The sequence below is a fragment of the Schistocerca piceifrons genome, chromosome 1 (assembly GCF_021461385.2).
Source record: "Schistocerca piceifrons isolate TAMUIC-IGC-003096 chromosome 1, iqSchPice1.1, whole genome shotgun sequence".
Taxonomy (NCBI): Eukaryota; Metazoa; Arthropoda; class Insecta; order Orthoptera; family Acrididae; genus Schistocerca; species Schistocerca piceifrons.
The window spans coordinates 74,116,586-74,188,674 of NC_060138.1; the positions used below are offsets into that span (position 1 = coordinate 74,116,586).

Sequence of the window (72,089 nt, forward strand, 5' to 3'; positions counted from 1 at the left end):
GTGAAACTAAACTTCTAATTGTTGTTGTTTATAGATCCCCTAACTCTGGCTTCAGAGCATTTCTGCCCAAGCTAGGAGAAGAATCCATGGAGAAGAAATAAAAACTTTGAGGTTCGCCGATGACATTGTAATTCTGTCAGAGATAGCAAAGGACTTGGAAGAGCAGCTGAACAGAATGGAATGAACTTAAACTAACAAGAAATGGAGATCTTGAGAAACTAGAGAAGGTCGAAAGAAGAATTTTAAGGAAAATACTGGGAGCTAAAAGAAACGATAATGCTGAATACAGGTTAAGACCAAACAGAGAGCTATATCTGAAAACGGAGAAACTAACTGATGTAATGAGGAAGAGGAGACTACAGTTTTTTGGACATATATTCAGAATGGATAACAACAGACTAACCAAGCGGACATTCACATTACTCAATAGCTACAAATCTAAGCCAGCATGGTTCATAGAGACTGAAAATGACATTGAAAATGCTGGAGTTACAATAGACACAATAGAAAACAGAACACATTTCAGAAAGGCAGTTCAAAAGGCAGAATTTCAGGAGAGAAAGAAAATAACTAGACGAAAGTGGACTCAAGAAGAAAGGGAACAACACTCTAAAAGGATGAAGGAAATTTGGAAACTGAAGAAATCTAATACAATGAAGAGTAGCCAAAGTTGATTCATCGTACCCTCCAAATGGGTTATTCGAAAGAAGAAGAAGAAGAAGAATGGACAGTGTCTTGAAAGTAGAATATAAGATGAACATCAACAAAAGCAAAACGAGGATAATGGAATGTAGTCAAATTAAGTCGGGTGATGCTGAGGGAATTAGATTAGGAAATGAGACACTTAAAGTAGTAAAGGAGTTTTGCTATTTGGGGAGCAAAATAACTGATGATGGACGAAGCAGAAAGGATATAAAATGTAGACTGGAAATGGCAGGGAAAGCATTTCTGAAGAAGAAAAATTTGGTAACATCGAGTATAGATTTAAGTGTCAGGAAGTCGTTCCTGAAAGTATTTGTATGGAGTGTAGCCATGTATGGAAGTGAAACATGGACAATAAATAGTTTGGACAAGAAGAGAATAGAAGCTTTCGAAATGTGGTGCTACAGAAGAATGCTGAAGATTAATTGGGTAGATCACATAACTAATGAGGAGATATTGAATAGAATTGGGGAGAAGAGGAGTGTGTGGCACAACTTGACAAGAAGAAGGGACCGGTTAGTAGGACATTTTCTGAGGCATGAAGGGATCACAAATTTAGCATTGGAGGGCAGCGTGGAGGGTAAAAATCGTAGAGGGAGACCAATAGATGAATACACTAAGCAAATTCAGAAGGATGTAGGTTGTAGTAAGTACTGGGAGATGAAGAAGCTTGCACAGGATAGAGTAGCATGGAGAGCTGCATCAAACTAGTCTCAGGACTGAAGACCACAACAACAACAACAATGAAAAATTAGACATATGTACAGTATTTAACAATCATTTTTTGGTGAATTAAACAAGTTTTAGTTTCTACAGAGAATCATATAACTTTCTCGGCAAATGCCTTTCCGAGATTGATGTCTGAATTACTCTTCTGTGATACAGACAATGGGGAGATTCAGTCAATAATTAAATCACTGAAGGCTAAGGACTCTCATGGATATGATGGAGTGCCTAGCAGAATATTAAAGTACTGTGCTGCACATGTTAGCCCTGTATTTAGCCATACTTGTAATTTTTCTTTTAGGAATGGTCGGTTTCCTGAACGATTAAAGTACTCAGTAGTAAAACCGCTTTACAAAAAGGGAGAAAAGGATAATGCAGACAATTTTAGACCTATTTCAATGCTATCAGTGTTTGCTAAAGTTATTGAAGAGGCTTTGTGTGTATGGTTAACTGATCATTTTATATCACACGATTTGCTGTCAAATGTACAGTTTGGCTTTATAAGTCGTTTAACAACTGAAAATGCTACATTCTCTTTTCTCTGTGAGATACTGGATGGGTTAAACAAAAGGTTCGAATGTTAGGCATATTTTTTGATTTAACAAAGTCGTTTGATTGTGTTGATTGCAAAATATTGCTCCAGAAGTTGGACCAGTATGGAATATGGGGAGTACCTCACAATTGGTTCACCTCTTACTTTAGCTACAGACAGCAAAAGGTCATTATTCACAATGTTGATAATGGCTGTGATGTGGGGTCTGAGTGGGTGCAGTCAAGTGGGGGGTGCCTTAGGGATCAGTGTTGGGGCCACTCTCCTTATTTATATAAATGATATGCCCTCTAGTATTACGGAACTTGGTAGTAAAGGATGTTGTGTGCAACATTGGCCCAGTTTCAAATAGTGCAGTTCATGACCTAAGTTCATGGCTTGTAGAAAATAAAGTAACGCTAAATCACAGCAAGACTCATTTTTTACAGTTTCTAACACACAATTCAACAAAACCTGACGTTTTAATTTCACAGAATGTGCATATGATTAGTGAAACTGAACGCTTCAAATTTCTAGGTGTTCAGATAGAAGTAGTCATGGAAAGCCCACATTCAGGATCTTGTTCAAAGACTTAATGCTGCCATTTTTACTATTCGAACGGTATCTTAAGTTTCTGATCGTTCAACATGAAAATTAGTCTACTTTCCTTATTTCCATTTGCTTATGTCGTATTGAATTATATTTTGGGCTAACTCTTCCCATTCTAAAAGGAAATTTTTAGCCCAGAAACGGGCGGTTCGGGCAATAAGTTCACTAATCCCTTGTTGACCCCTGTTCACGAGTCTTGGTATTTTGACATTGGCCTCTCAATATATATATTACTTACTGTCATTTCTTGTTAACAATATTAGCTTATTCCCAAGAACAAGCAGCTTTCACTCAGTTAATACTCGGCAGAAATCAAACCTACATTTGTATTGGACTTCCTTAACTCTTGTGCAGAAAAGTGTACAGTATTCTGCTGCATCCATTTTCAATAAGCTACCACAGAATTCAAAAATCTTAGCAGTAATCCACGTGCTTTCAAATCAAAACTCAAGAGTTTCTTAATGGGTCACCCCTATGCTGTCGAGGAGTTCCTTGAAAAATTAAACTGATTCTTGTTGTATTGTTGATTGCGTTTATTTATGGATTGACTTTTTTCGGGCTCATAAACATTTTATTTTTATCTGTTATTACTTTTATGCTGTAAGTTCATGTACTGACACATTCCATGACCTTGGAGATTAGCTCCTCAAATTTGTCACTTGACATGTAAATAAAAAATAAATAAAAGTAAATCTGATGGACAGAGTGAGCAGCAATCTGTGACTGTTGGCTGATGTTGCTACAGTGTACAGGAAAGTGTTGTCATTTAATGACTGTTGGAAAGTAAAGGATGACTTGGAGTGAATTACTGTTTGGCGTGATGAACAGCAGCTTGTGCTAAATGTAGAAAAATGTAAGTTAATGCAGATGAATACATAAAACAGTCATGTAATGTTTGAATGCAGTATTATAGGTGTGCTGCTGGACACAGTCAAGTCAATTAAAAGGCATAATATAAGGTTGGTTGTAAGCAAGGTGAATAATTGACTTCAGTTTATTGGGAGAATTCTCCTTTTCAGTTCTTGCCGCTATTTGGTTCAGTACTTTCTCATTATTATCTGATCAACTCAGATAATTTTCAACATTCTTCTGTTGCACAATATTTCAAGACATTCTATTCCCATCTTAACTGAACTGTTTACTGTCCACATTTTGCTTCCATTCAGGATTACTTTCAGAAGAGGCCTTCTATTTATATTCATTGTTAACAAATGTCTCTTTTTCACAAATTTTTTCTCACTATTGCCAGTGTGCATATTATATCCTCTATACTTTACCCAAATAGCAAATCCCATTGACGACTTTCAGTGTCTCATTTCTTAATCTAATTCTGTCTGCATCACCTTATTTAATTTAACTGCATACCCTGTCTCACTTGTTTTACTTTCATTGAGCTTCATCTAATAACTTCTTTTCAACAGAGTCTTGTTTAACTGCTCTTTCAAGTCATTTGTCATCTCTGACAAAATTACTATCTCCTCAGAAAACCTCTAAAGTTTTTGCTTCTTCTCCCTGAACTTTAATTCCCTTTCCAAATTACTCCTTTGTTTCCTTCACAACTTGTTCAATGTAGGCCAAAGATGAAAAAACATCGAGGATTGGCTACAATCCTGTTTCACTATTTAGTCTTTGCCTTTTATGTCTGTCAACACTTATGACTGCAGCCTGGTTTCTTGCACAAGTTGCTTATAACCTTATGGACCCTGTATTTTGTTCCCTCTACATTCAGAATTTCAAAGAGTGCAGTCCAGTCAATACTGTCAAAAGCATTTTCTAAATTCACAGATGTAACTATGTTGGTGTTGATATATACAGAACTGCTGGCCAATTCTTATCTTCAGGTGGCAAAGTGAGGAGTGAGGTCAGACATCTTTGGTGGGTCCCTCTCATCCTGAGCTTGGAGTGGTGTGCCCTTCTGTTTTAGCTTTCCCCACACATCCTTCTGCCCCCCCCCCCCCCAATCAAAGGAACTACTGGTTCTGAAAGCTGGGTAATGTGTCCCTTTTTCTTTTATGCGTGCGTATCAGCAGACTATGATTTCGCCACCTTAAAGTAAGTACTTGTCAACATTTCTGTTTTACAATTTATTAGTTTTCTCAACTGAATTTGCTTTGATACAAAAAACATAAGTTGTACTTCTTCTAAATGTTCAAAGTCACAGCATACCATCTATCTCTCTGACAGAAAACTTTGTCCCTCAGGTCACGCCCTCCTGTAAGATGGGTAGCAGAAATGACCTGATCTCATTGATATCTACCTGTTGGAGAATGACAGAACATCAAACATTATGGCCTATCTCAAACCAAATACATGGGTCATGCTAAACCCAACGTGCACTTTTTTTAATATGACGTGCTGAAAGTTTTGTAACAAATCAGGTAGTTGCAGTATTTCTTAACTTTCAAAAAATACTCGACTCAGTACCACACTAACACTTATTATGAACATACTGGGTATTGGTACGTACCCTGTAGCATATTATCTTGGTTGAAGAGTTATCAGAGGAAGGAAGGAAGATTAGGATATAACATATCAACAGCAACGTGGTCACTAGAGAGACAGCACAGACTTGGATTGTTTCAAAGATGGGGAAGTAAACTGGCCGTGTCCATTCAAAAGAAGCACCCCGACATTTATTTGGAGCTATTTATCGAAATCACGGAAAACTTACATAAGGATTATGCATATAAGAAAGTATAATAAATAAAACCATTGTTGTACCCCGCTACATAATTTAATATCTACACGCTTTTGCACTTTGCAAATTGTTGAGCTATATATCACAACCAACAAAGAGTTGAAAAACATGAAAAATAAACGGTCAAACTTCCATGCTGTCCAGAGAGTAAACAATGTAGTTAACGTACATCAATTCGCGTGACAATACAAATGGCATCAGGTTAGTCGGAATTTTTATCGTATTTTTTCACCTTACTTAAGCGGTACAATTCGCGCGCAATCAATATCCATGGACGTATACATTTTCATGTTCACGCCTGAGCCATGTTCATCGGTATAAACCATTTCTTCTTGTGGAGTTGTTGCGCACCGCTGATCGTCTATTGCAAAGTTTACTGCACAGCAACTTCCTCTCCATCGTATAACAGTGTGCATAACATAATATTTTTCGGCCAGAACTTGGACGTTTTTGGGCTCGGATGACTCTAAAACGTAGAGTTTATCTGTTTCTGTAATTTTTTAATTCATTGTGGGTTAGAAAGCGATGAAAGTAGTCATTACAGATATCACTATAATTTTCAGTGTGTAACAGATACATCACAAACGTAATACCAGCATTTTTTGGTATTTTTAACCCTTTCTAGGACAGCTCTGACTTACATATTGACGTTTCCAGAACACACCACTTCGATTATAATTTTTGTTGGTTTTTGTAGTAGTTCCTAATAAGGAAAACTTACCGACGCTGGCCACTGTACGATAGATGCGTAAGTCGATAGAGGAATATGGTATTTGAAAAAGGTATGATTTGTGTCTTCATACCGTGTAATTCCACACGTCAAGGTCGCAGGCAGGGAACTGAATTATATTTGTAATAAAAAATGGTGTTCAGGGAATGAGCCGCGGTTTAATCTCTTTCTAGAGTTAGCTTATCGAGGTCTGTTAATGAACTCAAACCACGGTCTGTTCGGAATTTGCTGTTGATTTAAGCGTAATAATATGCTCTCATACGTTAGTTCTGAGACTATTCGGCTATTATATCGTCTCTCTCTCTCTCTCTCTCTCTCTCTCTCTCTCTCTCTCTCTCTCTCTCTCTCTCTCTTCTGGGAATGCGATATTCAGTAAAACGAATACGTGTAGTGAGGTTCATCATACCGGGTTCCCACAAGCATAAACTATGTACAAGCTGGTACCTTCCGAATGTGCCGATTGGTCTCTCCGTCCGTTTCTCGGGAGGTGCGAACCGATGTGTGGACAATCACCTAAGGCGGCTGAAGTTAAAAAAAAAATCTGAGAATGTATATAGTTTTCGAAAAACTCGTAACTATTGTACAATACGTACTCGAAGCAACGATACAAAAATTCTGCAAACTGCATCACCAAAAATCACGTTTCAACTAATCTTTAAATTTTGTAAACAATATTTATTGCTTTCATTACAAATGTAATGCATTCTAAAATAGGATACAAAATTGCTGCAAGTTATATCACCAACAGATTCCCTTTTAACAACTCTTCGATTTTCGCAAACATTATTTATTACAAATGTGACGCATTTATGTTTATGCTAATATTAAAAAGTCAGTTACAATTTAAAGATGTCTCTACTGCCATTCTACTTCCCTTTTGATGAAACGAAGTACCAGTAATTAGTAAATTCATTTCGTATGTCCTTGGTTGATGGTGGTCCACGTCCACCTACTTTTTTGCCATTCTCCTTTTCGATACATATTCGTATGGTACTGAACACACAAAACTTCCACGTATGAGAAAAACTTCGAGAAACTTGGTAAGCTCAACAATTTCTTGCAGCAAGATGTAAGAAACTGCTTCCACTAACTTGTGGAGACTACTTCTGCAAGTCGGTGAAACTTGCAGGAATCGACTTGTTTGGTGTGTTTCCACATCAAATAACTTATAGAAGTAGCTTCTGCAGGCGACTTGCGGAAGTTTACTATCTAGTGAGCACGCGCCTTTCATGGTGTCGCTTCCCCCACCATATCCTCTGTGCTTCAGCAACGTTCGCTAAGTGGATCTGCTATTCGTTCGTTGCACTGTATGTCTCTTGAGTCGCCTGTTTTTATGTATGAACACTTATTGTCATGAAAGTAATGGGACTATTTTTCAGTTAAATAAATAAATACTTTATGAAGTGGCATAATTTTCTTAACTCAAGCGACATTCATTAGTTGAGATGGTGTAACAAGACCCTGAAAGCTAATACTACTGTTGCTAGCTTTCAACTGCTAATCATTAATGACTGAAGATGAAAACAGTAGTTCTTTACAGAGCTGTGACACCACTGGGACATAAGAGACATTTACAAAATCTCCTTCCATTACGGGGTAGGCCTGTGGCTGCTGCGCCCAGCCCATTGCAACTGTCAAGTGTTCAGCTATAACATTCACCAATTCCTTATAATCTTTTATTTGTAATAAAGTAACACAGCACTGTTTGAAGTGACATACATATTTGAGGAATATTTTAACTGAGAGTGTGGATTTGTTGAGACTGATATTAATGTAGAACAATCAACACCGTTGTTGTAAAGCTATTTTTTATTCCAGTGTAATGATAATAATTTTTGACTTAAGTCACTGAGTGTAAATATTGCAGTGAAGTAGATATACGTAATTTATTTGTGGTTAACTTCTGCAAGGATTTATTTTCAAGTATAAATAAATTATACAGAAGTATGTGTTTTGAATGACATTCAGTGCCAACGAGACAAAACAAGGTGACTATATAACCAAAAGCAAGGAATAAATACTATGCCTCATGTAACCATGGCACATGGCAACCATGGCACATGGCACTCTCATGCAGTCTACACCATTATATCCTGGAATGTATATAGTGGGAATTATTACACAGTTCTCCACCACAGTATCAGCGATACTTCTCGTTAAATTTTATGTGTCTTCCATATCACGTTGTCACACCTTTCTTGAAATCTGGGGCCTTCTCATTGGGATCGGTGTGTTCTTAATCTTAAGCTGTGACGAGGTAGCACCTGTCGATGATAGCTACGTGGCAGCATCCGATGTTCATCAAGGCTCCTCTGTAGCTTTCCATCTGGGAAGATCTTTAGTTGCTGCCTCTCCTCTTCTATGCTTCTCTTTGCCAGTTCATTTTATGTTGGCTGTGAACTTGAAATGCTGGTTTGATACAGTCAAGAGCAACCGCTGTAGATACACCATGGGACTAATTACTGTGTATCGAACTTCAATAGGGGGCTGTAGTGGTCTTTGTGTCGAGTCGTTACATAATAACACATGTGAACAGGTGGCTAAATCTGCAAAGACAAACATGTGGTATCCACTTTGTTCCCAAGGCTGTAATGGACGAAACTGATGTATATGGGATCGATCGAAACTTGGTCCTGAAGTCTGACACTGGTGGTTTCGTCTCCCATACATGGATGAAATCTCCAGGCAGACATAATGATTGGTCATAAACCAACTCTGCCACTGTAAATTGGAGGTCAAGCTTGAATGCTGTTCGCAGTACTAGTAAAACAATCATTGGTGTTTCTGTCCTCTTGTCTTTTGTGTGACACTGAAGGGCTGATTTCAGTTGTTGGTGTTCTCCTACACCATTTGCTGCAGGATGAGAAGTGGTGGTCCTTGTTCGCAATGTGACAAGGGTCTTAAAAAGGAATGTCTCAAACTGGCGTTCTTAATCTGTCAATATTCTCAACTGTATGTCAAAGCGCGCAATCAAGCCTTTGAAAAACGGTTTTGCCACAGTCTCTGCAGTGATGTCTTGAGTATCTGTCCACGATCGTAAAGCAGTCACTACAGCCTTTGGACGCTGATAGTGGGCTGGCAAATCCGTGTCGGCATTGTCAAATCGCTGGTTATGCGGTTTAAATGTGCGTAGTATTGCCTTAACACGTCATGTGATTTCGTTCTTTTGACATGCTGTACATTGTCAGACATACAATATACAGTCGACATTCATGCTGGAACAAATGAAACCTCATTTAACCTGCTTCTTCGTGGTTCCTCAGATTGTGGGATGTGCTAGATAGTGTAGTGAAGTGATTGCCTGGGCTCGAAATTGCTGCAAGAACAAATGGTCGAAGCTTCAGCTTGGCGACATTGCAGTATAACTCACTGTTTATATCTGGTATTGTCACTCTTTGTAGTTGGAAACCTGATTGTTGCACAAGCGGTACATGCAGCTCCTCATTGTCTTCTGGCACTCATGCCATGGCATCAAAATTGATAGCTGCAACTATGGCCTCGAAGTGCACTGATGTATGCTCAATTACATCCATTGCCTCAATCCGAGAGAATGCATCAGTGGGTACATTAAGTTTGCCTTGCACATATATGATGTTGGTTGTAAATTGCTCAATGTAGTCAATATGCTTCAGTTGTCTTGGTGATACCTTGCTTGGCATCAGTTTGAAGGTGTAAGTTAAAGGCTTGTGGCCTGTAAAGATACTGAAATGGGGGACTTCCAAAGAATTTTTTACTGCAGCATAAGCTGAGGACAGCACACAATCGTATGTCACCCACTTCTGTTGTGAGGCTGGCAACTTTTGGCTAAACAAAGCAAGCAGTTGCCAACACTGGTTTATCCTCTGCTGCAATCCTGCTCCAGCTACTTTAGCAGAAGCATCGCCCATTAATGCTAATGGCGCATTTGATACAGGGTGTGCTAGTAGAGGTGCAAACGCTGTTGCTGTTTCGTTGACACTGAAAGCAGAGTCTGCCTCATGTGTCCATTGCAGTTTATCGTTTGGCCTATGTGCACCCTTCAAGGGTTCATTCAGTGGTGCTATTATCGATGCATCAGGCGACACAAACTGGTGGTAGAAATTTTTTGTACCGAGGTAATGCCACAACACCCGAATTGAAACTGGCTGTGGGTACGCATGTTTGGCTTTGATCTTGTCTTGTGGTTTTCGGATGCCATGTGCCTCCTCTGTGTAGCTAAGAAATTGGACTTCCTTGAAGCCAAAACAACATTTTGATTGGTTCACTATTAGTCGCTGGCTGCAGTGGCCGTGCGGTTCTAGGCACTACAGTCTGGAGCCAAGCAACCGCTACAGTCACAGGTTCGAATCCTGCTTCGGGCATGGATGTGTGTGATGTCCTTAGGTTAGTTAGGTTTAATTAGTTCTAAGTTCTAGGTGACTGATGACATCGGAAGTTAAGTCGCATAGAACCACTTGAACTATTAGTTGTTGTGCATGAAACGTTCAAACAGCTTCGTCAAATGTTGCATATGTGTCTCTTCGGATGCAGATATAACGAGAATATCATTTACATATCCATAGCAAAATTCTAGAACACACATTATCTGGTCCATGAATTACTAAGAAGTCTGCACTGTATTATAGAACTGGAATGCCATTCATGTGAACTCGAATAAACCAAACGGCGTGTTGACCACTGTCTTGGGAACATATTCAGGAGTAACTGGAATTTGATAGTATGTTGTTGAAAAAATCGTTTTGCCTTGTATCCCAAAAGAGAAATCCTCATATGTAACACACAATATCTGTCTAGAATGGTTCTAACATTTAATCACTGCAGGGGCATCAACTGTTCTTCTGTTTGTGTTTCACTTACAGAGCAACTGCCCAGCTGCTACTTGAAGAACGGCATGTACTGTGATCTAACATGCTACGAAAATCTTGTTTGATAATTTGTAATTTATTGGGGGCTAAACGTCGAGGGCGTACGTAAGTTGGTCGACCTGGGGTAGTGAGGATGTGATGAACTGTCGAGTAAATAATGACTAACTGACAACCTCAGCTGCCGACAGGTGTTGTTGTTATACCTAGATGTGGACAGCTGAAAATGTGTGCCCCGACCGGTACTCGAACCCAGGATCTCCTGCTTACATGGCAGACGCTCTATCCATCTGAGCCACCGAGGACACAGATGAATATCACGACTGCAGGGACTTATCTCTTGCACGCTTCCCGTAAGACTCACATTCCCAACTGTCCACAATTCTACATATGTATTGTACCTTATAGACATTTGCCCACCCACTCATTACTCGCGCACGCTTTGGCGATTCCCGTAAGAGTTTGCGAATGCGCACAGGTTGCCCAAACTCTTCATATCATTTGCAGCTTACATGCAAGCATCATCTGACTGTGACATGGTAACTTGGTCATGGGACATACTGATATTTCCACTCTGGTCTATTAGGTACTGCACTTCAGTGCTGTGGGCCATAATAGACATTGTTGTAGCTGCGAATGTATCAGCATCATGATTTGCTTCATTTGGTGGAATACACTTTTGTACATCTTTCCCAAATTTTCTGTGGTTGAGACGTACATTGAGTGTCTCTGGTGAATGATTTTCACTCCTTGATTGGAGATATATGCAATGCTTTTTGTGTGTTTTTTTGTAGTGCAGTCACTTGTATTGTCAGCTCAACTAGTTGAGACTGTAATGTCATCAAAGTCGCTGAGATGTGTTCTCCTGTGCAGTCGTCATCGTTGTGATTGTTGTTTTCTGGTACGTTTCCATTATCCAATCAGCTGTTTTTACTGTTGTATTCAAATCTCCGCGGCATACTGTTGAAATATTCTGCACATCCTCCAGTAGTCAGGATAGCCATATACTGCGTAATACGTATTCACTGATGACATTATTTACAAGAGTACACATGCGATGATGCAGTTGTGGCTGAGTTCTTTCACCTAGTTCCTCTGTCCATAAAAGCTTTCCCAGACGTTTAGTTTACGACTAGGACAGTCCCATAATCAGTGTATTCTTTATGGCAGCATATCATTCAGTTTCTGGAGGCATAGCGAGAATGTCTTGGACTTATACAGCAAAATCTTCCATTAAGGCAGCTCCCACATAACTCTACAGGGCGTCTATATTTCTGAAACTAGTAAACATATAGACTGAATTTTGTGTTTTGATGAACAGGAAACTCAAAAAGTTTTTTCATACCTTTTTATAGATGTTCAATATGCCCCCTTGAGATGCATAGCATATGTCAATGTGGTATTCAAATTGTTCTCATACTGGAGCGAGCATGTCTCGAGTTACAGATTCCACAGCTGCTGTTATGCAGTGTCTCAGTTCATTCATTGTTGTTGGTAATGGAGGCACATAAACAGAGTCTTTTATAAACCCCACAAGAAATAATCACATACAGTCAGGTCTGGCGACCTAGGAGGCCAATAATGTAAGACTGAACCATTTGGTCCAGTGCGACTCACCCATCGTTCAGTAATCTTTCGATTTAAAAATTCCTGCACTTCCAAATGCCACATATCGGTGCCCCATCCTCTTGATAAATTAAACCATTCGATTCAGTCTCCAACTGTGGGAAAAGTAAGTTCTCAAGCATATCGAGATATGTGCTTCCTGTAATAATGTTCCTGGAAAAGAAAAATGGTCCATACACAATTTCCCATGAAACTGCAAAAAACACATTAAATTTTAGAGAGTCTCTTTCATGTTGTACAACTTCATGTGGTTGTTGTGTACCCCATGCTCTCAAAATGTGATGGTTCACCTTTCCATTTAAATGGAATATTGTGTCGTCACTAAACGCTAAGTGTGGAAGAAAACTGTCATCCTCCATCTTGCGAAGAACGAAATTACAGAACTCCACACTTTGTTGTTTGTCATCCGGCTGCTGTCACCAAGCAGTTCTAGGCCCTTCAGTCCAGAACCACGCGCCTGCTACGGTCGCAGGTTCGAATCCTGCCTCGGGCATGGATGTGTGTGCTGTCCTTAGGTTAGTTAGGTTTAAGTAGTTCTAAGTCTAGGAGACTGATGACCTCAATGTTAGGTTCTGTAATGCTTAAAGCCACTTGAACTTGTTGTTTGTCAACTTCACGAAGAGCTTGCTGTAGCTGCATTTTGTGTGGTTTCATGTGTAAACGTCGACACAATACACGCCAGACGGACATCGGGGGCATGTTGAGCTGCATGGCGAAAGGATTTCTGCGGACTCCTTGTGAAACTATGGCCAATGCATTCGATGTCTGCGCAAACACTCAGGGATGGCCCAGAGATTTGCGTTTGCACGAACAGTCTATTTCTCAGGATTGTTCATGCCATCGTCTAATGCTCTGTGCTGTAGGAGGATCCACACAATACCTAGTACGAAATTCACGCTGAACAGTTATTACTGACCGTCACTGCACAAAATGTAGAACACAGAATATTTTCTTTTGTACCGACACCATTTTTACTACAACTGAAGTGGATGCACACTGCTGTTACACAGTGAGAACCATATAAAATTCGAGAGTTTGCTCTTTCCAATAGTACATTGCTTGCGCCATATCTGAAATAACATAATAGTTATGATTTTTTAAATTGGATGATTCTTTTTGATACACCCTATATTTCGTTTCCTCTGCCATGATCTGTACTAAGAACTGGTTCCCTAATTATGCGAACCAAAGCCAGGGGTTATGTTACAAAAAAGGTGGTGGTTTGATCGTAACCCTGCTGATAACTCCATAACTTGAGGCAGACTCGCTAGGCACTAGCAAGGAATTCATCTTTGTGTTGAATGAAAAGCCGACGTGGTTGGCATAGAAGTAATAGTCATAAGTTTTGATGCAGCTCGTAATGTGAAAGCAGGTGCGGAAGTACTGTTACGCATGATCCCATCGAGTGGCACCAATTATATGTGTTAACTCATGAAAGATTTAATTCCTCATATTATTTAATTACACGGAAGTATGCGGATTGCATGATATTCAGTGTCAGCGAGATAAAACAAGGAATAACTATATAATCAGAAACAATGAATAAACACAATGTGGCACAGAACCATGGAACTCTCATACAGTCTGCAGCACTGTACCACAAAATGTATATAATGGAGTGACTACAAGGGATTTAATTGACCATAATTAAAATCCTGTATAAATGCAACAATGTAACTCTGTAGTAAAAATAAATGATTATAAGGAATTACTGAATGCTAGAATAACATTCCTATCACACTGTTTAAGAAATTTTTGTCACTTCATGAAGTATTTATTTGTTGAACTACAGACTAAGCCCATTATTTTGGTATGACTTTTCATGTATATAAAGAAATGCTTCTAAGTCTGTGCTGCCAAATGAACCAAAGCAGAATGAGAGCATATGCACCTAGTGGCACTTGCTGAAGCTTGTAGACAGTGTCGGAAGTTCCATGCGGCTTTTCGCGGATGATGCTGTAATATACAGAGAAGTTGCAGCATTAGAAAATTTTAGCGAAATGCAGGAACATCTGCAGCGGATAGGCACTTGGTGCAGGGAGTGGCAACTGACCCTTAACATAGACAAATGTAATGTATTGCGAATACATAGAAAGAAGGATTCTTTATTGTATGATTATATGATAGTGGAACAAACACTGGTAGCAGTTACTTCTGTAAAATATCTGGGAGTATGCGTGCGGAACGATTTGAAGTGGAATGATCATATAAAATTAATTGTTGGTAAGGCGGGTACCAGGTTGAGATTCATTGGGAGAGTGCTTAGAAAATGTAGTCCATCAACAAAGGAGGTGGCTTACAAAACACTCGTTCGACCTATACTTGAGTATTGCTCATCAGTGTGGGATCCGTACCAGATCGGTCTGACGGAGGAGATAGAGAAGATCGAAAGAAGAGCGGTACGTTTCGTCACAGGGTTATTTGGTAACCGTGATGGCGTTACGGAGATGTTTAATAAACTCAAGTGGCAGACTCTGCAAGAGAGGCGCTCTGCATCGCGGTGTAGCTTGCTCGCCAGGTTTCGAGAGGGTGCGCTTCTGGATGAGGTATCGAATATATTGCTTCCCCCTACTTATACCTCCCGAGGAGATCACGAATGTAAAATTAGAGAGATTAGAGCGCGCACGGAGGCTTTCAGACAGTCGTTCTTCCCGCGAACCATACGCGACTGGAACAGGAAAGGGAGGTAATGACAGTGGCACGTAAAGTGCCCTCCGCCACACACCGTTGGGTGGCTTGCAGAGTATCGATGTAGATGTAGATGTAGATGTGGCCGCAGGGACATGTTGCAAGAAAGTTAAATGCCTTTTAACTTCCGTAACTTGTGCTTAAACTGGCGTGACATTGTACAAGTTGGGTGTTTCCACATGTAAGTTACTTATGTGATTGGTAGTGGGGGCATGAACATATAAGTAATTTGTGTTTGTGAGTAACATACCACAGTGATTCGTTGCATAAGCAACCGATTACTACATATATCGCTCGTGTGTAGGCAAATAGCAGTGATCGATCGCTGATTGATGAGTGCGTGGAAATCTCAACTAATCTTATGGATTCCATGATAGTAGCGCTTGCAATAGGCCACCTGGTTGGTTGCAGTGACGTGTGAAAATATGGCTGTGACCCGTTTCTCTAGTTATTAAGTGTGTCATGCAATTTTGTATCGTTTAACTTTGCCGAGGTTGAGGGGACCACAAATTACTCTAAGAGGTGAAGTGGAGAACAGAGTTGCCATTTATATGAAGAAGTAGTACAAAATACACCTTCTGAATTTGCTGTTACTAGCATTTTGAACCTTACAATGTAGAAGTAGTATTAACTAGAATTTCACAGTAATTGTCACAATGCAGTGGTTGAATTCGAGTTATTTATTAACCATTTCCAAGCAATATTAAAGTTTTTAACTTGTAAACAGAATGACGTATAATATTAAATGGACATTTTAGTTTAAATGTTTAGAGAATATCTATTATACAGCTACAATCAAATATCTTGTCACTTCATATAATCTAATTCTCCCTCATATAATTTACAGCAGGCATTTTAGTAATCAGTAGTGCTGCTATTGACAACATTTCTACAGACCCATTGAGATTGGAAAACAAACTGTGGAAGTACTTGGAGTTCAACTATGACACTAAATAATGGGGAAGGAACTGAGGATTAATGAACGAAAAATGAACTGCATTAACACTGGAAGTTGTACACACCCCACTTGGCGTTAGTGAAATATTTAATGTATTCTGTACAGTTGCCTACAGTTCCCAAGAAAAGCATTTCAAAACAAGTTTAATAAATTCCATTTCCCATTTTTAAATTCATTTTTGTAAGTATTTGTAGGGATATGGAGATCAAGTGTGACTGCTGCTAAAAACAGAGCAGAACTTAGAACAGTGGCAGTCATAACACTAGTTGAAATTGCTTGGCATATTGCTTGTGTGTGGCAGGTTTGAGGTGAGTAAGAACACTCACTAAAAAAAAAAAAAAAAAAAAACTGACTTGTCATCAACCATTTGCAACTTGCAGTGTCAGCTGGCGGCAAAGTCTAAACTTTTGAAGTGTTGTTCTGATTTAATAAGTGGACTCCTTAGTAATATATGTAATGCTTTGCTGGTTTTACAGGGAATTTTTCCAGGCAGATTGAAATATGCAATTGTCAAACCTCTTCATAAGAAAGGGGACAAGAGTGACTTAAATAATTATAGACCAATCTCATTGCTGACTTCATTTTCTAAAATACTCGAAAAAGTTATGTATTCAAGAGTAGTCTCACATGTAAGTGAAAATAATTTACTCAGCATGTCACAGTTCGGATTCCAGAAGGGTTACTCAACTGAGAATGCTATCTACACATTTACCAATCAAATAGTACAAGCCCTAAATAAAAAATTATCTCCAGTTCGTAGTTTTTGTGTCCAAGGCATTTGACTGTATAGATCATGTCACACTCTTACAAAAACTCAGGTTTTATGGAATAGAAATCTCTACACACAGCTGGTTTGAATCATACTTACTGAACAGAAAGCAAAAAGTTGTGCCGAATAACACAAATTATGTTGGGAGCGTGGTAAATTCTAGCAAATGGAGAGTTATCACAAAGGAAGTCCCACAGGGTTCAATTTTGGGTCCTCTGCTGTTCCTTATTCATGTGAATGACCTCTCACTTAACGTTCAGCAAGCAGAACTAGTACTTTTTGCAGATGACACGAGTGTTATAATAAATCCCATTCCAGAAAAGAAGCTGAAATATTGTTAAGGATGTCTTTCAAAGAATTATTAAGTGGTTCTGAGAAAATCGACTCTCCCTTGATTTTGAAAAAAACTCAATACATACAATTCTGTAGACCGAATAGAGTCATACCAACAATTGCTGTAGCATATGAACAGGGCTGAGTTAAAGGGTAGATTTCTCCAAATTTTTGGGTGTTCTCGTTGATGACAACTTGAACTGGAAGAAGCATGTTACTGAGCTTCTCAAACAATTAAGTTGAGCTTCTTTTGCTCTTTGTATAATCGCTAGTCTAGGTAATAAACCAATCAGCCTCCTCATGTACTTTGCATATTTCCATTCAATAATGTTTTATAGAATAGTTTTCTGGGATAACTCACCACTTAGACATAAAGTATTGATTGTACAAAAGAAAGCACTGAGAATAATTAGTGATGTTCACTCAAGGATGTCATGTAGGCATCTATTCAAGGCGTCAGCTATTTTAAATGCACCATCAGAGTACATATATTTGCTAATGAAATTCGTTATAAATAATCCATCTCAATTTGCAAAGAACAGTGATGTTCAGATGTACAACACTAGAGGGAAAAATGACCTTTCCTATCCATTATTGAAGATGTCAGTTGCTCAAAAAGGAGTACGTTAGTCAGCAACAAATATCTTTGATCATTTGTCCAACAACATGAAGTGTCTGGCAGGTAGCAGATCAAGTTTTAAATCTAGTGTAAAATCATTTCTTTTGTACAATGAAGTTGCATTTGTAGGACACAAAAATTTCAGTAATATTAACATTATCACTATTCATGTGTGTGTGTATATATATCTTGTAATCGGACTTGTTCCACATCATACCGATAAAATAATCGTAAAAATGATGTATGGAACATAACATAACTAAACTAAACTACTTAGAAACCTTGATGTGACTGGATGTTATTGACGTAATGGTTCATTGACAGCCTGTGTGAATGCCACCATTTGAAATACATTGTAGAATGTTGTATCATGACCTGATATGATGGTCAGAGTGAAGTGACCTGTACATGATGCTACTTCTCCTACCATCACCTGTGAGTTTCAGCAACTGCTGATGGGTTGATCTGCTCTCATTCATTGGACTGTACATGTCTTAATTCGCTTGTTTATGTATATGATCAGTTAGTTAAATAAATAAATACTTTGTAAAGTGGCATAATTTTCTCAAACCATATGATAGGATACCCCTTATGGCACTCAGCAATTCCTCATACTCACTTATTTGCAATAAAGTAGCACAGCATTGTTTGAAGTGATACGAAGGAAACTGAGAATTTCTCTCTCTCTCTCTCTCTCTCTCTCTCTCTCTCTCTCTCTCTCTCTCTCTCTGTGTGTGTGTGTGTGTGTGTGTGTGTGTGTGTGTGTGTGTGTGTGTGTGTGTGTGTGAGCACATTGAATGTTGTGCCACCATACAGCGAGACCTTCAGAAGTGGTGGTCCAGATTGCTATACACACTGGTACCTCTAATACCTAGTAGCACGTTCTCTGGCATTGATGCATGCCTGTATTCGTCGTGGCATACTATCCACAAATTCATCTAGGCACTAATGACCCACATTGTCCCATTCCTCAACGGCGATTCGGCGTATATCCCTCGGAATGGTTGGTGGGTCACGTCGTCCATAAACAGCCCTTTTCACTCTATCCCAGGCATGTTCGAAAGCGTTCATTTCTGGAGAACATGCTGGCTACTCTAGTCGAGCGATGTCATTATTCTGAACGAAGTCATTCACAAGATGTGCACAGTGGGGGCGCAAATTGTCGTCCACGAAGACGAATCCCTCGCCAATATGCTGCTGATGTGGTTACACTATCGGTCGGAGGATGGCATTCACGTATTGTGCAGCTGTTACGGCGCCTTCCATGACCACTAGCAGCGTACTTCTGCCTCACATAATGCCATTCCAAAACAGCAGGGAACCTCCACCTTGCTGCACTCGCTGGACAGTGTGTCTTAGGCGTTCAGTCTGACTGGCTTGCCTCCAAACATGTCTCCGACGATTGCTTGGTTGAAGGCATATGTGACACTCATCAGTGAAGAGAATGTCAATCCAATCCTGAGTGGTCCATTCGGAATGTTGTTGGGCCCATCTGAACCGAGCTACATGGTATCGTGGTTGCAATGATCGACCTCGCCATGGACGTCAGGAGTAAAGTTGCAGATCATGCAGCCTATTGAGCACAGTTTGAGAGGTAACACAACAACGTCCTGTGGCAGCACGAAAAGCATTATTCAACATGGTGGCATTGCTGTCAGGGTTCCTCCGAGCCATAATCCATAGATAGCGGTCATCCACTGCGGTAGTAGTCCTTGAGCGGCCTGAGCGAGGCATGTCGTCGACAGCTCCTGTCTCTCTGTATCTCCTACATGTCCGAGCAACATCGCATTGATTCACTCTAAGACACCTGGACACTTACCTTGTTGAGAGCCCTTCCTGAAAGAAAGTATCAATGCGGACGCGAACGAACCGCGGTATTGACCGTCTAGGCATGGTTAAACTACAGACAACACGAGCAGTGTACCTTCTTCCTGGTAGAATGCCTGGAACTGATCGGTTGTCGGACTCCCTCCGTCTAACAGGGTCTGCTCCTTCATCCTTGTTACATCTTCGGGGCCAGTTTAGAGACATATCTGAACATTCAAGGGAGTGTGTCTGTGATACGATATCCACAGTCAACGTCTATCTGCAGGAGTTATGGGAACCGGGGTGATGCAACATTTTTTTTATGTGTGTAATATAAGCTGCTACTGACACCAATCAAAATACTATGTAAATATTACAGTATTCGTATAGGCACAATCACTGAGCAATGACTGTCATGCACTGTAATAAGAAGCATGGTACAAAATTAAGTACTGTATTGACGAAGGAAGCATCATATTTACAACACTTGTGACCTTTCAGAATCTTATCTAACTCTAAAAATAAAAACAAAGTAGAACTGCTGCGACAAAAATCTCACTTTCCAGTCTACCTTTGATGTTTTCTAGGGCTTGATGGCGTACAAGTACTTAACACAATATTTTAGTAATACTGCTCTTTAGAATGTGTTGGATGTATTGCAGTGATGAAAATCCTTGTCAGATAACTCCCTTAATAGTGAATTTGATGTCTCCAAACGATTTCTGCTTCTCATTTCCGTACCCAACCTTTCTTGATCCATTTTTTATTAGTTAATATCAGAAAAAGCTCTTTGGCTAAAAGGTACTCAACTATATTAATTCCCAAACAGGAAGAAGCTACTTTCACCTGAGGTTAATGATAAACTTTGGGGTTTCACTAACTTCTCCTTAGGAAAAATTTCACTTTTCGCCATCTTGAAAGTTGTGAAACTAGCATTTTCGACTTTGGCGTGTGGAAATGATAACTTGCATGTAAGGGCACCAGTGGAGGGATGCACATGTAAGTAACTCTGTCTGTGGAAACCTAGCTTTATGTACAACTTGCTTAGCAAAATCATCTGCTTTCTCATGTACTTTAGTTCCACAGTAAGCTTTAATCCATGTAAATGTAATTTGCTTTTGTGTCCTTAGGCATCCATAGTTCATGATCGAATTTTGAGTAGATGTTCATTAGCAGTTTTCGAAAATGAAACAGTAAATAGCACTTGTAGCACATCCTTGAAGTCTGACAGAATTATAATGGATGAGGACTTCAGGCTTATGCAACACTGTATCACTTCCAGGACTGTGTCAGTCAGTTGTGGGAATTGTATAGCGATAATGCTGCCATTGACACCTCAATGCTTCTTCATGTTTTTTTGGCAAAAATCAATACCATCACGCTGCCTCAGCCACTGTATTCGTCCGACATAGCACCTTACTACGTCTTTCTATTCCCGAGGCTGAAGAGAACCACGAAATACCGTCCTTTTGCCACCCCTGGCGAGAAGGAGCTGAACACCATAACAAAAACTGAATTCCAGAGGTGCTTCCAAGATTGGAAAAAGCGTTGGTACAAGTGTATTATAGAGTGCTTCCAAGATTGGAAAAAAGTGTTGGTACAAGTGTATTATAGGGGAAAATACTGATGTTGATAAATAAATAAAGATTCTTTAAGAAAACCAAAAACTCTCATTACTTGTTGACTAAGCCTCATATATGAATTACGTGGTTCCCATGTTCATCGATTTCTATTTACTGTTCTTTGTTTACCCAGAAAAAGGCATCCTTTCTGTCATGTGGAACCAGATGTAGTCTATGAGAATGAAGCAGCCATATGAAGAAACAAGCCACAGTGTTCCCAGAATGAGATTTTGACTCTGCAGCAGAGTGTGCGCTGATATGAAACATCCTGGCAGTTTAAAACTGTGTGGCAGACCAAGATTTAAATACGGGACCTTTGCCTTTCACAGCCAAGTGCTTTACCATCTGAGCCACCCAAGCATGACTCACTCCCCGTCTCCCCCAGGCTGTGGCTAAGCCATGTCTCCACAATATCCTTTCCTTCAGGAATGCTAGTTCTGCAAGGTTCGCATGAGAGCTTCTGTAAAGTTTGGAAGGTAGGAGACGAGGTACTGGCAGAAGTAAAGCTGTGAGGACGGGGCGTGAGTTGTGCTTGGATCGCTCAGATGGTAGAGCACTTGCCCATGAAAGGCAAAGGTCCCGAGTTCGAGTCTCGGCCCGGCAAAGAGTTTTAATATGCCGAGAAGTTTCAAGCCATAGTGTGTTTGAGGCAATACTGGTGCACAGCACTGCAAGTTCAATGCGCATAAAAATGAAGTCATAGCACGTCTTACCCTCTTTTTATGAGGGCATAGTAGTCGAAGCACTGCATATTGTGCACTGGATAGTTTCTCCACTAGGAATTGCTCATGAGCATTTTCCTCATTATATGAATGACCATCTCATGTGCTTCAATGAGTGGTGCATTGATTGGCGTATATTTCATTGCTCCCAAGCAGGTGCATATTCAGTAGTATTGAAAGCTATGTAATTTCTTTCACAGCCTACTCATCCAGTATTTGTAGAGTATGTATCTGTAACTCAGTCTAGATCGAATGAGAGAATGGTACAAAGGAGCAACACAAATGTTTAGCCTCCCTCTCCTCCTCCAATCATGTAGTGAGATATTTAATAATATTAATCTAGTTTCAAGTTTGGTGCAGATATGTGCCTCCCAGGTTTGTTTATTATCCAGTATCATTTCTAGGAACCGAATATGCATCTTCACCTGTAGAATGATTCCTCCTGTCTGTATTAGACAATGATCTGGTATATCGCCATGTTTAATAAATGTTATTTCTGAAGATTGCTCTGGCGCCATCATCAGATTATTATTGCAGAGCCACAGACTTACATTAGTTACTGATGAAGTAAGTTTTTTTTTATGGCGTCCTGTAATATTTGGTGGGGAGTGGAAAAATGTATGTCATCAGTGAACTAGAGATACTGTCTAACTGAGTTAAAACTCTTTCCAGGTCATATACATAAATTGCATATAAGAGTGGTCTGTGAACAGATCCTTAGGGTACGTCATTGTCTACCATATGTGGACCCTCGAAAGCACTGTCCATTCTGTTACATGTAGTTCATTCATTGATTAAAGTAGATATACCTTTTAGAGACTGATTAGAGCTGTTAACTGTTGTCACTTGCATTACAGAATATTCCATTATATATCATCCTAGACCTTCAAAATATCCAAGAACAGGGCAGCTCTGTATTTGGGTTCACTGCAGCCAGTTAACACTCAAGATACTAATATATGCTAGAGATATTGTCCATACAACTTCTACCGGTTTTAAGTCCCCATATGTCTAAGTGCACTTAGTTCTTTGTTTAAAGAATAAGCATTAGACATATCTGCACTGAACAATATCAGGTGAGCTACCCTCTTTAGTCATGGCTATTGTTGTTGTTATTGTTTTATGGTACTAGTGAGTCTCTTCTCTGTGTGTTCTTATTTCTGCTCCAGCATATATTTTGTAGCCGATCTTGTCGTTTGGCCAACAGCCATATTCATGTCAGAAGAGCTTTAGCACACTATATTTCCTGAGCATGTAACTCACCACCAGGAGAGGGAACTCCACCCTCCCTGAAAATTCAACTTTACATATTTAGTACACCACTAGCTATTCAGATTGTGTAATCTTCTGATCTTGTTGCAAGGATTCCATTTATGTCACATATTAGTTTATTTATTTATTTATTATAATCCTGTATGACATTATGGAATGGAAGTAAGCATAGTATGCTAGCTTTATTATTTTTATACCACCTATGTCTATCAACATTTGCATGGCAGATAGAGTTTTTGTTAGGTGCTTCAACAGTTCTGTGGTATACTCCCCCAAGTTATATTTATTATCAACCTGTAATCCCACGAATTTAACACTGTAAGCTTCTTCTATCGGCTTGTTGTCGTATTTTAGGCATATACTGGCAGGAAACCTTTTACTAGTTCTGAACTGCATAAAGTATATGTTTTCAAGGTTTTGTCTCAGAGAGTTTGCTAGGAACCATTTATTAACATGCATGAAAATTTCGTTAGCGAATCTTTCTCAGATTACCTTGATTTACTGTTTACTGTAATATTTGTATCATCTGCAAAAAAAAAAAAAAAAACAAAAAACAAATATGCCATCTGGCAATCTGATTATTTAGCCTGATCAGATTACATAAGATATTACATCTGACCAGGAGCGGCACATACAAAAGGCATTACAAAACGTCCTGATAATGTCAATAGACGTTAATAGCAATAATAATAATTATTAAAATTGTAAGGGGGGTTTAGAACTATGTAGATTTACTTAGCACATTTGAAGCCATGTTTAATATAACCAGAACCTGAATGGATAAAGGACAAAGAGAAGATTAAATGGCAGTGACAGTTTTTGTTACGAAAGAACAGAGTATAAATAGAGAACTCTGCTGACAATGGGAAGGGACAAGTTCTGGCGAAAGGGGACTGACGAGAATGAGATGCGCATAATGTAGGAGAGATGGCTATTGTGATAGACTGTAGACAATTAGCTATATTTTAAAGTTTGGAAGTATTTTAATTTATTTAATATTTTGATGAATAGTATTCCAAAGTTGAGTTTCTGATCCAGAAAACGATTTAGAGAACATGGCAGTGGTATGTGATACAGAGAATTTTACTTCACTGAGAATGAGTATTTCTGTTATGCTGTTCAGATAGCAGAGTAAGAGTTGACAACAAATAAGGGAGTGTAAATATTGGGAAGACGGTAGTGCAAACATAAATTATGATAGACTTATTGGCCTATAGCTATGCTAATCATTTGCAGACTGGCGTAATATGGTCGATAAAGTGTATGTCACAAATCTATTGTATTCAAGCATTCATTGTCAGTTCCAGCCTGAGTGATACTTTGTATGAAAGTCTTTGGAGAATGGCCTCCCCGTAGTCAAGTACAAGGAGCTTCTTTTTAAGCTCAAAAGGAAACGTTTTCATATTTCTGTAGTGAGAGAAGTGACGCTAACACTTCTTTACAGACACTAGCTGTGTCTTCAGTCCAGTTTAAATGATTGTCCAAAATTATCTCTAAGATCTTTGCAGAAGAAGAAAAGTTTATTTCTGTGCCATTTAGGATCAGTGATGGAAGAGACACTCTGAACTTAGGGGTAATAAGTCTTTTGTGAACAACTAAGATTGCTTGCATCTTAGATGGGTTAAGTTTTAGAACTATGCTCTGTACTCAGACTGATGGGGCAAGTAAATTGGCATTTACGTGTTGGATGGCCGTGAATGGCTTTTTTGAACCTGTACTTACTGAATGTCATCATATATTTGCAGTGGGAGACAGTAGCTGATACATTGTTAACATATAATGACAGGAATAATCGTGCGAATACTGATCCTTGTGGGAGTCTCGATACTACATCCCTCCATTGCGACCTTTTGCTCCAATGATTGATTACACAGTTTTGGTGTGAGGCAAGGTATGAGTGTAACCACTGTGCAGCAGTTGAAGAAAAATTTTGACTTGTGAGTTTAGCAAGTAGAATGCCAAATTCGACAGTGTCAAAAGCTTTGCAGAATTCCAAGAAGCATGTAATAGTCGCCTGTTGTTTAACATAGCTTGTTTCAGTTTATCAATAACTTTTATAACAGCAGTCAATGCCTTACAACTTTACTGGAAACTGGACTAGTATTCATCTAAAAGATTATTTGCTGTTAAATAATTAGTAAACTGTTTGTGAACTATGTATCCTAAAGCCTTGGGTAATCCTGGTAGAATGCAAATGGGCCTGTGGTCAGAGGGCAATTTGACAGATTCATTCTTGGGTAAAGGTTTTGTGAGTTCCTGCTTCCAAGCCACTGGAAAAATGATGAAGGTGAGGGAATGGTTAAAAATGTCCATTAATTTGGGTAGTAGAGGACTGACAAGAAGTCTGATAATTTGCATTGTTGTATTACCTTGCCCTGCAGCTGCCAAACGAATTCGCGCAATTGGTTTCTATACCGTGTTAGGGCTTACTGGCTGTAGAAAAATTTTTTTTAGTTTGTACCAACCACTGATACTTTAAGGGAGTCGATGTTTTGTGCCCTTCTTCACTGGTCGAGTAAAGTTATTGGCATGGCAGAATACTCGTTTAGATCTTCAATAGGATCTAGAGGTTCAGCTGCAGACTTGCGTTTACCCATTCCATGACCTCATAAGTTTTTCCACAGGTCAGCAAGTCTATGAAAGTCTTCATTTAGTGAATGGGCATACCTGAGCTTGGCACTCCTCACAGACTGATTAATTTGGTTATGTAGTTGCTTGTAGATGAGATGATTATGAGAGGTCAAATGCCATTTGTATATCCTGTGTGTTACACCTCTGGCACTCATAAGGTGTTTGTGGTGACCTGTAAGCCATGGTGCAGATTTTCTCCATACTCTTACCATTTCAGAGTAACATGTTTCTTGTATAATTTATTGAGACTATTAGTTAAGTTGGATACTTCTGGGTGCCCTGCAAGACTGTTTTCCTCATTTATCATTAAAGAAACTGGGAAACTTAATTATAATGATACTGTTTTAAGGTGCAATATAAATCGATATCAGCAGTACCTACTTCTGTATGCTGAACAACTGTTCACTTCTAGTAGACTAAATTGTAATAAAAGCTAATGAAATAAACTTATTAAATAACTAAAAGTACAACGCAGCTGATGCGAGGTTACAGTTGTGTTCAAACATCGGAGTTAACTATGTTTCAACATTTCACTTATTGAACACCAGCTTATATGTAGAGTGCAGTTTTATTTCAGTGATATATTATTGTAGCATTTCAATGCGATAAACAGCAGCAGAAAGAGGAAAATGGCTAGATGTTGTCGAAAAAAAATAGAGAAAGCGGTACCTTTTGCAGATGTTGGTGATAAAGTTGTGTGCTTAACTTAAAAGAATACTCTTAGTTTGGGAAAGCACATAATCTCCCAATGAACGTAAGAGGTAAAGGCTTTCCCCATATTTACTTATATCCAAAGAGGTGCCGGTATTGAGTTGGCCATTTGTGTTGACTTCATGGACTCTGGACAGCAACAATATTTTATTAATGTATGATATATTATCACAGATAGGTTGTACTCACAGGTTGCTGGGATGGAGCACTGTAGGTGGGTTATGGCTAGTAGGAAGCATCTATGCCAAGAATAATTCCATCAAGTAGGTTAACAGAAGGCAGGTGCAAAGGTGTATGGATGATGTGATATGGGTGTGAAGGCACAGCAGAGTACCTGGATTAGTAGGTAGATTATTGAGTACTGGGAAGACCAGCAGATGTAAAAGAGAGGCAAAACGCATTTGTTTCTAGTATTTCAAGGGATCTGTAACATTTAGGTGGTGAGATTCAGAAAACGTTGGCATAAGTTGGAATGGGACAAATGAGGGATTTATTGGTGAGAACAATGGTAGGAGGACGTAGACATTGAGAATTATCAGAAAAGGATAACCACATCAGATAACAAAATCAATACAATATGGGATATAGTAAAGGAAGAGACTGGTAGAACCAGAGATGAAGAGCAGTACATAGCATTAAGAGTAAATGATATGTGGCCGTCAGATGTATGCAGTGTTGCTGAACTTTTGAATAAGCACTTCATAACTGTTATTGGAAAGATGGGGTTGTCAGGTTCAGTAGACGTTCCCATGGAATATCTCAGACCAGACACTACAAATAACTACCTTAACATGCATATGACCATTACAACAAGCAGTAGAAGAAATGTCTACCATATAATCCTTAAAATCAAAAAGTTCTAGTCACTATGATAATATACATAAAAAAATGAAGTGGTCATATGTCGTTGCCTGCCAGGAGGCCCCATCTGGGGAAGTTTGGGCACCAGGTGTGAGTCTTATTACAGTCGATGCCACATTGGGGGACTTGCGTGCAGGGGGTGATGAAATGATGACTACAACACAACACCCAGTCCATGAGTGGAGGAAATCTCCAATCCAGCTGGGAATCAAACCCGGGTCTGCTGCATGGTAGGCAAACATTTAACCACTCAGCTGAGCAGGTGGGCAATATATCAACAAATTTAATGGAACAGTGTTCCTCTGAGTTTAGTGACATTTTAAGTTATTTGTATAACCAGACTTTTGTCATTCCTGAATGGTTGAAATATGCTGAAATTAAGCCTTGGTACAAGAAACGAGATAAAGAAATACTATAAAAATTCTGTCCAATTTCACTTTTGCCTGCTGTCTCAAAAAATTTAGAAAAGATAAAATACAGACGTCTTTTTAGCCGTCTGACCACAAATAAAATATTATCCAAATCTCAATTCGAACATGTAAAGGATTCCTATATTGAGAAGGCTATCTACACTTACATTGAGAATGTACTTAATTCTTTAGACGATAAATTACAGGTTACTGGCATATTTTGCGATCTGCAAAAGGCATTTGACTGTGTAAATCACAGTATCCTTTTAAGTAAATTAGAATATTATGGTGTAACAGGAAATGCTAAAAAATAGCTCAAATTCCAAATCTACATCAGAAAACAAAGGGCGTCAATAGGAAAGAGACTTGTATAAAGCTATCAGGCATCATCCAACTGGGAACCGATAACATGTGATGTCCCCCAAGGTCCAATCACAGGGCCCTTACTTTTTCTATTGTATTTCAATTACCTTTCATCAGTAACATTACCAGAGGCCATATTTGTTTTGGTTGTGGATGATACAAACATTACAGTAAATAGTAAATCAGGTGTAGCCTTAGAAAGATTGGCTAACGAAAATTTCATGCATGTTAATAAATGGTTCCAAGCCAACCCTCTGAGACTAAAACTTGAAAACATATACATTATGCAGTCCAGAACTAGTAAAAGGTTTCCTGCCAGTATATGCTTAAAATAGTTCAACAAGCCAATAGAAGAAGTTTACAGGGATTACAGCTTCATAATAAATATATCTTGGGGGAGTATACCACAGAACTGTTGATACACCTAACAAAAACTCTATCTGCCGTGCAAATGTTGTTAGACATAGGTGGTATAAAAATAAAAAAGCTAGCCTTCTATGCTTACTTCCATTCCATAGTGTCATACAGGATTATTTCCTGGGGTAACTCATCAGGGTGAGCAAAAGTTTTCAAAGCCTAACAACATGCCATACGAATTAGTTATGGTGTGAACTCAAGAAAATCCCTCAGAGGGATGGGTAAGGAACTGGGGATAGCAACTACTCGTTCCCCAGTACATTTCTTTTTCGTTAATGTAATTTGTCATTAGAAAATTCGTTTTTTTCCCAAACCAACAGCGCAGTTCATGAAATCAGTTATAGAAATAAAAATATTTTGTACAAAGATTTAAAACCACTTATCTGATTCAGAAACATGGTCGTTATTGAGCAATACACATTTTTTTTTTTTTTTTTTTTTACCGATTCCACATCCACAAGGGCTGTTTCACTGGGGATCACTGGCAGGTACATTTGTATATCTGGTCTTATTTTGTAAATATGTATTGTGTATTCCTATTTTCTGACATGTTCCTCATCTCAGAGGATTTCCTCACTGCAGATCTATTGGAACGAAAAGTACATCTAATGTCACAAAATATTAGGTTATAAAACTTCTGAGTCTCATAATAAAATTCTAGCAGTATATCAGTTTTATTGAAGACATTGATAGTATGTAGAAACGTTAAAAGTTACAATAAAGAAATGTGCTGTGTTATAAATGTGCTAAAAGAAATATTCTTTGTTATAACTGTGGACATGTCAGTAGATTAGGTAATCGAAGTTTCTGTGATCAGAACGAACAGAAGTTATAAGTAACAACAATAAACAGTTTTTATATTCTTATCTTTTGGCTTTTATGTTACTCGGGCGGGACCTCGTTTTTCGTAGGATGTAGTACTCTGGGCCGCTTAGCTGTTTTATCTTTCATTTGTTGCGACTAGCGAGTTCATCGACTATTTTAAGTATCTCTGGCCTAATGGAAATAAACATAATGATTCAGTGACAGGTGACGCGCTGAATAACGTGCACATGATTCAACTTGAAACTTGAAAGTATAACAAGTCACTGCGGTCAATAAAAAAAATGTTTAATTTTTTTGGAAGTAAACCAACTGTCAAAGGTCTGTAAGATCAAACACTTAACGTTGGATTCAATGCTTCGATCGTCTAGTGCTGATCGGGAAAGATCACTGGCTATGAAAATAAACTTTTAGATCATGTCAATAGAGTAAATATTTTGTATAGTATTTCTGATTAACTGGATAGCGGCAGAATTGATGGTATCCGGCGGTTTGATGTGTCAGAAGCATTGTGTTTATCTTTTTTCACAGAGCAACAACGCGAGAATGACAGGGCACTTAGAAAAGTCGGCCGAGATGTTGAGAGAGAAAGAAGACAACTTGAAAGAGAAGAGAAGAAGCTTGTGAGTGTCTATACATGCTAGTGTTATTGTTTTATCTGCTGCGCCTGTACTTATTTACAGTTGAGTTACAATTGGCTGCAAGAAAAATTTTCGGCATGAAAATCACATTGTGAGTGATATTTGTACAGTTTTGCTTTAGACCTCATCTATCATATTAACTAGTGTGCTCTGAATACTGGAAGGCGCTACGAGGAGCACTGGTTAACACATTTGCCTTGTATTCTAGAGGAAATGTTAATCTGATCCTTCTGATTTAGGTTTTCTATGAATTACCAAAATTACTTCAGCTAAGTATTAGCATGGTTTCTTCAATAAGTCCAGGAATGACTCTTTAATCCATCCTTATTTAACAGTGTATGCACTTCGTTCTATTTCTTGTGTAAATATCATGGTCTCATGAAGTATCAAATAAAAGCATACACATACTAATCATTCTGGTCATTAGGAATGGATGTAAACAAGTTGGAAGTTACTTTCAGTTCAAGTTCTTACACTCCGAAAATATAGTGTTGTGCTTCCTGTAAGCTTGCGATATAAAGGTTTTTAATGTTTCCAGAAAATTATTAGTTTGGGGCTTCATATTGTGCAAATGTTTTCGTTAATTTCAAAATTGAATATGGAAACGTTACCTAAAGCTTTAAAGAAACAAGTCTTTTTCATTTATAAATCATTCAGTCATAATGTTCAATAGATCACACAATGACTGAGAGCCTTCAGGAAAGTGGAAAATTTGAGTGAAGTAGGAAGGGAAGTTGATACTCTGAAAAATGTTATCTTCCACCTTATACCAAAAAGATAAGGTTTGTCTTTTGTTGGTATATTATTTACTTGATTACAGTGATATGTCGCTAAGAAAATTGTTACCTACGCCTGCAAATACAGAGCCATATTGACAGGCATTACTATTTTTCATGGCTAAAGAGGCATATTTGATGCTAGTGATTGGTTTTGCTCAGTGATGTGATGTTAATAGCTTTTTCTGCGTATTTTCATCTTGGTTTTTGGTGTAGCCAACAAATGTAAAAGCAAAAAACCAGGCCGTAGCAACAGACTGGTTTATAGCTTAGCCTATTTGGACAAAATTGCCACTGATATTTTGTTACAGTCACCATGTTGTTTACAACATCCCTGATCAAAGCCAATGAGTAGTGTCAAATATTCCTGTTTTGCTTTTCATCCAGCATTACAATGAAATCTGCTACATCCTTGTAGTTCATAGAACTTGTCAATAGGCCTACTTGAATCTTGATAGTCAGATAAATTTTAGAAAGATTGACGTCTGACAAGTGTCTTTCATTTGAATTGGTAGGTATTCCCAATTTTGTACTTTGTTAGATGGATGTGTGTTGAATACCTATGCAGTAGAATATATGCTCTGCTCTGAACACTAGAGTAGGAGGCATCATCTACATCAAAGTTTTAGTCTGTGTATTGTGATTGTGTGCACTGCAGTTCAGCTAAAATTGATTATTGTCAGGGGGGGGGGGGGGAATTGTTAAGAAGTAATTGTGTTGAAAAGTGAGTACAATACTATTCTCATAATAATGAATTGCTGCATGCAGGAGAATTTCATTCTCTGAATCTAGAATACACAATCCAAGTTAACCTAAATAATGCTTAGATTAGATTAGTACTTGTTCCATAGATCATGAATACGACATTTCGTAATGATGTGGAACGTGTCAGATTAATAAAAGGTGTCTATACAAGAAGATATTACATTACAAAAAATATTACATGACACTTGATTATTATTTTTTTTTTTTTTTTTTTTTTTTGTGGGGGTGGAGAAATTACCCACTTATTATATCCAAAAATTATTCTGATGAGTAGAAAGAGTTACCATTCAGAAATTCTTTTAATTTCCCTTTAAATGCTATATGGCTATCTGTCAGACTTTTGATGCTATTAGGTAAGTGGCCAAAGACTTTCGTGGCAGCATAATTTACTCCCTTCTGAGCCGAAGTTAGATTTAACCTTGAGTAGTGAAGATCATCCTTTCTCCTAGTCTTGTAGCCATATACACTGTTATTATTTTTGAATTTGTTCGGATTGTTAATAACAAATTTCGTGAGGCTACAGTGAAGATCCTTAGCTCTTTAAATAAGTGATCTCGGATGAGCTCCAACAATTAATCTGATTACATGCTGTTGTGCAATGAACACACTTTTACTCAAATGATGAGTTACCCCAGAATATGATGCCATATGAAAGTAGGTGTGGTAAGCTAATTTACTGAGATGTATATCACCAAAATTTGCAATGACCCTAATAGCATAAGTAGCTGAACTCAAACATTTCAGCAGATCTTCAGTGGTCTCCACCCCCCCCCCCCCCCCCCCCCTCAGTTTAACCCCGCATCAATGCATACACCTAGAAATTTTCAATATTCTACCTTAGCTACCAATTTCTGATTGAAATGTATATTTATTAATGGTGTCATTCCATTTACTGTGTGGAACTATATATACTGTGTTTTGTCAACGTTCAATGAGAGCCCATTTGCTGAAAACCACTTAATGATTTTCTGTAAAACATTGTTTACAATTTCATCAGTTAATTTTTGTCTGTTGGGTGTGATAGCAATACTTGTATCATTGGCTAAAAGTACCAGCTTTACATCTTCGTGATTATAGAATGGCAAGTCATTAACATATATTAAGAACAGCAGAGGGCCCAGGACCGAACCTTGCGGCACCCCATTCTTGATTGTTCCCCAGTTTGAGAAATCACCAGTTGTTTGCATGTAATGTGAACTGCTTATTTCAACTTTCTGCACTCTTCCAGTTAGGTATGATTTAAACCATTTGAGTGCTGTCCCATTCATACCACAGTATTTGAGCTTATCTAGAAGTATTCCATGATTTACACAATCAAAAGCCTTTGAGAGATCACAAAAAATTCCAACGGGTGATTTCCGGTTACTCAGAGCCTGTTCAGAAATGATTAATTCTCTCTTTTGATTCAAATAAAATTGTAGGTTTTTAATATTCCATTCTTTGACAAGAACGACAGTGGAAATACTACATTCAAAGTAAAAGTAGAATGGGATGTTAGATTAAGCTGTAGCAGGCAAAGGACATCACTGGCGTTGGAACATAGAACAGTTCACCTGTTTTGGTGTGACAGCATGTGGGAAAATTGCGAGATGCCGACAGATGGAGAATCTCCATATTTGCAGATGATAATAACTTATTGTCCAGCTATAGCTACAGCTGCCTCTACATTTGTGCTCTGCAAGTCATCTTTTGGTCATTAATTTCTTATAGTGCTGAGTCAAAGCTCATATAAATTTATGTATGTGTGGTGTCTGCTCTTTTGGACACCATACTTGATTCCTCAACTGTACATACGCATGATGAAATGAAATATTTTCTGACATCGGTGTGGTTGGGCATTGAAATTAATTCAGTAGTAACAAGTGAAAATTTTTGCCAGACTGGGACTTGGAACACGAATTTCCCACTTTACACAAGTGGTCGCGTAACCACTCGGTTTCTGCCCGATCCAAATTCCCAACTTGTAGGACACTTCTTACGTAGCACCCGCTGTCCACCGTAGTAGGGTTGGACAGAAAAGTGTGCTCTGGTGGCCGAAGCAGTTAAGGCGACTGCTTGCATAAAGTGGAAATGCTGTTTTGAGCCCCAGTGTGGCACAAATTTTCGCTTTTAGCCTTTGAATTAATTTCAATGCCCAGTTGTGGCTGATGCCAGAATATATTTCATTTCATACTTTATAAATTTGTTAAATGATGTTGTGTTCACTTTTAGCTTCAACTGTTTTATTATACTAATGCAGTTACAGTTTCTGTATCATTTTCAAGCATTTGCAAAGCCATAACACAAGGTATTAAGAAAAATGTAATATGCTGATAGAAGCATGTACAACAAATTTGCAGTTTGACATTTAGATACTTAAAAGATAAGATGTTAAACTATAAAACAGAAGCGCGTTAAATATAGTGTTCTTGTTGGACTGTGCCACTCCCTGATCATAATATAGTCAATTAATGTTACCAGTCACATGAGTAGATTTGTTGCTCACATGCAAGTATGGCTGACTAGCCACTTTTTGATATGCATATGTCTTAACTTATCTCTGCCCCACATTGACTTCAACCTGCATTTCTATGCCTTAATGTAATATCAGATCATGTAAGTATTCATATGTTAACAAGCTGCAAATTTATTGTGCAAATATGCACCTCAGAATCAAGCATGATGCCATTGCTTATACAAAGAATAAATGTGACATAACAAATAGTGAAATGAAGTGGATAGCATCCTGTCATCCCCTAAGGTCTATATTACGTTCTACCATAAAGTAACGGTGCATCCCATTTACTTAGATTCACACTGTACTCACATTTGGGAGGACGACTGTTCAATCCCGCATCCGGCCATCCTGATTTAGGTTTTCTGTGATTTCCCTAAATCGCTCCAGGCAAATGCCGGGATGGTTTCTTTGAAAGGGCATGGCCGACTTCCTTCCCTGTCCTTCCCTAATCCGATGAGACCGATGACCTCGCTGTCTGGTCTCCTTCCCCAAAAAACAACCACAATATTTACTTAGATTGAAATAAATCACCTTGAGAGAGAAAGAGAGAGAGAGAGAGAGAGAGAGAGAGACTGTAACTCACTACCATCAATTTATGGGCTTGGAAGAGCTTGTGTTGCAACAAATATGGCAGCAAGCACTTGAAGCTATATTTTTAATAAAGACTTTTTGCCACAGGAAATGGAAATTAAAAAAATGGCCAGAGAAGGAAACAATGAGGGATGTAAGATGCTGGCGAAACAGTTGATTCAGCTACGAAAGCAGAAAAATAGGACATACGCAGCAAATAGTAAGGTATGTGCTGTTATGCTAATTTTTCCTAAATGATAATTAAATTCGTATACTCTCACAGAAATGTCTGTTGAATTCCTGAAAAAATATGTTGGGAACTGAATAAATAGAATTCTTTTAAGTGCAGTATTTCTAAGAATTAAAAAAGAGGCTACATCTTGTTGTCATCTTTGTCTTTAGTCTGAAGACTAGTTTGATGCAGCTCTCTTGGCTTGTTTATCCTGTGCAAGTATCTTAATATCAGCATAACTACTGCAGCAAACATCTCTTTGAACTTGCTTGCCTTGTTCATGCCTTGATTTCTCTCAAAATTTTACTCCCCATACCTCCAGCTGTTGCGAAATTAGCTAATTTTTTAATGGCTGTGGCTAAGTTCTGTCAATGTATGCCTTCTTTTTGTCAAGTTTGTTCTCTCCTTAGGTATTAGATTTGCCCATCCAAGCTGCAGCATATTTCTATGACACCACATTCCAGAAGCTTCTATTCTCTTCTCGTATGTACTACTTATCGCCCAGATTTCATTCACAAATAATGTAAAAAATACTTTCTAACACATCTGTTTATTTTTTATGTCAATATATTTCTGTTTTCAGAAAAAAAATTTCTCGCTACTTCCACTCTGCAATTTCTATTCTCTTTACTTTTGCCATTATCAATTATTATTCCTCCCAAATAACAAATTCATCCTTTACTTTTAGCATCTATATTCCGATTAAAATCACTTGGTGTCTAACAGAATTCAATGGCAGGGAACAATGTTACCAGCATGCAGCTAGTCACACTACACAAGATGCTGCACATACTTGCAGAATATGGAGCACAGCTATCATTTGGCACTTCAGAAAGAACTGAGATTGAATTCCGGCTGGGCACTACCACACAGCTTGCTGAAATGTGAATAACAAAGTATTTTTAATTGTAGTACAATTTTATCATCTGATTCTTATATCATCGTCTTGCTTCATTCAGCTGCATTTCGTTTCCCCTATTCTTCTGTTATTGATGTTCTTTTTGGTCAGAGACTACCTATAAACTACACAATGAGCTTTGTCCAAATTTTCATAGCCAAGTGATGAGTGGGAAATGGATAACTGGGTTATCAAATTTACCAGCTTGAAGTGTAGATTTGGAAAAGAATATTTCATTACTGTAAGTCTAAAATAATTGGGGTATTTAAGAAACACTTAATTTGTGATTTGAGGTTAAATTGAAATATTTCAAAAACAGCTGCTGCCAGCTGTGTAAATGAATTGTCAAAAAGTTAATCTCTTGAAGGCCTAGCATTAAAAGTTACCGAGCAGCATGGTGCAGTGGTTAGCTCACTGAACTCAAATTCTGTAGAATGATGGTTCAAATACCCATCCAGCCATGAGGATTTAGATTTTCTGTGAGTTTCCTAAATTATTCCAGGCAAATGTCAAGATGGCTCATTTGAAGAGAGGAAGATTTCCTTCCCTATCCTTTCATAATCCGAGCTTATGCTCTGCCTGTAATGACTATGCTGTTGATTGGGCATTAAAATGTAATCTTCCTTCTGTCATTCCAGTTGTTTCAGCTTCTCCAAGTTCCAATATTCTTGAAATTTCTTCATCTTTAGGCTGCATATAAAGGTGAAAGTCCGCATTCCCATCTGGCTTTTGAAACATCTGGTTTTGTATTATACATTTCGTCTGAAGCCTTCTGGTGTTCCCAGATCTCCATGTATACAGCCTTCTTTCATAATTCTTAAACCACATGTTAATATAAATTAACTTACATTCTCTCTGAAATTCTACTAGACTGCTCCCTCCCTCACCCCTTTCCACCATTCCACAGTCTCTTACACTTTCTTTTCTTGCCTTGTCTTTATCAAATTCCACCTCCTCTTCAAGGTAAAATTTTTGTCAGCCTTAACATATTGAATAATTTTTTAATCATCGTCATAATCATCATCATATTCTCCTCCTCCTTTTCCTCATTTTTCATCTGTAAAGTAAGGTGTGTGTACTTGTACTACTGTGGTGATCATGGCTTTGTGTGTATCTGACTATGAAACATCTTCACTGTGCTGCCAGTAGTAATTCACCGACATCTCTTGGATTGCCCCTGTTTGATTTTGTATTGATGAAACTTTGCTCACCTGACTAGAAATCACAATATTTTGTGTTAGCAGAAGAGCCAACACCGTGTTACGAGTGGAGGCCGAAATGCCCGCGTTTTAGCTCATGCAGACTGGCGTGAAGAGGGAAGAACTATACTGACGTGAGGTCTGGAACAGGACAAGGAATGAGAATTCAGAAAGTGGACTTAATTAGTTTGATACTTAACTTTAATCCATTAATGATGAACGTCGCTCTTGATGGTACATGATTCACAATATTATCTGTTCAGAATACATTCTTGAAGATAGTACTTATGGTAACTTAATATGGCGCCTTGCTAGGTCATAGCAAATGACATAGCTGAAGGCTATGCTAAACTGTAATCTCTGCAAATGAGAACATACATAGACAGTGAACCATCGCTAGCAAAGTCAGCTGTACAACTGGGTGAGTGCTAGGGAGTTTCTCTAGACTAGACCTCCATGTGGCGGCGCTCGGTCTGCAATCACTGACAGTGGCGACACGCGGGTCCGACGTATACTAACGGACCGCGGCCAATTTAAAGGCTACCACCTAGCAAGTGTGGTGTCTGGCAGTGAGACCACACAATATTCCTACTACCACACTTCACTGTATTTAACTTCTTTTAGGTTTCCGTAGCTTAGTATCACAATTAAGGGGTCCAACTCCCCCATAGAAAGGCAATTTTTAATGATATGTTCTTGAGTAATCCCTGCTGGAAATCCGAACAGGGAAGTATTTTACCTTTAAAAAAATACTTCACCAAAAAGTGTGCTACCCCAAAAAAGAAATTAATTTGCTGTCTTATATAGGGAAATGTTAGTTTTCTCGTATCAGTAGCATCAAATTATTTTCAGGAGTACTGTAATTAATATATGTGACAAACAACTTGACTGTCATTCTTCTAATGAAGAATTGTGTAATCAACAAATTTTTGTGGTCTTTACAGATACAGAGCATTGGTATACAAAACAAAGCTATGGGAGCAAACGTTGCTCTTGCAGATGCGATGAGTAAAACAGCAAAAACTATGGGTGCTGCCAACCAGTTAATGAAACCAGAACAGGTGGCTGCGGATATGAAGGCCTTTGGCCAAGCATCTATGAAGATGGAAATGACTGAAGAAATGAGTAAGTATAAATGTTAACTTTTATATTTCAAGAACAGCATTTTTATTAATGTTTCAGTTCAGCTGAGCATTTAAGATGGAGGACGTTGCTCAGAATTTAAGAATTATCCTTTCACTTTTCTAGTGTTCTTTTTCTGGTCAGCAATGGTAACTGAAGGAAGCAACATGAATACAAAACCGTGTACTGCAAGGCAACATTAAAGAGTAACATGACACATGTTGGAAAAACACCAGTTTTGCATAGCCAATGGGAAAATACTTCTAGAGAGCTAATGAGAGATGTAAAAAAAAAAAAGCGTTTTTAAGCATTGTGGAAGGGGAGGGGGAAGACTGTCAGTGAGTTACAGGGAAGTTGGAAAGCAAGTTCTGGAAATAAGGTGCTCCTATATTTTGTCCAGCTCTTCCATGTAGAAATTAATTAAAACACAGTGTTTTACCAAGTTTAGGGTGACTTTCCTGGAAGCAAACATATTAAACCCTTGTGTTTTATGTATATTTTTATTCTGTAAATTAAAGGCTGCCTTGATGACATATATAGGGTGTTACAAAAAGGTACGGCCAAACTTTCAGGAAACATTCCTCACACACAAAAGAAGATAATATGTTTTGTGGACATGTGTCCGGAAATGCATACTCTCCATGTTAGAGCTCATTTCATTACTTCTCTTCACATCACATTAATCATGGAATGGAAACACACAGCAACAGAACATACCAGCGTGACTTCAAACACTTCATTACAGGAAATGTTCAAAATCTCCTCCGTTAGCGAGGATACGTGCATCCACCCTCTGTCGCATGGAATCCCTGATGCGCTGATGCAGCCATGGAGAATGGCGTATTGTACCACAGCCGTCCACAATACGAGCACGAAGAGTCTCTACATTTGGTACCGGTATTGCGTAGACAAGAGCTTTCAAATGCCTCCATAAATGAAAGTCAAGAGGGTTGAGGTCAGGAGAGTGTGGAGGCCATGGAATTGGTCTGCCTCTACCAATCCATCGGTCACCGAATCTGTTGTTGAGAAGCGTACGAACACTTCGACTGAAATGTACAGGAACTCCATCGTGCATGAACCACATGTTGTGTCGTACTTGTAAAGGCACATGTTCTAGCAGCACAGGTAGAGTATCCCGTATGAAATCATAACGTGCTCCATTGAGCGTAGGTGGAAGAACATGGGGCCCAATCAAGACATCACCAACAATGCCTGCCCAAATGTTCACAGAAAATCTGTGTTGATGACATGATTGCACAATTGCGCGCGGCTTCTTGTCAGCCCACACATGTTGATTGTGAAAATTTACAATTTGATCACATTGGAATGAAGCCTCATCTGTAAAGAGAACATTTGCATTGAAATGAGGATTGTCACATTGTTGGGTGAACCATTCACAGAAGTGTACCCTTGGAGGCCAATCAGCTGCTGATAGTGCCTGCACACGCAGTACATGGCACGGAAACAACTGGTTCTCCCTTAGCACTTTCCATACAGTGACGTGGTCCACGTTACCTTGTACAGCAGCAACTTCTCTGACACTGACATTCGGGTTATCGTCAACTGCACGAAGAATTGCCTCGTCCATTGCAGGTGTCCTCGTCGTTCTAGGTCTTCCCCAGTCGCGAGTAATAGGCTGGAATGTTCCGTGCTCCTTAAGATGCCGATCAATTGCTTCGAACGTCTTCCTGTCGGGACACCTTCGTTCTGAAAATCTGTCTCGATACAAACGTACCGCGCCACGGCTATTGCCCCGTGCTAATCCGTACATCAAATGGGCATCTGCCAACTCCGCATTTGTAAACATTGCACTGACTGCAAAACCACATTCGTGATGAACACTAATCTTTTGATTCTACGTACTGATGTGCTTGATGCTAGTACTGTAGAGCAATGAGTCGCATGTCAACACAAGCACCAAAGTCAACATTACCTTCCTTCAATTGGGCCAACTGGCGGTGAATCGAGGAAGTACAGTATGTACTGACGAAACTAAAATGAGCTCTAAACATGGAAATTGAGCGTTTCCGGACACATGTCCACGTAACATCTTTTCTTTATTTGTGTGTGAGGAATGTTTCCTGAAAGTTTGGCCGTACCTTTGTGTAACACCCTGTATAGGCTACATGTGCAACATTTTCTAATTTTTTTTATTTTTCTAGTTAATGATACCTTGGATGACATGTTGGATGAATCCGGAGATGAAGAAGAAAGTGAACAGGTTGTGAATAAGGTTTTGGATGAGATTGGCATTGAAATATCTGGAAAAATGGCACAAGCCCCATCAGCAATCCGTGGAAAAGTTGGGGAGAGCTCAAAATCAACATTGCCTACGGATGAAGAAATTGAAGAGCAGCTTGCAAAATTAAGATCCTAACATGCAAGAAGTTGTGAATATTTGTGCTTCTGCTTGTGTACAGCTTTCTAATATGTTGCCGTCCCAGCCATTTTGCATGTCAGATTGTTATGTTTGTGAGTCTGACAGTTTTGTAAATGAATGTAAATATCACAGAAGTTTTGCAATAAATTTAATTTTTTAATAAAGAATTTTTTGTGGTTTAGTTTTTAAGGACCTGTAAAGTTATTTGTTCATTATTGATATAAAAAACACTTCTTGAACACAAGGGTGGTTACTGTGAAATTTTGTTTCTTCTCTCTCTCTCTCTCTCTCTCTCTCTCTCTCTCTCTCTCTCCCCCTCTCTCCCCCCTCTCTCTCCCTCTCCCCCTCCCCCTCCCCACCCCTCCCCCACCCTTTCTCTCCCCCTCCCCACCCCTCCCCCACCCTTTCTCTCCCCCTCCCCACCCCTCCCCCACCCTTTCTCTCCCCCTCTCCCCCCTCTCCCCCCTCTCCCCCCTCTCCCCCCTCTCCCCCCGTCTCCCCCCTCTCCCCCCTCTCCCCCCCTCTCCCCCCCTCTCCCCCCCTCTCCCCCCCTCTCCCCCCCTCTCCCCCCCTCTCCCCCCTCTCCCCCCTCTCCCCCCTCTCCCCCCTCTCCCCCCTCTCCCCCCTCTCCCCCCTCTCCCCCCTCTCCCCCCTCTCCCCCCTCTCCCCCCTCTCCCCCCTCTCCCCCCTCTCCCCCCTCTCCCCCCTCTCACCCCTCTCACCCCCACCCTCTGGCTGCTCTGTTCGGTCGATGGGACTGGGAAGCACTGTACCATCCACCATACTCCCCAGACTTAAGTCCTTGTGACTTTGATTTGATTCCGAAGATGAAGGAACCAGTCCGTGGCATTAGCTTCAGAACAGTTCCAGAGATCTGACAGGCAGTAGACTGCTCCATTTGCACCATCAACTGAACAGGCTCTGCTAACTACTGCGCCTTCCACATCACTGTTAATGGGTTCTACACAACCCTCGTGACTACTTTGAAGGACAGTAACAGGTGCAAATGTGTAACTCTTTTGTATTGGTTGTGAATAAATAGTTGCCACTATTTAAGTTCCAACCCTCATAGAACGATGTATTTTGGGAACTGTGTGTTAGTAGTTAAACAAACACCTTTTACAACATAAATGGTTCCAATCACAAAGTGGTCAGCTTCAGCCACTAACTGCACCTGTCACATACAATGTCACCTGGTGCATGAAATACATCAACATGCATTGAGACAGGACATTGTGTGACCCTGATGTCACTGTGTGTGACTGGTGCAGTTAGTGCCTGAAGGTGATCGGATTGTGGTGGAAATCAGTTTCATTGTGAAATGTTTAGAGATTGTGTTGACATTAGAAAAAAAACAAAAATACATTTTGCACTATATGTGGGGGGGACTGAAATGTGGGGAAAGATTAGTCAGAAATTTACATAACAAGATGGCAAGCTTACATATGGTACCGTATTCACTTTCCAATATCAAATGTAAGGACTGAAAACAAACAACACTCTCATATTATTCTAATGTGTATCTATCTGTAGGTGACCGTCATGTTTGCTCTGTATTTACATTATGATTTACACACAGAGTGGTTGCTATTGATTTTTTGCCCTTCACCATCCATTTTTTATTATGCTCAATTTCTATCAAAAGGGCAGAGATCTCTCTACCTGCAAAGTCAGACGTATCTGTTCATCTACAACTTTCGTATTTATGCTTTTCCTTGAATGTTCCAGTAAATAAAATATGCCCTATTTTTATTATTATTTCAAATTACTATCTTTGAACTATCTTTTTAGTGGAGTTAATAATATTTTTCCTTACCTTAGAATTCTTTTTTTAAGTGCGTGAGTAATAAATTTCTGCAACAATCAACCTCAATCTATACTTTTCTTTCAACTTTGCAGTGAACATATCTTTAAGACCCTAATGAACTGGATATACTTCAGCAGCTACTTTATGACGTGAGAAATTATTTTATTTTACTTTAACGCACCTCCCCCCATGAACCATGGACCTTGCCATTGGTGGGGAGGCTTGTGTGCCTCAATGATACAGATAGCCGTACCGTAGGTGCAACCACAACGGAGGGGTGTCTGTTGAGAGGCCAGACAAATGTGTGGTTCCTGAAGAGGGGCAGCAGCCTTTTCAGTAGTTGCAGGGGCAACAGTCTGGATGATTGACTGATCTGGCCTTGTAACACTAACCAAAATGGCCTTGCTGTTCTGGTACTGCGAACGGCTGAAAGCAAGGGGAAACTACGGCCGCATGCAGCTTTACTGTATGATTAAATGATGATGGCGTCCTCTTGGGTAAAATATTCCGGAGGTAAAATAGTCCCCCATTCGGATCTCCGGGAGGGGACTACTCAAGAGGATGTCGTTATCAGGAGAAAGAAAACTGGCGTTCTACGGATCGGAGCGTGGAATGTCAGATCCCTTAATTGGGCAGGTAGGTTAGAAAATTTAAAAAGGGAAATGGATAGGTTAAAGTTAGATATAGTGGGAATTAGTGAAGTTCGGTGGCAGGAGGAACAAGACTTTTGGTCAGGTGAATACAGGGTTATAAATACAAAAGCAAATAGTGGTAATGCAGGTGTAGGTTTAATAATGAATAAAAAATAGGAGTGCGGATAAGCTACTACAAACAGCATAGTGAACGCATTATTGTGGCCAAGGTAGACACAAAGCCCACTCGTACTACAGTAGTACAAGTTCATATGCCAACTAGCTCTGCAGATGATGAAGAAATTAATGAAATGTATGATGAGATAAAAGAAATTATTCAGGTAGTGAAGGGAGACGAAAATGTAATAGTCATGGGTGACTGGAATTCATCAGTAGGAAAAGGGAGAGAAGGAAACATAGTAGGTGAATATGGATTGGGGCTAAGAAATGAAAGAGGAGGCCGTCTGGTAGAATTTTGCGCAGAAGATAACTTAATCATAGATAACACTTGGTTCAAGAATCATGAAAGAAGGTTGTATACATGGAAGAACCCTGGAAATACTGAAAGGTATCAGATAGATTATATAATGGTAAGACAGAGATTTAGGAACCAGGTTTTAAATTGTAAGACATTTCCAGGGGCAGATGTGGACTCTGACCACAATCTATTGGTTATGAACTGTAGATTAAAACTGAAGAAACTGCAAAAACATGGGAATTTAAGGAGATGGGACCTGGATAAACTGAAAGAACCAGAGGTTGTACAGAGTTTCAGGGAGAGCATAAGGGAACAATTGACTGGAATGGGGGAAAGAAATACAGTAGAAGAAGGGGTAGCATTGAGGGATGAAATAGTGAAGGCAGCAGAGGATCAAATAGGTAAAAAGACGAGGGTGAGTAGAAACCCTTGGGTAACAGAAGAAATATTGAATTTAATTGATGAAAGGAGAAAATATAAAAATGAAGCAGACAAAAAGGAATACAAACGTCTCAAAAATGAGATCGATAGGAAGTGCAAAATGGCTAAGCAGGGATGGCTAGAGGACAAATGTAAGGATGTAGAGGCTTATCTCACTAGGAGTAAAATAGATACTGCTTACAGGAAAATTAAAGAGACCTTTGGAGAAAGGAGAACCACTTGCATGAATATCAAGAGCTCAGATGGAAACCCAATTCTAGGCAAAGAAGGGAAAGCAGAAAGGTGGAAGGAGTATATAGAGGGTCTATACAAGGGCGACGTACTTGAGGACAATATGGGAATGGAAGAGGATGTAGATTAAGATGAAATGGGAGATTTGATACTGCGTAAAGAGTTTGACAGAGCACTGAAAGACCTGAGTCGAAACAAGGCCCCCGGAGTAGACAACATTCCATTAGAACTACTGACAGCCTTGGGAGAGCCAGTCCTGTCAAAACTCTACCATCTGGTGAGCAAGATGTATGAGACAGGCGAAATACTCTCAGACTTCAAGAAGAATATAATAATTCAAATCCCAAAGAAAGCAGGTGTTGACAGTTGTGAAAATTACCAAACTATCAGTTTAATAAGTCACAGCTGCAAAATACTAACGCGAATTCTTTACAGACGAATGGAAAAACTGAGAGAAGTCGACCTCGGGGAAGGTCAGTTTGGATTCCGTAGAAATGTTGGAACACGTGAGGCAATACTGACCCTACGACTTATCTTAGAAGAAAGATTAAGGAAAGGCAAACCTACGTTTCTAGCATTTGTAGACTTAGCGAAAGTTTTTGACAATGTTGATTGGAATACTCTCTTTCAAATTCTGAAGGTGGCAGGGGTAAAATACAGGGAGCGAAAGGCTATTTACAATTTGTACAGAAAGCAGATGGCAGTTATATGAGTCAAGGGACATGATAGGGAAGCAGTGGTTGGGAAGGGAGTGAGACAGGGTTGTAGCCTATCCCCGATGTTATTCAATCTGTATATTGAGCAAGCAATAAAGGAAACAAAAGAAAAGTTCGGAGTAGGTATTAAAATCCATGGAGAAGAAATAAAAACTTTGAGGTTCGCTGATGACATTGTTATTCTGTCAGAGACAGCAAAGGACTTGGAAGAGCAGTTGAATGGAATGGACAGTGTCTTGAAAGGAGGATATAAGATGAACATCAACAAAAGCAAAATGAGGATAATGCAATGTAGTCAAATTAAGTCAGGTGATGCTGAGGGAATTAGATTAGGAAATGAGACACTTAAAGTAGTAAAGGAGCTTTGCTATTTGGGGAGCAAAATAACTGACGATGGTCGAAGTAGAGAGGATATAAAATGTAGACTGACAATGGCAAGGAAAGCGTTTCTGAAGAAGAAAAATTTGTTAACATCGAGTATAGATTTAAATGTCAGGAAGTCATTTCTGAAAGTATTTGTATGGAGTGTAGCCATGTATGGAAGTGAAACGTGGACGATAAATAGTTTAGACAAGAAGAGAATAGAAGCTTTCAAAATGTGATGCTACAGAAGAATGCTGAAGATTAGATGGGTAGATCACATAACCAATGAGGAGCTATTGAATAGAATTGGAGAGAAGAGGAGCTTGTGGCACAACTTGACTAGAAGAAGGGATCGGTTGGTAGGACATGTTCTGAGACATCGAGGGATCACCAATTTAGTATTGGAGGGCAGCGTGGAGGGTAAAAATCGTAGAGGGAAACTGAGAGATGAATACACTAAGCAGATTCAGAAGGATGTAGGCTGCAGTAGGTACTGGGAGATGAAGAAGCTTGCACAGGATAGAATAGCATGGAGAGCTGCGTCAAACCAGTCTCAGGACTGAAGACCACAACAACAACAACTTTAACGCAAGTCGGGTTTTTAGTCACCAATAAAGTCTGTTACATGTTGGCTGTAATAAAGTCCCATGTAAGTCATACTAGAGACATTTAATCATTCAGGCATCTCTTTTGCGCTCTAGACATTGCCAGTTAACTGTCTCCTCTACATGTCACAGACTTTTCGGGTAATCAGTCATATGCATGGCTGTTGAGGTGAAACAGTCATTAGTGGGCAACCTTTGGGGAACCTACCGCCCCTTACTTGGATAAGGCTTACCTAGTCTATGTCTAGGTGGACTTTTTATTTCCCTATCTGCTAGTGAGACTGAGATGGAACTCCCAAAATTTTCTCTTCTTCCCAGCAGAATGGGTGGGCCACTGGTAGATACCAATACCCAGTCTAACAGGAGAGCTTGGGTAGTCAGTCCTCCAGACTCAGATAATAATAACAGAATGCATATTGGTTGTCATAATGTGTTGTAATACTTAAATGGAAAGAGGGCAGCGTTGGCAGTGTTCGCTGTTCTATATCCAAAAAGGTTTAGAGGGCATTGCTGGAACTTCAAGATCTGTCAAGCGCTTGTGAAATGGCCCCCTTTTGGTACAAATGTCTAGTACCTAACAAGTAAAGAACCTATATAAAGCTCAATGCCTTGGGGAATGTGCAGTCAAAACTGCCCAATACCTTGAACTAGAGCAAAAGTTGTGAGTTTCAGAGATCTGGTCAAGATTTCCAAAGGGGAGCTGAAAGCTGAGTGGGCCAATGAAGGCATTGTTGGCTTGAAAAACATTGTGGAAAGGGTGGGAGGCGATTTTGTCAAATCAGACTCTTATTTTATACTTACATTTAACAGCACCAACCTTCCAGTGCATGTCAAGGCAGGTTCCTTCGCCCAAGCATGTGTCCTTATTTTCCCAATCCACTGTGCTGTTTTAAATGCCAGAACTTTGGGCATGGTGCTCTCAGCTGTAAGGGAGAAGCCACTTGTGGGCAAATGAGCTAAGGCCACCTGTGAAGGAGTTGGTTTTTCATCTCCTCCGAAGTGTGTCAACTGCTCTGTGGATCACTCAAAGTGTGTCAACTGCTCTGTGGATCACTCTGACAGGAGCACAGACTGTCTTTTTCGAAGAATGGAAAAGCCAAGAGGTCAAAACAATAAGGTGCATCCCTATGGTGAAGCCAAAAAGAAATACAAGGCCGTGCAGCTGCCCACATTAGCTGTGCCCTTTTGCTTCTCTTCCCAATTGGCCAGTGCAGAAAGCCAATGCTGCTATACAAGCAGAGCTTCCTAGTGTCAGCACTAGTACTTGTGCTTGTTAATACACTCATGCTGATGCGGTTACACTGAGGTGAGAAAGATTGTGGGACACCACCTAATATCATGCTGGACCTCCTTTTGCCCAGCATAGTGCCACAACTCGGCGTTGCATGGACACAACAAGTTCTTGTAAGTCCCCTGCAGAAATATTGAGCCATGCTGCCTCTATAACTGTCCATAATTGTAGAAGTGTGGCTGGTGCAGGATTTTGTGCACCAACTGAGCTCTTGATTATGTCCCAAAATGTTTGAAGGGATTCATATCGGGCAATCTGGGTGGCCAAATCATTCACTTGAATGGTCTAGAATGTTATAACCAGTGAAATGCAATGTCATCCATAACAATACCATCATGGTTTGGGAACATGAAGTGCATGAATGACTGCAAATGGTCTCCAAGTAGCTGAACACAATCATCCAATCATTTATCAGTTCAGCTGGACCAGAGGACCCAGTCAGTTCCATATAAGCACAGCCCACACCGTTATGAAATGACCACCAGCTTGCACAGTGCATAGTGGGCAACCTGGGTCCATGGCTTCATGGAGTCTGCACCACACTTGAAACCTGGCATCAGCACTTGGGGTTTCTGACCAGACCATGGTTTTTCAGTCTACAAGTGTCCAATTGATATGGTCATGAGCCCAGGAGAGGTGCTGCAGGTGATGTGTTGTTAGCAAAGAAAAAAAGGTCGATCGTCAGCTGCCATACACAAATGTTGTTGCACTGTCCTAGTGTACACATTTGTGGTACATCCCACATTGATTTCTGCTGTTATTTCAGGCAGTGTTGCATGTCTGACTGGTGACAACTCTATATAAATGCTGCTGCTCTCAGTCATTGGGTGATGGCTGTCAGCCACCCCATTGTCCGTGGTGAGAGGTAATGCCTGAAATTTGGTATTCTCAGCACACACTTGTGAATCTCAGAATATTGATTTGTATAATCATTTCTGAAATGGAATTTCCTGTGGCTATCTCCAACTACCATTCAATGTTCAAAGTCTGTTAATTTCTATTGTGTGGCCATAATCATGTTGGAAACCTCATATGAATCATCTGAGTACAAATGACAGCTCCGCCAATGCATTTCTCCTTTAGACTTTGCGTATGAGATACTACCATTGTCTGCATATGTGTATATCGCTATCTCATGACGTTTATTATCTCAGTGTATTCTGAAGCCTGGCCCTCCACCTAGAAATTCAGTAAAGGCTGTGGATGCCATTGTTGCGGAGTACCCTTTCTCTCAAAGATTCAGTCTGGTCCATCATCCAGTGTTGCCACTACCACTTCTGCAATTGTGGCTCCAGAGCCTCCTCGGACCAAAAAAATCAAATTTGAAGGCGAAGAATCACCACTGACAGAGAAAGGAAGCAAACAGTCTGACGATGTCAATGTCATCCTCTCCGATGTCTCTGTCGAATCTCTTTCAGAGCCCATGGACCTTGTTGTCAGTTTGTGGCAACCATCTTGCCACAAGACTTATCCTTCACCCATTTTGAGTTCCCCTCCCTGATGAAAAGGTGGGGTGAAAGTGCAACCCCCGTTATAGATGGCTCCTATATTATAGTGGAACACTAATTAGTTGAGGACAAATGTGGAGGAACTGAAACTTGTGGCACATGCACATCCCCTGTGCTTGTGTTTCCAAGAAACACACTTTAAAGCCACTGACACCCATGTTTTATGGGGCTATACCCTTCACCGAAAGGATGACCTGACCGAGAAAAGAGCCAAGGGAGGGGTTGCAGTGTTTGTCAATAACATATGGCAGTCCTCTGCTGTATTCCTTGTTACTGACCTACAAGCAGTTGGGTCGTCAGCAGGGCTAACTGGACGCTGTTCAGTCAGCTGGCTGTGTTTGAACACTGTGACAGCATGCAGGAATGGGCAGACCACATCACACGGCTTACCCACACCAAAGCCCTCAGTTCATTTTAGGAGGCAGCCAGTGTCATGGTATCTTGCTGATGAATCCGGAAAAGGGATGAGGCGCGCTGAAGATTTAAATACCACCCAACAGCTAAGGCTTGATGCATAACTAAGGAGAAAAAGAAAAGGTCATGGCAGACATTGCTGGACTCAATAGCTCCACTACTTCTACAAAAGCATGGGAAGCCATCAGGATGATTTTGGGTAAAAACAGTCATTTACCAGTAACAGCAGTGCTGAAACGGGAGTGTCTTGGGTCTTTTGCAATTACTGCTGCCAGTGTCATCCAGGAATAGGGGTTGAGCCACTACTGCATGATTTTAGAGAGGGGCAAGTTGGGCTTCAGGCCCAACAGTCTTACAACTGCCCTTTCTCCATGTGGATGTTAGAACCGGCACTCTGTGAAACTTATGATACTGCACCTGGTAACGACCAAATCTGATAAGGCATGCTTAGACATTTGCCAACAGCATAATAGGAAATCCTCCTTGAATGTTATAATTTGGTATGACAGACAGGTCACATTCCGAACTCTTGGAGAGACGCAATTTTGATCCCTCTCCTCAAATCAGGAAAGAACCTCGCATGTCCCAGTGTATCACTTTAACGTGCTGTGTTGGTAAGACCCAAGAGCAAATGGTGAACCATTGTCTGGTGTGGTTGTCAAAAATCAGGTAACTCCTTAGGTGCTCTCATTGTGGATTCTGGAGATTTTGGTCCACTGTCACAACCTGACTCTGCTAGAGGCAGATTTTCAGCAGACTTTCCTGCGTGAACATGACTATCCCAATATTATTCTTTGACATCAGTAAGGCATACAAGACTACTTGGACACAAAATATTCTAGAGCAGCTTCATCAGTGGGGCTTTTGGGGCCACCTCCCTATTTTCATAGTGTCTTTCCTATCTAAGCAGTTTTTTAAGCCCTGAGTTGGTGTGCTGTCAGATAGTTTTGAGCAGGAGAATCGTGTTCCTCAGGGCAGTGTTTCAAGTGTTATCCTCTTTGCCATCACCATCAACAGCATCATGTCCACTGTAATGAGTCCCATAAAATGCTCCCTATTTGTGGATGATTTTGCGGTTTTCTGTTCCTCCTGTAGTGTTGCAACAGTAACGTGCCAGTTGCAACTCACAGTGTAGAAGTTAGAGGAGTCAGTTGCAAAGATGGGTTTTCAGTTTTCTGCAGCTGAGAGAGAGAGAAGAGAGAGAGAGAGAGAGAGAGAGAGAGAGAGAGAGAGAGAGAGAGAGAGAGAGAGAGAGTGTCTGTCTATTTTAATCATTCCCGTCATATTTTTAATTTACTTGACTTGTGTATGAGGGACACTGTTCTGTGTGTTAAAGGTTTGGTGAGGCTTCTGGGCCACACTTTTGGGTCCAAATTGTCTTAGTTGTCACACCTGATAGATCTGAAAGCCAGAATCCAGAAGCCACTGAGTATCATAATGTGGCTTAGTCACAGGTCTTGGGGCACAGACAGGGTGTATCTGCTCTAGTTTTATAGATCTTTCGTATGACTGGTGCACAGTATACAGATCAGCAAGGCCTTCGTATGAAGGCCATTTATGCCGTCCACCATGAGTGAAGCTTTCCACCATGAGGGAATTGGACTAGTTCCAGTTGCTTGTAAGACCAGCCCCATACCCAGTGTCTGTGGCAAGGCTGATGAACCACCACTCTTCCTCCAGTGGTAGCTCCTCATGGTGCATCAAGCATGTAAATTACTCACAGCTCCAAATTCACTTGCATACCGTACTGTTTGCTCGTCCATCTCCAGAACGCTTCTTCTCCAATTGACCATGGGCAACACACCCGTTGTGGGACCTGTGTGTGATGCATGCTAGAGTTTTAACCATCTGTCACCCTGTTTTCCGCAGAGGCCCAGAATAATTTTAGTGCACTACAGAGGAGGTTGCACTCCTGCACAGGTTTTTAATACATTATTTACTGGCATTTTAACTGAGCACCACAACTCCACTGCTGTCTTTACAGATGGACCAAAACGGAGGGGCTCTGTTGCCTGTTCTGTTGTTTTTCTGGTCATGTCCTCAAGGTCCAACAGCCTCATGACATTTCTGTTTTAGAAGTGAACTTACACTTGATCTTATGGGCACTGGAGCACATGACACATGCTTTGAGTAATAAATCCCTTGTCTGTTCTGGTCCTCTGAGTGCCTTTCACTCTCTACAATGGTTCTACTAAGCAGATAAAGTACTCCAGAACATTCAGGATGCCCTTCTTCACTTACAAAGACTGGGGAAGGAAGTGTCTTTCTGCTGGGTTCCAGGACACATGGGTATTGCGAGGAACGAAAGGGTGGGTGTAGCAGCCAAAGAGGTGTTTTGTGAACCTCAGTGTGTTACGTCATCCCCCTGCGTACTATCGCCTCACTGTTGAGGTATAGAGTCAAGCATTGATAAGAGAATGAGTGATAGGAAGTGACAGACAATAAGCTTTGTGTAGCAAAGCCCACAACACTGCTGTAATGTACCTCCATCGGCCACATAGATGGGAAAAAGTCATCATTACTCGTCTTTGAATAGGCCACACCTCTATGATGCATAGCTTTTGGCTCCAGTGAGAGGACCCTCCAATGTGTAGTGCTTGTGGCATACAGATCACTGCACACCACATTTTATTAGACTTATTAGACTGTGTTTCATTTTCAAACCAGAGGGCAGTGGCAGGTTTGTCGGCAGACCTGCCCTCTGTTTTAAGCGACTTTCAAATGAATGTGGTGAGAGTTTTAAAGTTTTGTGAATTGTTCAACATTTTCCGTAAGATTTTAGGGAGATGGTCTTAATGTTTTAACAGGATGACTGGCTCACCAACATTTTTTGTAAGTGGGCAGCCGGTCATATTTCCTTGTCCTATTGTTTTAGCTCCTCTGTCATTTTACTTGTGTTTTAATCCATGATATATGTCATGGTGCTGATAACCTTGCCACTGAGTGCCTGTTAACGCAAAATACACACACACACACACACACACACACACACACACACACACACACACACACACACACACACACAAACTCAAAGCAATTCAACCCCTAATACCAAACACACAAACAGTAACAACTCTTTTGCAAGAGGGTTCTGTACAGGACCACTATTGCAGATCAGAACAAAATCAGAAATTTTACTGATCGCAAAAAAAAAAAAACTTCAAACACCCAAAAGCTCATGCCTGATGATTTGTTAGCAGCCAATGATCAGGTTACTGTCCATTAAGGTTCAACCAGTCTGCCCAGTGCCCACTAAGTATGCCTGAATCAGCCTGATACTTGAACTCAGTTCACCACTGAATAGTCGTTCAACAAATCTCCAAAGATCTAAAAGAACCTGTGCTAACTCAACTTTGGAAACTTCCTAAAGCCACATGGTAACCTTTGGTATCCTCTGGTAGCCAACCTCTCACATTGGCTTACTTAACCTAGGTCCGTCAGTCTGACTGCCAAGATCTAAACAGACCTGCACAATTGACAACTTTAGTATGCCTTGCCCAAAATTGACTGCCATTAAGACTCTACTAAATATGAACAAATGAGTAGTGCTACCACCACTTTCTAACAATTAAATATTGTGTGTTTGGCTGTCATCGAATTTTGCGGTGGCCATCTGCCACTCAGCACAGACTCTTTGCCATTCATGTTGCTGCATGGCTGTAACCACCTAACACACTTAGCTTGCTGTATCTTTCTGTTCTTCTTCTATCTATAAGAACTTTTTTGCAACAGTATACATTAATGCATTACAAATAAACATAAACACAACCATATTTTAACTTACATTAAGCATACAGCCGAAACACAGATGAGTTAAGGTAACTCATTGTTACTGTGATGCCAACTACAACATATTTTGGTCCATCACAGTGGGGGAATGGCATAGTAAGTACAAGATTTGGACAGGAAGGAACTCTGTGGAAAATGACAGAAGAGGGAAAGTCAGCTGTATTTCATGATAACAATCTCATATTTGTATAAGAACTTCGCATTCAAGTACCATGAGCATCTTCTTCACACTTTTATGAGGGCTGCACTCACCTGTTTTGATCAAAGTTATGTGTGTCTGAATAACTTTGACACCCGACATTAAGACTACTTGGTAAGGAATTCACATTCTGGAGTAGTACTAGAGAATAGATTACTCGTGCAGACACAACTCACACACACATGATCACAATCTCTAGCATCAGCTGCCAGAGATTGTGGTCATCTGTGTGTGTGTGTGTGTGTGTGTGTGTGTGTGTGTGTGTGTGTGTGTGTGTGTGTGTGTGTGTGGGGTCTATTTTTGACAAAGCTTATTTTGTGACAGTCTTTTTGTTGTGCTTATCTGCAACTCGGGATATGTCTGCTATATTGTAACAACTATCCTTTTCATAATATTGTTATTTCAGAATAAAAACTTATGTAATGTGATGGATGACTTGGTCCTCATGATGAGCAATGAAGCTCATTTCCATTTATCTGGTTACATTAACGATCAGAACTTCTGCTGTTGGTCAGATAAAAACCTTAAGAACTTGTATTTTCTGAAGTGGCAGTGTGTTATGGAGTGGAGTGTTTTAGTATTTTCCTTTGTATCACTCTTATGTGACATACATTGCATCAATAATGGGGTAGTAAGCAAGATATTCAAGATCATCAGATCCTTTTGCTGCACCAGGTATTTTTCCAGAATTTTCCTAATAAATGCCAGTGTTCTGTTTGCCCTCCTGCTGCTGTCCATTTCATTTCATATCAGTTTGTATTACTCCTAAAAAGGCTCAAGAAGTATACCAGTAACCTTATTGGATACTATCTGGTGCTTACTTGCTTTGTCTTGCATTCATCAATATTTAATGATAGCTTCCATTTGATCTGCCAAGTGGAAATTCCATCTGTCATTCTCAATTTCCTTATAGCCAGGCAGTGACAAGACTTCACTTTAGACAACAGCGTTGTCGGTGAACCTTAACCCTCGCTTATAAACTGTGTGTACTGAGGACACTGAAGGAATCATCTTAAAAATGATTGAGGAGTGCATACCTAATTCATGAAATTATTAATTCAAAGTGGTTATATTACTGGAGCTTCCTGGCAGATTAAAACTGTGTGTGCTGGGCTGGGACTTGAACCTCAGATCTTTGCCTTTTTTAGGCAAGTGCTCACCAACTGAGACATTCAAGCATGACTAACGACCTACCCACAACTCCACTTCAGCCAGTACATCATCTTCTAGCTTCTAAACATCACAGAAGTTCTCCTGCATATCTTGTGGTATAAGCACTCTTAGATGAAAGGAGTCGTGTGTCATGCTTGGGTAGCTCAGCCAGATGAGCATTTGCTCATGAAAGGCCAGGGTCTTGGTTTGAGACCTAGTTTGCTGCACAGTTTTAATCTGCCAGGAAGTTTCAAATCCATTCTAGCAATATTATTTTCAGAAATCCAGTATTCACAGATTTAATGGTAATAACAATACAGACATGTGAAATACAATGGAAGTTTCTTAATTCTGGAGACGTATGTGCTGTAGAAATAGAGGAAAAGAAATGCAACAACACAGAATTCATAGTAGCAGAGTATAATGAAAAAGTGAGATTTCAAATAGCTACAATAAATGCTGTCACATAAAATCACAAGAGAGAAAGATACACTAGGAAAAGAGGGATGTCAGGTCTTAAATGGCTACATGGGATAATTGAAATGGCGTGGGAGTCGTGACAGGTTCCATCAGGCTGGACGAAAGCAGTAATCACACCAATCTTTAAACATGGAAACAGAAAAGATTGTAACAGCTACAGAGGTATCTCTTTGACCAGCATTGTGGGTAAAATCTTCTCAGGTATTGTAGAAAGGAAAGTGCGAATATTAGTTGAGGACAAATTGGATGAAAATCAGTGTGGGTTTAGGCCTCTTAGAGGTTGTCAGGACCAGATCTTTAGCTTACGGCAAATAATGGAGAAGTGTTACGAATGGAACAGGGAACTGTATCTATGTTTTATAGATCTAGAAAAGGCATATGACCGAGTTCCTAGGAGGAAGTTATTGTCTGTGCTACGTGATTATGGAATAGGAGGCAAACTTTTGCAAGCACTTAAAGGTCTTTACATAGATAGTCAGGCAGCAGTTAGAGTTGATGGTAAATTGAGTTCGTGGTTCAGAGTAATTTCAGGGGTAAGACAAGGCTGCAACCTGTCTCCACTGTTGTTCATATTATTTATGGATCATATGTTGAAAACAATAAACTGGCTGGGTGAGATTAAGATAGGTGAACACAAAATAAGCAGTCTCGCATATGCGAATGACTTAGTTGTGATGGCAGATTCTATTGAAAGTTTGCAAAGTAATATTTCAGAGCTAGATCAGAAATGTAAGGACTATGATATGAAGATTAGCATCTCCAAAACAAAAGTAATGTCAGTGGGAAAGAGATATAAACGGATTGAGTGCCAAATAGGAGAAACAAAGTTAGAACAGGTGGATGGTTTCAAGTACTTACAAGGGAACCTCCCCATCGCACCCCCTCAGATTTAGTTATAAGTTGGCACAGTGGATAGGCCTTGAAAAACTGAACACAGATCAAGAGGAGGAGGAGGAGGAATACAAGAAGATGGCAACTCAGTTACATCATGGCTAGAAAGATCTATTCAGCATCCATTGCATTTGGGGTACACCTTTGTAACTGCCACCTCAGGGTGGTACGGCCAGGCGGAGACTTGGTGTCACAGCAGTGTAAATTGACCAGTGCAGCATCTAAGACTGCAAACTATGAGTAACAGAGTATGACTGTTACATTATTCCATGCTAAGCACTTCAAAAGGATCCAGGAGTAGCCTCAAAGGGGTGCTATGTGAGATCTTGTTCAATCACAATACTGCTCCTGCTCATGTGTCAGACAAAGTTTGAGCATTTCTTCAGAAAACCTATTAGCAACCTTCAGACTCGAGAGAAAGTCATTGTTTTATTTCAAATCCTGAAACAGTAGCATCTCTCTGTCAATAGTCATGAACATTGAGAACCAAGGGACAGGAGTTTTATCTTTATGTTGACTGACATAGAATGAGGGAATTAGGGGCAAAAATATTTTTATTTGTTTATTTATTTATTTATTCATGTTCCATAAATCCAGTGTACAAGAGAATTGTACAGATGTAGTGTATGGATCTAGAATGAGTCATAATTATACATGTGAACAGTAGCATACTTATGGTGACAATAGATACAAATTGCAATATGTGTAAAGGAACAAAACATGTTAACAATTACAAGTGTAGACACTCCTTAAATTATAACAGAGGTATAAAGCAATACAATAATAAATTGCAATTATTCCGTATTAAGTTATAACTTTTCTAGAAGTGAAGTACATTGTTTTTCTGACATAGGTTGTCGTGTTCGGTTACAAGTGGCAACAGCAAATATTACAAGTCGATGTGCCATATCTGACTTACATTACAGGTGTTTATGTCAAAGAACTCATCAAGAGAGCAAAAAGAGTGCTCCAGAAGATATTCTTTTGATTTACTTTTAAACTGTGGTATTACACCAGTAAGAGTTTTTATGTCCGTAGAAAGTGCATTAAACACCTTTTTTCTTGAGTAGTGTAAGTCTTTTTGTTCTAGGGTCAAGTCTTTCGCATCAACATGTAAGTCATGTTTTGATGTTGTGTCATACTCATGATAGTCACTGTTGGTTTTGTGCATGGATCGGTTCTTAACTAAAAAGTCCATATGGGATATTGTGAGGTCACTGTTGATATTTTGTGTGTTTTAAAAAGATTTATGCATGAATGATTTCTACTCACTCCATTTAGAATTTGGATTGCTCTTTTCTGAGTGACAAATACTTTATTTACCATTGGTTGATTCCCCCAAAACATTATCCATATGACAACAATGAATGAAAATAGCCAAATAGGTAAATAGGGGACACAGCTGCTGAAGAAGCCTATAGACAAAGCACAGTGGAAGACAGCCCTGTCCCCCTCATACTCTTCATCTTTCTGACAAAAAAAAAGAAAAATTATGAGTCAGTGGGATGAAGAATAATGAATTTCAAGCTACAATCAACTAAGCTAGGCATTCACCGATGTTGCACATCTCCCAGTAAAAAGCTTCCTAATGCCACTGTGAATGGCTTTCTCTGTGTCCACAAATGGTACAAGATATTTTGGTTTTTCTTTATTGTACATTTCATTACTAAGTGCAAAGTGAGACCTCAGATATAGAATGCACTCAATAACAGACTTCACAAACACTCATCTAATTCATTCTACATATTTTTTCCATCTAACTCTAAACAAACAGGAAATGGCAAAGAGCCAAGGACACGTGAAGTAAGGGGGAGGAAACTGGACAGGGAAGGAAAATTCCCCTGCCCCCCCCCCCCCCCCCCCACTGCCACCACCACCACCACCACCACCACCACCACCACCACCACCACCACCACTATCACTATCACCATCACCATCAACCACCAACCACCACCACACACAAAAAACTTTGCAAACTGAACTGGAATTCTACAACCACTCTTTTAAATTGCCCTCCAGCTGAGATCATGTTCATACACTTACAAAGGATCTCGTAAGTGACTCCATATTTTACATTTTTAAATCTGCCTTATTGAAAATAATGTAAATGTAGTGTAGGAACTGGGTATAATTTTATTAATTAGATATTTGGTTCCATGAATAATCAAAGCACAGAGTGATTTCAATGAAATCTGGAAGTAATGCCAGACAAGGTGTACAATACCATTCAATGCATGAAGAAAGGAAAGGTATGTACAGGTCTTGGTGTTATAATAAAAATGGTTAGAATTAAAAACTATAGACAATGAGGGCACAATTTCAATAACTCCTAAAAAACTTAATATAAATAGCATGAACACATACCTGAATGTTCCCTGCATTGTAGCAACATACTAAGTACAAAGATAATAAAACCTATTCTCTCTCTGTGAAGTGTGTTGTAGGCAGTTGGTACCTGTGAAATGGGGGTAGCATTAGTATGTTTGGTGGTTAACAAAAAACAGTTTTGCAATTCCACCAGCCTGAGCCCCTCAGAGAGCAGGTGCTGCTTGTCACAAGCCAGAACATAAGAGGAATGCTTGAGGGGTAACACATCATTAAAAAAACCTTGGTTCATCTAGCTCCAGGTGATAGTACAATGCGAGGGCTCCTTACCAGGATTACGGTGAAGACCTCAGCGGCAATGGAGGTGTAGTGAAGGTCATCAATATGGCAGACCTGGAAGAAGAGGCAACCCTCCCAAAACAGGGTTGATCAGTTGTGGCCAGTCCTTTGTGTGTAGAGATTCTCAAAGACATGGGGATTCAATTTGAGACAAAAAGGCTCAGGGACATAGAACCTCAGTTCCATTTTTTAAAACAGGATATCCTGTTTTCGCACCAACCTCAGCAGTTAGCATAGAGGAAACTACTTTGGTGAAAACTTCTCTAGGGGGCAATTGGAAACGGAAATCCCACACCACAAATGTAGGTGCATCAAGGTCACAGGATTCAAGAGAGCCACACACAGTGACGATACGGTTAGAGGCACCATGTCACGGATTGCATGACCCCTCCTGCCAGAGGTTTGAGTCCTCCTTTGGGCATGGGTGTGTGTGTGTGCTGTTCTTAGCATAAGTTAGTTTGAGTAGTGTGTAAGTCTAGAGACTGATGACCTCTGCAGTTTGGTCCCTTAGGATATTACACACATCTGAACATTTTCTTTTATTCAAGAGAGCCTGGAACATTGTGTAGGGAAGAAACAAAGCATTCAAGAATGCTATCACAAAAAATAAGGCATGAACAAAAACATCTTCTGGGAACATTGAATACTGATACACTCCACCAAATGGAAAAGCTTTAACAACTCACCAAAGTTTTAGAATAAAGGAACACACACACCGAGATGACAAAAGTCATGGTATGCCTCCTAATGTCATGTTGGACCTCATTTTGCCCAGCTTAGTGCAGCAACTGAACGTGGCATGGTCTCAACAAGTTGTTGGAGTCCCCTGCAGGAATACTGAGCCATACTGTATCTATAGCTATCCATAATTGTGAAAGTGTTGCCTGTGCAGGATTTTGTGAACAAACTGACCCCTCAGTTACGTTCCATAAATTTTTAATGGAATTCATGTTGAGTGATCTCATGGCCTAATCATTCGCTTGAATTGTCCAGAATGTTCTTTAAAACAAATGTGAACAATTGTGGCCTGGTGGCATGGTGCATTGTTATCCATAAAAATTCCATCTTTGTTTGGGAACATGAAGTCCACAAATGGCTGCAAATGGTCTACAAGTAGCCAAAATAACCATCTCAGGTCAAAGATGGGTTCATTTGGATCAGAGGACCCAGTCCATTCCATGTAAACACAGCCCACACCATTATGGAGTCACCACTGACTTCTTGACAACTTAGGTCCATGGCTTCATGGGATCTGCACTACACTCAAACCCTAGCATCAGCTCGTACCAGCTGAAGTTGGAACTCATCCGACCAGGCCACTGTTTTCCAGTCATCTAGGGTCCAACTGATATGGTAGGGCACTGCAGGCAATGTCATGCTAATAGCAAAGCCACTTGCATCGGTCATCTGGTGCTGTAGCCTATTAACACCAAATTTAACCACACGTCCTAATGGATACATTTGTTTTATGTCCCACATTGATTTTTGTGGTTATTTTGTGGAGTGTTGCTTGTCTGTTAGCACTGGTAACTATATGCAAATGCTGCTGCTCTCAGTCATTAAGTGCATTGCCCATGTGAGAGGTTCTGCCTGAAATTTTATATTCTCAGCACACTCTTGACTTTGTGCATCTCAGAATATTGAATTCTCTAATGATATCTGAAACGGAATGTTCCATGTGTCTAGCTCCAACTACCATTCCACTTTATAAGTCTGTTAATTCCCATTTTGCAGCCATAATCACATTGGAAACCATTTCATATGAACCACCTGAGTAGAAATGACAGCTCCACCAATGCACTGCTCTTTTATACCTTGTGAATGCAATACTACCGTCACCTGTATATGTGTATATCATTATCCCATGACTTTTGTCAACCCAGGGTACATTTTGGTGGAGTAAGAAATATGAGTTCTAGAGGAAGACGCAATGGAGTCAGACAGTTTTTGAGTATACATGCCAACAGAATCTCCAAAAGATGACTACCAGTTTTAGGTACATCTTCACAGTGAAGAAATCTGTAATGGAATCAACCACAAATTTTAGGTCACCCTTGGAGATAATTTAATTTCTGTCAGTTAGACCTAGACATGAAGTCTACATGATCATTAATGGTGGCACTCCCACAAATCAGCTCAATAAAAGGAACAAGGAGAAAGTAGTAGATTTAAGAGAAACACTAGAAAAAGAAACATTCAGAAATCCCCAAGAAAATGTGAAAATTTTGATTGGTACTTTAATGTGCAGGTAGCAAAGAAGAAGAACTAGCAAAAAATTGTTGGAGAGTATCCAGTACACATGAGAATGAACAGAAGTGGGGAAGGATTAATTGCCTTTCACAATTGGCGCAATCTAAGACTTTGCCAACTGACTTAAAAGACCTCACAGAGAAGAAAAAGAATGTGAACCTGCTCCAGTTCACTGATAGGATAATCCCTGATAGACCATGTTGCAATAACAACCAAAAATAGAAGGGAGATATTGAATGTTTAAATGAGAGTAATTCTGAACATACATTTCAGAAGCGAAAGTGAAATTTCAGCTGAACATACTACAAAACAGAACTGGAACAGAGAACACGAATAGGTGCACAAATTCTCAGACAAAACAAGAACATCTACCAAGATAACCTATCAGTGCTGAAAATGAACAACTGAGAGGAAATGAAGGAATCATTAACAAAAACAGCTGAAAACCTGGGGGAAAGAAAAAGGAAATGGAAACAAAGATGGTGAAACAAACTGTGTGAAGATGTCGTAGATAAGAGGCTGGAGACTTGGAAGAGATGGTACTCCAACCAAACTGAGGAAAAATGGAATTATGTCAGTCTGATAAGAAAACTGCTGCAAAGATTATTATAGGGAAAAAAGAAAGTATGACAGAAGTTGTTTAGAAAATCTGAAGGAAGACTTCTAGAAAAATAACACCAGGGGGATTTTACAGAACATTCAAGGAAATGCTATAGTAGTACCAGTCCCCAAGTTTCTGTTTCAGAAGCCAGAATGGTACTTTAGCACTGAGTGATAAAGGAGAACTCCCAATCTTTAGCCAACTATCTCAGCACTCTTCTAAACTATGAGAAAGAACTTCATGAGACAATCAACAGTAAATCCATAGTCAACCACACTGAGCTTCATGGAAGTAAAAAGAATTGACAAAAGAACTAAAAAGCAATAAATTACCTGAGAAGAATGGAATAGTAGCTTAAATTTGAATGGAATAAGACAGCAGAATACTTGCATCATGGAATTTGTGATATTTGGGAAAAAGAAACAATACCAGTATGCAGTGACTGGAAATGTGCCCTATACACCCCTTCCACACAAATGGAGACCTCTCCATTCCAAACAACTACTGAAGAACTGTGCTGTTACTAGATTCTTAGAAAGTACTTTCCATGGCCTTACTGAACACATCAGAAGAACAAGCAGATCATGCATGGATGAATATCAAGGAGGATTTAGAAAAGGAAGAGCCTCCGTGGAACAGATTTTCTGTCTGAGAAGAATCCTTAGAGTAGGAGCAATAATAGGTAGAAATACAGTAGTTATGTTCATTGACTTAAAAAAAACCACAAGACTCAGTAAACTGACAGATACTCTTCTGTGTTTTCAAATAATTTGGAATAGAGGAGAAAACCATGGGAACTGTAAATAGGACACTAATGAAAACCATCTTCAAATAAAATTTCAAGGGAAATTTCAAAGCCCATAAGTTAGGCAAGGAGATGGACTGTCATCCATTTTGTTCAACATCATCCTGGAAAACATAATGAGGACATGGAAGGAAGTCACAAAAGAAGGAGTAGGAAGGAGGAGTCTGTTTAGGTTCAGAGATATAGGGATTGAAAGTGGAGTGGCTGGTGTTTGCTGTTGATTTGACGTTTGTAGCAAACGTAAAGGAAAAGCTCAAAAAGTCCCCAAAAAGCTATTATACATGATAGCAACAAGAACAAGACTCATGTTCTCCCATGAAAAAGCAGAATACGTGGAACACAAAGAGGATGGAAAAAATATCTGAGTACAATGTTTCAAAAAGTCAAGAGCACAGATAAATTCAGGTATCATGATGAATGGGTCCAACCAAATGGGCTTGATAAAGAAACAATCAAAGATGTGCCAGAAAGACAGAACTAGGGTACATGTTACTACAGAATAGATATATGAGAGCAGCTTATAAAGTTCATAGAATCACCACCAGATGCACTGCTACATAATGAGGTTCCCACGTAATAACATGTCATCCTTTATGATGAAACATGTGACTTGTCAGTGCTATGGGTAGAGATCTGTGCTACAGACATCTCTATTATTGTTATCTTGTAGCGATTTGTGAAGATGGAAAAACTGAGATTCAAGTAGTGATTACGTGCTTTTTTTTAAAGAAAGGTTGAAAGCAAAGGAAATTCATGCAAATTTTCAGACCTCACTGGGGGACTCTGTACCCTGATATTCAACTGTCACCAAGTAGATAAACAAGTTTAAATTTAATTTGGACAGCTTAGATAATGATGCACATGGTGGTAAACCAAAATGGGCCACTACCCAAGAAATTCTTGCAAAAGTGCAAAAATGGTCATGAAGGATCACCAACTGAATGTGTGAGACATTGTTTAAGTGGCAGGGGTATCATCTAAATTGGCGTATCACATTTTAACTGCAGAATTGGATATGAGAAAATTATTTACTAGATGGCTGCCATGACTCTTAAAGTAGGATCAGAAACATATCAGAATGGAAATGCTTGAACAATGTTTGATCCATTTTCAGAACAACCAACATTATTTTTTGCTTCTGTTTGTGGCCACAGGTTGGTCCACTGCTGCGCCCTGAGACAGAACAATAGTCAAAGCAGTGGCAACATGTTGATTGAATCCCACCAGCACCACCACCAAAGAAATCAAAAGGCATTATGATTGACTGGAAAGGTCGTGGCATCAGTTTTATGGGATGCTAAAGGAATATCTTCTCACTAGTCAAATAATTATGGAGAAATCCTATGCTAAGCTTGGATCAACTACAGCTAAAGATCTGTGAAAAAAAGGCCATATTTGACAAGGAAGAAAGTCATATGTCCTCAAGACAATGCATATCCACACACAAGTGTTATCACCATGATAAAAATTCATGAACTAAGATACAAATTACTGCCACACCTGCCTTATTAACTTGTGGACCGAGATTCTCTTCAAATGAAGGACTGACAGCTTAAGTTATTGGTATTTTGCAGGATGGGTATTTTGGAGGAATCTAGTTTCAGTGATGGGATCAAGGCATTGGAACATCACTGGACCAAGTGCATTAGTCTACAGGGAGACTACACTGAAAAATAAAAAAAAGTTTCACTGAGATAAGTTGTTAATTTCTATTCCAGCCTGAGAACGTCTCAAACTACGCTCACAACAAAAGAACACTCTCCTGAAATGCAAAGATTCGGAACTACATCATGGTTGTTAAGTCAGAAACACTTTACAGTTCAGAATGCCTGATACCAAATAAGAAAAGAGAAATAGAAGAACTAAAAAAGAAATAAATAAAATTTTCAAGGAAAATTCATGGACTGAAAAAAAGGTACTTGGAACATGAGGAAAAATGAAGAACTGTATAAACAGGTGGAGACACTACATGCAAGAGGATATTGAAGTTTCATGGGTGTAATGCATTGAGGAAATAAGAAAAGAGATGAGAAACTTGGGCTCAATCAGAAAGAGATCTAGGATACAGAGGTATTTCAAAAGAAGTTTGACAAATTTAATTGGTTCCAGGAACAGCAAAGTACAAGTACCAACATCATCTGGACAGAGGAAATGTGGTGGTACGTTAGCAAACGAATGAAGATATTCTGAGAAGAGAAGACGAGACTAACCAGCAAACCATTTATTTCCCCTAGACTACAATATGCTGAAGTTGCTACAAATAAGAAGCACAGTTTTGCAATATTTATGAGTTTTCTGTGAATCCCATTTTATATGCATTAGGTCATGGTCCAAACTACATTTGAGCATTTCCTCCACATCTCCACCCTTCATTAAGCTAATGAGTCTACCCTCAATACACTTTCCCCCTCACCCCAATCTCATATCCTGAGTATTGTAATACTTTGCTGAGAGGTACTCAGAGCAGAAAGGACTCCACATAAACCAGACCTGGATATAGATGGATTTTCCAAAAAACTGGACAGATATGATTGAAATGGAGTGTTTGCTGAAAGGATTGGCCCTTTTAAAGACAAATTGACAGCAGAGGGTCACTGGTGAGTCTAAAATGCCTGGGGAGGCTCGAGTGAAGGCTTATGAACATTCCCATTACAAACAAGTAGGTCTGTTGTTGGGTTGCAGACTTCTTGACATCTCTGTAATGCAGACAAACACTTGAAGTATTTCCTAGCAGCACTCATGAAACAAAGTGAGAACAATGTTGGAGTTCCCTTGCTACACATCAGCCATTGCCCAGGGACCTTCCAAGTCACAACTGCGGAAAATTTAGGACCCCCCCCCCCCCCCCCCCCAGGAAGAATGGCAGGCATGGTCACATAGTGTCAATCATTCATTGAGTGAGATTGCAAACTGACCCCCACCAATGACAAAGACTACATGATGGGAAATCAGCATCCTGAAGGACAGAATGGGGGTAATGAATAAAATTGCTGAACAGGGACAGTCACATAATCAGACAGTCAGCAAGAAATAGACAGTCAGTGAGCAAAGAATGATCAATAAATGAGTGAGAAGAGGATCCAGAGACATCTGAGAAGAAGTGGTTTGTGTGCTAGTTCATATATTATGTTCTAACTTTGTCTCCTGGAGGCTGTAAGCCTATTGCTGACTTTGAACTGGATTCCTGCATTTATTCTGATGTTTGTGACCACTTTGTGACATACTCGTTTTCCATTCTGTGTTGGACAGGCTTTCTCATGTTCTGGTGAGTCAACTTTAAGCATCTGACTGTGTATCCCCTCTCAGACCTCAGGATCCAAATACACAAGGGACACTGCCTGAGAGAGCACTGCAGAAAATATACATTGAGTGCAGGAATAGTAACACCACATTAGCCGCTAGGCAGCACACTACCTGGAAATGGATTAGAGGAGAACTGTGGAGTTAAGTCACCCAGAGCACTGCATCAAATTTCTAAAACATGGGAGATGAATGTTGCCACCTGTCAACCTGCAGCCACACAGCACCAGATGATGTTGACACAATGCAGTGGCATTGAATCAGCCATACACTCCAGAAAGCAGTGCCAACCCTGTTGAGTGGCAAGATAAAGTGGTTTATCCCCCCTCTTCTTGCTCAACCACTGAATCATGTCTAGGCACAGTGAAACTGGCCCCAAGAGTATATTTTTACTCTCGATCTGTGAATGATAATAAAAATAAATGTAAGGTTTCATGTATTTGTCATTTTTGAATTCAGTTTAATTACATTTTTGGTGCACAACATGGTCCATTGCATATAATTGAAAAGATGACTGAAACAGATATTACTGTGAGTGGCATTTACAAACAATTGAAATCATTAAAACTGAACAGAGCATCAGGGACAATGGAATCCCTATCAGATTCTACACTTTGCGGTTGAGTTAGACCCTCTTTTAACTGTAGTCAGTCAAGTATCTGGGTGTGACTATTTGAAATGATCTCAAACGGAATGATCAGATTACACAAGTAACAGGGAAGGCGAACTCTAGATTGCGGTTTGTTGGTAGAATCCTGAAGTGATGCAGTCCTTCAACAAAGGAAATTGCTTATAATATGTTAGTTCGTCCAGTCTTAGAGCATTGTTCATCTGTATGGAACCCTTACCGGTTGGGTCTGATTCAAGAGATTGAGAAGGTCCAAAGAAGAGTGGCAAGATTTGTGACTGATGCATTTAGCCATACGAGTCTCACAGAAAGTTTGAAGTGGGACACACTTGCAGATAGATGCTGCGATAAATGGAAGGGGCTGCTCACTAAATTCCAAAATCTGATCTTCTCCAAGGATGTAGAGCATATATTATTACCACCAACTTTCAAATTGCGCAATGATCACCATTCAAATACACTCCTGGAAATGGAAAAAAGAACACATTGACACCGGGGTGTCAGACCCACCATACTTGCTCCGGACACTGCGAGAGGGCTGTACAAGCAATGATCACACGCACGGCACAGCGGACACACCAGGAACCGTGGTGTTGGCCGTCGAATGGCGCTAGCTGCGCAGCATTTGTGCACCGCCGCCGTCAGTGTCAGCCAGTTTGCCGTGGCATACGGAGCTCCATCGCAGTCTTTAACACTGGTAGCATGCCGCGACAGCGTGGACGTGAACCGTATGTGCAGTTGACGGACTTTGAGCGAGGGCGTATAGTGGGCATGCGGGAGGCCGGGTGGACGTACCACCGAATTGCTCAACACGTGGGGCGTGAGGTCTCCACAGTACATCGATGTTGTCGCCAGTGGTCGGCGGAAGGTGCACGTGCCCGTCGACCTGGGACCGGACCGCAGCAACGCACGGATGCACGCCAAGACCGTAGGATCCTACGCAGTGCCGTAGGGGACCGCACCGCCACTTCCCAGCAAATTAGGGACACTGTTGCTCCTGGGGTATCGGCGAGGACCATTCGCAACCATCTCCATGATGCTGGGCTACGGTCCCGCACACCGTTAGGCCGTCTTCCGCTCACGCCCCAACATCGTGCAGCCCGCCTCCAGTGGTGTCGCGACAGGCGTGAATGGAGGGCCGAATGGAGACGTGTCGTCTTCAGCGATGAGAGTCGCTTCTGCCTTGGTGCCAATGATGGTCGTATGCGTGTTTGGCGCCGTGCAGGTGAGCGCCACAATCAGGACTGCATACGACCGAGGCACACAGGGCCAACACCCGGCATCATGGTGTGGGGAGCGATCTCCTACACTGGCCGTACTCCAGTGGTGATCGTCGAGGGGACACTGAATAGTGCACGGTACATCCAAACCGTCATCGAACCCATCGTTCTACCATTCCTAGACCGGCAAGGGAACTTGCTGTTCCAACAGGACAATGCACGTCCGCATGTATCCCGTGCGACCCAACGTGCTCTAGAAGGTGTAAGTCAACTACCCTGGCCAGCAAGATCTCCGGATCTGTCCCCCATTGAGCATGTTTGGGACTGGATGAAGCGTCGTCTCACACGGTCTGCACGTCCAGCACGAACGCTGGTCCAACTGAGGCGCCAGGTGGAAATGGCATGGCAAGCCGTTCCACAGGACTACATCCAGCATCTCTACGATCGTCTCCATGGGAGAATAGCAGCCCGCATTGCTGCGAAAGGTGGATATACACTGTACTGGTGCCGACATTGTGCATGCTCTGTTGCCTGTGTCTATGTGCCTGTGGTTCTGTCAGTGTGATCATGTGATGTATCTGACCCCAGGAATGTGTCAATAAAGTTTCCCCTTCCTCGGACAATGAATTCATGGTGTTCTTATTTCAATTTCCAGGAGTGTATAAGGGAAATTAGAGCTCACACTGAGGCGTTCAGTTGTTTTCCCCTTTCGCGATCCACGAGTGGAACAGAGGAGGGGAGATGACTTTGGCCCAAATTGTGCCCTCTGCCATACACTGCTTTGTGGCTAGCAGAGTATATATGTAGATGTAGATGTAGATGTAAACAAAAAACTGTACCCAGTAGCTAGAAGAAAACACAGGTCACACCCATCTGCAAGAAGAGAGGAAGAGTGACTCTCAAAACTACCTTCCAATACCCTTGATATCAATTTGTTGTTGAATCTTGGAACATATTCTGAGCTCTGACATAATGAGGTATCTTGAACAGAATGACCTACTACATGCCAACCAGCATGGTTTTGGGAAACCCAAATCACACTTTTCTCACATGATGTACAAAACAGAATGACCTACTACATGCCAACTAGCGTGGTTTTGGGAGGCTGTGAGTGAAGTAGGTGGCAGACTACAGTCTATTGGTAGAATACTGGGGAAATGCAATCAATCTACAAAGGAGATTGCTTACAAATCACTCATGTGACCTATTCTAGAATATTGCTCAAGTGTGTGAGACCTCTACCAAAGAGGACTTATAGGATATTTTGAACATATACATAAAAGGGCAGCATGAATGGTAACATGTGTGTTTCATGTATGGGAGAGCTGAAGAAACTGGACTGGCAGACTCTTAAAAGAGAGACATTAACTATCCCTAGAAAGTTTCAAGGTCCAGCTTCAAAAGATGACTCTAGGAATACAGGGTGAAGAAAAAATACTGCACTTCATCCAACTGCAAGACGAAAACATATCTAACAGAACTTAGTCCCACCAATAGAGTTAATAAACATGTGGTTTAAAAAAAATGAAGCTCTGGCAACACTGTAACTACATGCCACATTCCCTGAAGAGGTAGTGTGAACTTTGCACTTTGCCAGAGCTGTCCTATTGCCTCAGCAACATGAGGCAATGCCATGGCGAATGAAAGGGCAGACTCACCAATGTTCGAGTCATGTTCAAGCCAAACATTATTTTTTCAGCTGAAGCATCAAACTGTATCTAATTTACACTTCCAGAATGTGGTATCTTGTGTATTTCCTTCTGTAGCTGTTACCTTTATTTAAACATTAAGATATAACATGAACTTCTTATGGACATAAATGACCACATTGTTTCATCCATGATGCAAAAAAGCCAATAGAACATAATAGTGGAAACAGTAACATCATCTGTATCCAGTGAGGTACAAATGACACAATAGCTGACTATACCAGATTGCACTTTATGTTACACACAGTAATTCCATCCTGTACGTTTGACATATGGGCTTATCTCATGGAGCCAGCATTACAAGTACAAGCAATGTTCACTTCAGAGATGATGTTAAGAGTGACTACCTTGCATTTGCAAACAATTCACTACTTCCAGAATGAGATTTTCACTCTGCAGCGGAGTGTGCGCTGATATGAAACTTCCTGGCAGATTAAAACTGTGTGCCCGACCGAGACTCGAACTCGGGAGAGCTTCTGTAAAGTTTGGAAGGTAGGAGACGAGGTACTGGCAGAAGTAAAGCTGTGAGTACCGGACGTGAGTCGTGCTTCGGTAGCTCAGTTGGTAGAGCACTTGCCCGCGAAAGGCAAAGGTCCCGAGTTCGAGTCTCGGTCGGGCACACAGTTTTAATCTGCCAGGAAGTTTCAATTCACTACTTGCTGAACCTTATGCAATATACCTGCACCCACCATTGCTGAAGTGGCATGCACACAAGCCATTAGGTCATGTGTGTCCATGGATGGAGTACTATAAACTTGTTCCTTTAAATGTCCCCACAAATAAAAATCTAGTGGATTAAGGTGCAGGATATGTGGAAGCCACAACATCGGACCACCATGACGAACCAGTTTCCTGGAAACACTTCATTTAATTAGTTATGCACATTCATTCCAAAGTGTGGTGATGCACCATCATGCTGAAATTATAGCTGTCACTAAACATCAAGTGGAATGTTTTCTAATGAACAGGGCAAAGTATTGCAAAGAAATGTATGATACAAGGGCACATTCAACATGTCCAGCTATAGGTAATGGCCCAAAAGTACTCCTTCCACAATTCCAGCCCGCAGGCTTATGCCAAAGCATGCCTGAAAGCCATATTCACAGGAGACATGTGGGTTGTTCTCTGACCAATAAAGGCTGCTGTAGAGTTTGAAAATATCTTCACAAGTTGTTTATAAAATGTTCATTATATTCCACTTGGTGCAAAAACCCTGCAAGAAACTGTACTCATCAAATGCAGTCTTCTGGCCACTGGTGTTGAGTTAATGTGTAATGATATGGACACAGTTCTTCATTGTGAAACTACTTCAACAACCTGTCTTAGAGATATCTGGAACTACCTTGCAGTATCGTGAGTACCTTGCCAAGGTGAATGGTGAATGTTTTCAAGAACTTTGTCCTCTGTTTATAGAGTACATCTAGCCCTTGGATGACTGCCCATTACTTGTGGATGAAGATCACGTTTTCTAAAGGCATTACTCTAGGCAATCAAAAACATTCTTTACAGGATAGCATCTTTGAGGGTACCGTGCAACAAATGCATGGGCAGCAGCAGCAGCAACAGCAGCTTGGTTAATGGATGCAGCTTGTCGACATATTCATCATTTGTGTACTCCATTGGCAAGCCACCCTACATGAATTTGACAGGATCAATTACGGTTGTGCACTGCACAGTTAACAGGCACATGCATGCAATTTAATTGATCCCACTGTTATGTGGCAGGCCATTGTTATGTGACAAAATGATGTCCTGCTTATAAATGACAAGAAATAGGGGACAGATGTCGAAAAGATAGAAAAGGAACCTGACAAGGATTCTAACCATAGCTCCATGGTGGACATGGGTTTGTTGTCCCAGCAGTCCACTCAGTGAGCTATGAGGACTGGTATGGTAGTGCAGTGTGATACACATTCTTCTGTACATTCTGATGTGCTGCATGATGTGGCAGTGTTGCCAGCTCCTCATTTTCACACATGCATTTTCAAAATGCACCCAATCTGATTTTGCTAGACAAACTTTTGTCTTGAATCTGGACCAGGAATCAGGTGCTGACCTCAAAGTGTGGCATTTTACTTCACTCTGTATACTAAAACACCCAATGTATTGCTCCTTCAGGGAGTGTGAGGACAAGATTAGGTTAATTACAGCACACATGGAGGCATTTAAACCATCATTATTCCTTTGCTACATATGTGAATGGAATGAGAAGAAACTCTAGTAAGTGGTAAAATGGGACATACCCTCCACCATGCTCTTCACAGTGGTTTGCAGAGTACAGATGTAGATGTAGATATGGACGTAGATCAATTGATTCACTACATTTTTATGTCCATTGTGGACCAACCTCATTAATAATTAAATTTCTGAATCAATGATTCATTTTCACTACACATTATACTTGTCAATACAGCTAAGAAAAGGGTTACTTGACATACAGAAATAAATGTACTGCTCGATACAGGCAAGAACATAGAGGTACACTTAGATGACTAGATCACATAGTACATTTTTTAGGAGATCATAAAAATATTTGCTTCTTGTCTTTGAGTAAACAGGTAATAAGCTACTATATATTTGTACTCAATTATGAAAATGTAATTGTGCTAACAATATTGTTTTATATTTTGCGAAGATATTTAAAATTATTATTATCATTGTTATTGTCATTATTGTGTCTGTAATTTTTGATACATAACTTGAAAATATTTGTAATATATGCTATTAATCACTTATAAATTTATGTGAATGTAAAAAATCAATCTTTGAAAATAATCACTGTTGTATTACAAATTTTGTATCTTGATACACTTTTGATCTTTGTACTGTTTGCCTGATAAGTTACTGTAGGTATTCTGTGAAGCAACATGTGTTGATTGGTTTCATTTTATGAACATGTGGAATGATTTGGAATAAATAAGTGCAGAAACACCTGTCACTTTTATTACTGATTATAACAATCAGCAGTAAAGCTATACCAGAATATCTTACCACAACAAACAGGAATAAAATACACTTGAAGAAAATAGCTCCTACAAAATGAAGAAACTACGATGGACTTCAATAAGAAAATTAAGTCGCTCTATCTATTTTCAGAAAATACTTAACACATGAGCTCTAAAGGTTAAGTCAACCTCACGAAGTTCAGAAATTATTATGCACTTAACACATGAACTCTAATGTTTTATCTTTATTCTTTGGGGGGTTAAAACATTGGAGAAAGTCAACCCAAACAAAATCATTGTATAAATGAGGTTCCAGGATATATTTTTGAGTTTTGATAAAACTCAGCATTTTTAAAGGTGGAAAACATTAGAATTCGTGACATCAGCCAGGATGTTAATTCTGTATATGTAAATATTACTAAATG

At 40.0% G+C, this 72,089-nt stretch overlaps 1 protein-coding gene across 1 annotated transcript; it reads left to right on the forward strand.

Moving 5' to 3' along the window:
- Window positions 1–29,613: 29,613 nt before the first annotated feature.
- On the forward strand, window positions 29,614–40,709 carry LOC124795859 (charged multivesicular body protein 2b). The gene is made up of 5 exons (XM_047259944.1): window positions 29,614–29,786; window positions 29,997–30,088; window positions 34,823–34,939; window positions 37,988–38,168; window positions 40,328–40,709. The coding sequence occupies exons 1-5, from the start codon at window positions 29,750–29,752 to the stop codon at window positions 40,540–40,542; spliced, it is 642 nt and encodes a 213-aa protein (XP_047115900.1). The 5' UTR covers window positions 29,614–29,749; the 3' UTR covers window positions 40,543–40,709.
- The last annotated feature ends 31,380 nt before the right edge of the window (window positions 40,710–72,089 follow it).

Coding starts and splice junctions, on each gene's coding strand:
- LOC124795859 (XM_047259944.1), top strand. CDS start 29,750: ATGTTTAATTTTTTTGGAAGTAAACCAACTGTCAAAG. Junction 29,787..29,996: donor AAGTAAACCAACTGTCAAAG/GTCTGTAAGATC, acceptor CTTTTTTCACAG/AGCAACAACGCGAGAATGAC. Junction 30,089..34,822: donor AAAGAGAAGAGAAGAAGCTT/GTGAGTGTCTAT, acceptor TTTTTGCCACAG/GAAATGGAAATTAAAAAAAT.